This window comes from Zea mays, chromosome 6 (assembly GCF_902167145.1).
Source record: "Zea mays cultivar B73 chromosome 6, Zm-B73-REFERENCE-NAM-5.0, whole genome shotgun sequence".
In the NCBI taxonomy this organism is placed as follows: domain Eukaryota; kingdom Viridiplantae; phylum Streptophyta; class Magnoliopsida; order Poales; family Poaceae; genus Zea; species Zea mays.
This window is the reverse complement of record NC_050101.1, coordinates 152,945,976-153,018,064: the sequence shown is the minus strand read 5'-3', so window position 1 is coordinate 153,018,064 and position 72,089 is coordinate 152,945,976. Positions and strand designations below refer to the sequence as shown.

At 43.6% G+C, this 72,089-nt stretch overlaps 1 protein-coding gene and 1 pseudogene across 4 annotated transcripts; one reads left to right on the top strand and one right to left on the bottom strand.

Annotated features, from left to right (window-relative positions):
* The first annotated feature begins 13,625 nt into the window (after positions 1 to 13,625).
* LOC103631502 (squamosa promoter-binding-like protein 15) lies at positions 13,626 to 16,762 on the top strand (annotated as a pseudogene).
* Positions 16,763 to 24,729: 7,967 nt separating this feature from the next.
* On the bottom strand, positions 24,730 to 54,892 carry LOC100382593 (uncharacterized). Of its 4 annotated transcripts, none has more exons than XM_035959699.1 (9): positions 54,517 to 54,892; positions 53,218 to 53,296; positions 53,039 to 53,137; positions 30,849 to 30,962; positions 28,376 to 28,476; positions 28,206 to 28,287; positions 27,588 to 27,673; positions 25,841 to 26,104; positions 24,730 to 25,744 (listed from the first exon to the last, which is right to left on the bottom strand). In XM_035959699.1, the coding sequence occupies exons 1-9, from the start codon at positions 54,819 to 54,821 to the stop codon at positions 24,979 to 24,981; spliced, it is 1,896 nt and encodes a 631-aa protein (XP_035815592.1). In that variant the 5' UTR covers positions 54,822 to 54,892; the 3' UTR covers positions 24,730 to 24,978.
* Positions 54,893 to 72,089: the final 17,197 nt, after the last annotated feature.

The window sequence follows — 72,089 nt, the reverse complement described above, 5'->3', positions numbered from 1 at the left end:
CCGCCCTTAATCTGTCTTGGTTTTTACGTATGAAATCCAAACGAGAGCTCTCAATCTTGATGTAGGTGTCAACCGCGAACTGTTGGAAAAGCCGCTTCCCATGAAGTACTGGATTGAATATACCTGGTCGAATTTGGAATCTATAGCAGTAATAATCACGTACAGACACACATAGATGGGTGGGTCGTTCTGCAGTCAGAAGGTTTATTAATTAGTGTTGCTAAAAACATATTTAACAAAGCATCATATAAAAATCACAAAGAAGCAACTAACCTGTATTGTCATCGTTTGCATCCCTTGCCCTATGTTGCTCACGGTACGCGTTTACTTCGTCCATGGAAACATTGGACTTAGGAATATTTGCATGCCATCCAAGTTCACCTTTAGGAAAGAACATTGGATATGATAGTGCATCATAACATCCATGATAGGAACGGATACCGTGGCTTGACCTATCCTTCCCATGCAACATAACACTATTACTGAATTGACCTCGTCGTTCACTCCCCTCAATCCAAACTGCAGCGACCTCCGAAGTGATGGGTGCATTATATAAATTCTGGTTCAGCGTTTGGTCAAGGTTCAAGGCGATATGGTAGTCTTCAATGTTATCAACGTGTCCCATACTCCTAAGGTGCTCAGAGTATGGGTTTCCCTTAAGTATTTCAACCAACTGTTTAATAACTGCCTTGTCTTTCTCAAGTTGATCTTGACGACATTTACGATATCTATGCTCGAGGCTAGGATCATCATCGTAGAAGTAAAGTTCAAGGTGTTTATGTTCTGCCCCAGCTTCCCTACCAAACGACCTTACATTGTGGTACATCATGCCATGTGCACGGAACGTGTAAATACCACAATTCATGTTTGTAGTCATACTGTCAAGGCAACAGTACAGAGAAGTGAAAGAGAAATGGCCATTAAAAAATCGAATGTTATCACGGAAGTGTCTCGCATCAGCATCTGAGCACTCCCACAGCCTCCTAAGTTGAGGTGGTGTCTCGATCGGGGCTAGATCAATCTGTCCATTACGACAACAGAATCCAGGTGGTTCATACTGAAACTTCTTTGCTTTGCAGTAAACGCAGTCAGCAACAATGTCCAATGAATGTGTTTCTTCAGGTATGTTACTATACACCTTATCATACGGGTCAGGTACGTCTGGGGTAACAGTAAATGCATCTTGAGTTTCATCAATCTCGATATCCTCAATAGATTCACCATCTAAATTTGTTATCAAGGAACAACGGGTAAGACGAATAACTTTAGAAACTTTCAAATCCTATATATCCTATATATATACTATTACAAACATTATGTTAGTACCTTGCCCAGCGAATAGGTATCCATCTTCTTCGTCATCATCTTCGAAAAGTACATCCTCGTCATGATTCTCTACAAAGAGCACACCTTCATCGGCATCTATTGATTCACATGGTTTTAACCACTAAGAATAATTAGGGAACTAATTGTGGAAGGAGCTTGTAATTACCATTGGTGGTGACATTCGGGGTTATCTGTTGTTGCATCCCAACGTCTGCTCCTTCAGTCATTTTGTCACTATGTGGAGCAGTGACTGGACATGGGCTTGTACATGCTATTGACGGAAAGTTGTGTTAAATCAATTGGCCACTATAAGTTAAGTATAATTTCAATTAAGGATGAATTAGTAATTACTGTTGTTTTCGATCTCTGAAGCCATCGCGTGATCAATTTCATTGTGCTCACCGCCTTCCATGTCGTGATCCCTAGTTGCAGTAGCAAAGTTTCTTCTAATGGCAGATTGAAATTTCTGGTTTTGACGAGATATCAGGCTCTGTCTTTCGCCAGACGACACATGATGCCTATGTCGTTGTCTTCTAGGAGACTGTGTCATTTTGTCCATGTCAACATCCTTAGTCTGCAATGAAGCATAAACAAAAGGTGTTGCACTCAACTCAGAGATAACCATGTCCTTGGAGCTAGATAGAGACCCAATATGAGGTTGAGAATCTGCTGAACTCCACACAAGCTCCGGCGTAAACTTCGGATTCTCAATTGCGATCGAGTCTTGAGCTAGCATTTCTTGTTGTTTTCTACTATAGTTTTCCCTTGCACTCTTTTGACATGATGTAGTATTACGCAATGCCCTTTGTTCCCTTGTTAGAGTTGCAAATCGAATCTGTTCTCGAATTCTCTTACGTTCCCTTGCATCTAAAACTTCGGAACTTGGATTGGAATCATGTTGATGACCCGTCTGAGCTGATGCGCCTTAAAGTTGAAAGTAACAAAGCTCTTAGCTGTATATATATATTATAGGTTGAATGATGAGAGCTCAACTCACTATTGGGGCACATTTGTTATAATTTTCGTCTTTCAATAACATAACACAGAAACATAATAACCTAGAGTGTCGATGCTTTGATGATTATTATTCTCTTTGTGTGCAGGTATGCTGCAATCTACAAACTAACCCAAGAGCACATAAGAAAAGCATTACTTTAAAGATGAGTGACACACGAGCATAGTTAACATACCTTCTGAACGCTCATGGTGCACAACATTTTCATTTTTGCTTGACTGACGACGCCTCTTCAATTCATTTTTCTTTTCATCACTCATCGTGGCGTATCGTGCTCTTTCTCTTTCCCTCTTACGTTGTATCGCATCATCACATCCACCTAACCAGTTATATCCTTTTCCATTATTAATCGTTGTTGTTAATTAACATAACAAAGAAATGTAATTACCTAGAGTGATACCACACGGTATAGTACAATCAATGATGCTTCCGTCGCCTATAGCCACATCTGGACAATCATCTACACAAAGTAACCCGATAACACATAAGTGATAGTCGCCTAGAGGGGGGGTGAATAGGGCGAAACTGAAATTTACAAATATAAACACAACTACAAGCCGGGTTAGCGTTAGAAATATAAACGAGTCCGCGAGAGAGGGCGCAAAACAAATCGCGAGCAAATAATGAAGTGTGACACACGGATTTGTTTTACCGAGGTTCGGTTCTCTTAAACCTACTCCCCGTTGAGGAGGCCACAAAGGCCGGGTCTCTTTCAACCCTTCCCTCTCTCAAACGGTCCCTCGGACCGAGTGAGCTTCTCTTCTCAAATCAAAGCCGGGAACAAAACTTCCCGCAAGGGCCACCACACAATTGGTGCCTCTTGCCTCAATTACAAGTGAGTGTTTGATCACAAGAAAGAATGCGAAAGAAAAGAAGCGATCCAAGCGCAAGAGCTCAAATGAACACTACAAATCACTCTCTCTAGTCACTAGGGTTTTGAATGAGATTGGGAGAGGATTTGATCTCTTGTTGGTGTGCTTTGCAATGAATGCTAGCTCTTGTATAGTGGTTGGAAGCTGGAAAACTTGGATGCAATGAATGGTGGGGTGGTTGGGGTATTTATAGCCCCAACCACCAAAAGTGGTCGTTGGAAGGCTGTCTGCTCGATGGCGCACCGGACAGTCCGGTGCACACCGGACAGTCCGGTGCCCCCTGCCACGTCATCACTGCCGTTGGATTCTGACCGTTGGAACTTCTGACTTGCGGGCCCTCCAGGGTGTCCGGTGCACACCGGACAACTACTGTTCCTTGTTCGGTGTGCCAGTATGGGCACGCCTGCCATCTGTGCGCGCTGCGCGCGCATTTATTGCACCGCAGAGAGCCGTTGGCGCGGAGGGAGCCGTTGCTCCGGAGTCGCACCGGACAGTCCGGTGCACACCGGACAGTCCGGTGAATTATAGTGGACTAGCCGTTGGAGTTTCCCGAAGCTGGCGAGTTCCTGAAGCCGACCTCTCTTGGCGCACCGGACACTGTCCGGTGTACACCGGACAGTCCGGTGAATTATAGCCGAGTCGCCTCTGAGAATTCCCGAAGGTGACGAGTTTGTGTCTGAGTCCCCCTGGTGCACCGGACATGTCCGGTGGCGCACCGGACAGTCCAGTGCGCCAGACCAGGGGTGCCTTCGGTTGCCCCTTTTGCTCCTTTGTTGAATCCAAAACTTGGTCTTTTTATTGGCTGAGTGTGAACCTTTTACACCTGTATAATCTATACACTTGGGCAAACTAGTTAGTCCAATTATTTGTGTTGGGCAATTCAACCACCAAAATTAATTAGGGACTAGGTGTAAGCCTAATTCCCTTTCAATCTCCCCCTTTTTGGTGATTGATGCCAACACAAACCAAAGCAAATATAGAAGCGTATAATTGAACTAGTTTGCATAATGTAAGTGTAAAGGTTGCTTGGAATTTAGCCAATATAAATACTTACAAGATATGCATGAATTGTTTCTTTCTTATATAACATTTTGGACCACGCTTGCACCACATGTTTTGTTTTTGCAAATTCTTTTTGTAAATCCATTTCAAAGATCTTTTGCAATTAGTCAAAGGTAAATGAATAAGAGTTTGCAAAGCATTTTCAAGATTTGAAATTTTCTCCCCCTGTTTCAAATGCTTTTCCTTTGACTTAACAAAACTCCCCCTAAAGGAGATCCACCTCTTAGAGTTCAAGAGGGTTTTGATATTTATTTTTGAAAAACTAATTTTCTCCTCCTTTTGAACACAATTAGGATACAAATTTGATAAATACTTTTGGAAAGCACTAAGTTTTTGAAATTGGTGGTGGTGCGGTCCTTTTGCTTTGGGCTCATTTCTCCCCCTTTTTGGCATGAATCGCCAAAAACGGAATCATTAGAGCCCTCCTAATGCTATCTTCCCCTTTGGTCATAAATGAATGAGTTAAGATTATACCAAAGGCGAAGTCCGGTCCTTTAGCTTTGGGCTCTTACTCTCTCCCAAAGATGAAGTCCTTTTCCTTGATGCTCATTTCTCCCCAAAGAATAGAGAGTTGCTTGGAGTGATGGCGAAGTATGAGTTACGGAGTGGAAGCCTTTGTCTTCGCCGAAGACTCCAATTCCCTTTCATGGGCCACCAATATACCTATGACTTGGTTTGAAATAATCTTGAAAACACATTAGTCATAGCATATAGAAAAGAGATATGATCAAAGGTACATTTATGAGCTATGTGTGCATGCTAGCAAAAGAAATTTCTAGAATCAAGAATATTGAGCTCATGCCTAAGTCTGGTAAAAGATTGTTCATCAAGTGGCTTGGTAAAGATATCGGCTAATTGATCTTTAGTATTAATCTAAGAAATCTCGATATCTCCCTTTTGCTGGTGATCCCTAAGAAAATGATACCGAATGGCTATGTGCTTAGTGCGGCTATGCTCGACAGGATTGTCGGCCATTTTGATTGCACTCTCATTATCACATAGCAAAGGGACTTTGGTTAATTTGTAACCATAGTCTCGCAGGGTTTGCCTCATCCAAAGCAATTGCGCGCAACAATGACCTGCGGCAATGTACTCGGCTTCGGCGGTGGAAAGAGCAACCGAATTTTGCTTCTTTGAAGCCCAAGACACCAAGGATCTTCCCAAGAACTGGCAAGTCCCCGATGTGCTCTTCCTATTAATTTTACACCCTGCCCAATCGGCATCCGAATAACCAATCAAATCAAATGTGGATCCCCGAGGGTACCAAAGCCCAAACTTAGGAGTATAAGCCAAATATCTCAAGATTCGTTTTACGGCCGTAAGATGTGATTCCTTAGGGTCGGATTGGAATCTTGCACACATGCAAACAGAAAGCATAATGTCCGGTCGAGATGCACATAAATAAAGCAATGAACCAATCATTGACCGGTATACCTTTTGATCCACGGACTTACCTCCCGTGTCGAGGTCGAGATGCCCATTGGTTCCCATGGGTGTCTTGATGGGCTTGGCATCCTTCATCCCAAACTTGCTTAGAATATCTTGAGTATACTTTGTTTGGCTAATGAAAGTGCCTTCTTGGAGTTGCTTGACTTGGAATCCTAGAAAATACTTCAACTCCCCCATCATAGACATCTCGAATTTCTTTGTCATGATCCTACTAAATTTTTCACATGTAGATTCGTTAGTAGACCCAAATGTAATATCATCAACATAAATTTGGCATACGAACAAATCATTGTCAAGAGTTTTAGTGAACAAAGTAGGATCGGCCTTACCGACTTTGAAGCCATTTGCAATAAGGAAATCTCTAAGGCATTCATACCATGCCCTTGGGGCTTGCTTGAGCCCATAAAGCGCCTTAGAGAGCCTATAAACATGGTCAGGATACTCACTGTCTTCAAAGCCGGGAGGTTGCTCAACATAGACCTCTTCCTTGATTGGTCCATTGAGGAAGGCACTTTTCACGTCCATTTGATAAAGCTTAAAGCCATGGTAAGTAGCATAGGCTAATAATATGCGAATTGACTCAAGCCTAGCTACGGGTGCATAGGTTTCACCGAAATCCAAACCTTCGACTTGGGAGTATCCCTTGGCCACAAGTCGAGCTTTGTTCCTTGTCACCACACCATGCTCATCTTGCTTGTTGCGGAAGACCCATTTGGTTCCTACAACATTTTGATTAGGACGTGGAACCAAGTGCCATACCTCGTTCCTTGTGAAATTGTTGAGCTCCTCTTGCATCGCCACCACCCAATCCGAATCTTGTAGTGCTTCCTCTACCCTGTGTGGCTCAATAGAGGAAACAAACGAGTAATGTTCACAAAAATGTGCAATGCGAGATCTAGTGGTTACCCCCTTTTGAATGTCGCCGAGGATGGTGTCGACGGGATGATCTCGTTGTATTGCTTGGTGGACTCTTGGGTGTGGCGGCCTTTGCTCTTCATCCTCCTTGTCTTGATCATTTGCATCTCCCCCTTGATTATTGCCATCATCTTGAGGTGGCTCATTTGCTTGATCTTCTACTTCATCAACTTGAGCTTCTTCCTCATTTTGAGTTGGTGGAGATGCTAGCGTGGAGGAGGATGGTTGATCTTGTGCATGTGGAGGCTCTTCGGATTCCTTAGGACATACATCCCCAATGGACATGTTCCTTAGCGCTATGCATGGAGCCTGTTCTTCACCTATCTCATCAAGATCAACTTGCTCTACTTGAGAGCCGTTAGTTTCATCAAACACAACGTCACATGAGACTTCAACTAGTCCAGTGGACCTGTTAAAGACCCTATATGCCCTTGTGTTTGAGTCATAACCAAGTAAAAAGCCTTCTACAGTCTTAGGAGCAAATTTAGATTTTCTACCTCTTTTAACAAGAATAAAGCATTTGCTACCAAAGACTCTAAAATATGAAATGTTGGGCTTTTTACCGGTTAGGAGTTCATATGATGTCTTCTTGAGGATTCGGTGTAGATATAACCGGTTGATGGCGTAGCAAGCGGTGTTGACTGCCTCCGCCCAAAACCGATCCGAAGTCTTGTACTCATCAAGCATGGTTCTTGCCATGTCCAATAGAGTTCGATTCTTCCTCTCCACTACACCATTTTGTTGTGGAGTGTAGGGAGAAGAGAACTCATGCTTGATGCCCTCTTCCTCAAGAAAGCTTTCAATTTGAGAGTTCTTGAACTCCGTCCCGTTGTCGCTTCTTATTTTCTTGATCCTTAAGCCGAACTCATTTTGAGCCCGTCTCAAGAATCCCTTTAAGGTCTCTTGGGTTTGAGATTTTTCCTGTAAAAAGAATACCCAAGTGAAGCGAGAATAATCATCCACTATTACAAGACAATACTTACTCCCGCCGATGCTTATGTAAGCAATCGGGCCGAATAGATCCATGTGGAGTAGCTCAAGTGGCCTGTCGGTCGTCATGATGTTCTTGTGTGGATGTTGGGTTCCAACTTGCTTCCCGGCTTGACATGCGCTACAAATCCTGTCTTTCTCAAAATGAACATTTGTTAATCCTAAAATGTGTTCTCCCTTTAGAAGCTTATGAAGATTCTTCATCCCAACATGGGCTAGTCGGCGGTGCCAGAGCCAACCCATGTTAGTCTTAGCAATTAAGCAAGTGTCGAGTTCAGCTCTATCAAAATCTACCAAGTATAGCTGACCCTCTAACACTCCCTTAAATGCTATTGAATCATCACTTCTTCTAAAGACAGTGACACCTACATCAGTAAATAGACAGTTGTAGCCCATTTGACATAATTGGGATACGGAAAGCAAATTGTAATCTAAAGAATCTACAAGAAAAACATTGGAAATAGAATGGTCAGGAGATATAGCAATTTTACCCAATCCTTTGACCAAACCTTGATTTCCATCCCCGAATGTGATAGCTCGTTGGGGATCTTGGTTTTTCTCATATGAGGAGAACATCCTTTTCTCCCCTGTCATGTGGTTTGTGCACCCGCTGTCGAGTATCCAACTTGAGCCCCCGGATGCATAAACCTACAAAACAGATTTAGTTCTTGACTTTAGGTACCCAAACTGTTTTGGGTCCTTTGGCATTAGATACAAGAACTTTGGGTACCCAAACACAAGTCTTTGATCCCTTGTGTTTGCCCCCAACAAATTTGGCAACTACCTTGCCGGATTTGCTTGTAAGCACATAAGAAGCATCAAAAGTTTTAAATGAAATAGCATGATCATTTGATGCAATAGGAGTTTTCTTTCTAGGCAACTTGGCACGGGTTGGTTGCCTAGAGCTAGATGTCTCACCCTTATACATAAAAGCATGATTAGGGCCAGAGTGAGACTTCCTAGAGTGAATTCTCCTAATTTTGCTCTCGGGATAACCGGCAGGATACAAAATGTAACCCTCGTTATCCTGAGGCATGGGACCCTTGCCCTTAACAAAATTAGACAAGTTCTTAGGAGGGGCATTAAGTTTGACATTGTCTCCCCTTTGGAAGCCAATGCCATCCTTGATGCCAGGGCGTCTCCCATTATAGAGCATACTTCTAGCAAATTTAAATTTCTCATTTTCTAAGTTGTGCTCGGCAATTTTAGCATCTAGTTTAGCTATATGATCATTTTGTTGCTTAATTAAAATCATGTGATCATGAATAGCATCAATATCAATATCTCTACATCTAGTACAAATAGAAACATGCTCAATGGTAGATGTAGGTGGTTTGCAAGAATTGAGTTCAACAATCTTAGCACGAAGTATATCATTCTTATCTCTAAGATCGGCAATTGTAATTTTGCAAACATCAAAATCTTTAGCCTTAGCAATCAAATTTTCATTCTCTAATCTAAGGCTAGCAAGAGAAATGTTTAATTCTTCAATCCTAGCAAGCAAATCATCATTATTATCTCTAAGATTGGGAATTGAAACATTACAAACATGAGAATCAACCTTAGCATTTAAACTAGCATTTTCATTTCTAAGGTTGTCAATCATCTCACGGCAAGTGCTTAGCTCACTAGACAATTTTTCACATTTTTCAACTTGTAGAGCGTAAGCATTTTTAACCTTAACATGTTTTTTATTTTCCTTGATTAGGAAGTCCTCTTGGGAGTCCAAGAGATCATCCTTCTCATGGATGGCACTAATTAGTTCATTTAATTTCTCCTTTTGTTCTATGTTAAGGTTGGCAAAAAGAGTACGCAAGTTTTCTTCCTCACCACTAGCATTATCATCACTGGACGACTCATATTTAGTGGAGGAGTTGGATTTAACCTTCTTCTTTTTGCCGTCCTTTGCCATGAGGCACTTGTGGCCGACGTTGGGGAAGAGGAGTCCCTTGGTGACGGCGATGTTGGCGGCGTCCTCGTCGTCGGAGGAGTCGCTTGAGCTTTCGTCGGAGTCCCACTCCCGACAAACATGGGCATCACCGCCCTTCTTCTTGTAGTACCTCTTCTTCTCCTTTCGCCTCCCCTTCTTGTCGTCACCTCGGTCACTATCACTAGATATAGGACATTTAGCAATAAAATGACCGGGCTTACCACACTTGTAGCAAACTTTCTTGGAGCGGGATTTGTAATCCTTCCCCCTCCTTTGCTTGAGGATTTGGCGGAAGCTCTTGATGACGAGCGCCATTTCCTCATTGTCGAGCTTGGAGGCGTCTATTGGTTGTCGACTTGGTGTAGACTCCTCCTTCTTTTCTTCCGTTGCCTTGAATGCAACGGGTTGAGCTTCGGATGTGGTGGCATCATCAAGCTCGTTGATCTTCCTCGAGCCTTCGATCATGCACTCAAAACTCACAAAATTCCCGATAACTTCCTCGGGGGTCATTTTAGTATATCTAGGATTACCACGGATTAATTGAACTTGAGTAGGGTTAAGGAAAATAAGAGATCTTAGAATAACCTTAACCATCTCGTGGTCATCCCACTTTACGCTCCCGAGGTTGCGCACTTGATTCACCAAGGTCTTGAGCCGGTTGTACATGTGTTGTGGCTCCTCCCCTTTGCGAAGCCGGAACCGACCGAGCTCCCCCTCGATCGTTTCCCTCTTGGTGATCTTGGTGAGCTCGTCTCCCTCGTGCGCGGTTTTGAGCACATCCCAAATCTCCTTGGCGCTCTTCAACCCTTGTACTTTGTTATACTCCTCTCTACTTAGAGAGGCGAGGAGTATTGTTGTTGCTTGAGAGTTGAAGTGCTCGATTTGGGCCACCTCATCCTCATCATAGTCCTCATCCCCTACTGACGGTACCTGTGCACCAAACTCAACAACATCCCATATACTTTTGTGGAGCGAGGTTAGATGAAATCGCATTAAATCGCTCCACCTAGCGTAATCTTCACCATCAAAAGTTGGTGGTTTACCTAATGGGACGGAAAGTAAAGGTGTATGTTTGGAAATGCGAGGGTAGTGTAGGGGAATCTTACTATACTTCTTGAGCTCTTGGCGCTTAGAAGTGACGGAGGGCGCATCGGAGTCGGAGGTCGATGTTGATGAAGTATCGGTCTCGTAGTAGACCACTTTCCTCATCCTCTTGTGCTTGTCACCTTTCCGATGTGGCTTGTGGGAAGAAGATTTTTCCTTCTTCTCTTTGTGATGAGAAGAGGAAGACTTTTTCTCCTTCCGTTTGGAGGAGTCCTTCTTCTTCTCCTTCCTCTTGGTGCGGGACTCTTCCGATGAAGTGCTCCCGTGGCTTGTAGTGGGCTTTTCGCCGGTCTCCATCTCCTTCTTGGCGTGATCTCCCGACATCACTTCGAGCGGTTAGGCTCTAATGAAGCACCGGGCTCTGATACCAATTGATAGTCGCCTAGAGGGGGGGTGAATAGGGCGAAACTGAAATTTACAAATATAAACACAACTACAAGCCGGGTTAGCGTTAGAAATATAAACGAGTCCGCGAGAGAGGGCGCAAAACAAATCGCGAGCAAATAATGAAGTGTGACACACGGATTTGTTTTACCGAGGTTCGGTTCTCTTAAACCTACTCCCCGTTGAGGAGGCCACAAAGGCCGGGTCTCTTTCAACCCTTCCCTCTCTCAAACGGTCCCTCGGACCGAGTGAGCTTCTCTTCTCAAATCAAAGCCGGGAACAAAACTTCCCGCAAGGGCCAACACACAATTGGTGCCTCTTGCCTCAATTACAAGTGAGTGTTTGATCACAAGAAAGAATGCGAAAGAAAAGAAGCGATCCAAGCGCAAGAGCTCAAATGAACACTACAAATCACTCTCTCTAGTCACTAGGGTTTTGAATGAGATTGGGAGAGGATTTGATCTCTTGTTGGTGTGCTTTGCAATGAATGCTAGCTCTTGTATAGTGGTTGGAAGCTGGAAAACTTGGATGCAATGAATGGTGGGGTGGTTGGGGTATTTATAGCCCCAACCACCAAAAGTGGCCGTTGGAAGGCTGTCTGCTCGATGGCGCACCGGACAGTCCGGTGCCCCCTGCCACGTCATCACTGCCGTTGGATTCTGACCGTTGGAACTTCTGACTTGTGGGCCCTCCAGGGTGTCCGGTGCACACCGGACAACTACTGTTCCTTGTCCGGTGTGCCAGTATGGGCACGCCTGCCATCTGTGCGCGCTGCGCGCGCATTTATTGCACCGCAGAGAGCCGTTGGCGCGGAGGGAGCCGTTGCTCCGGAGTCGCACCGGACAGTCCGGTGCACACCGGACAGTCCGGTGAATTATAGTGGACTAGCCGTTGGAGTTTCCCGAAGCTGGCGAGTTCCTGAAGCCGACCTCCCTTGGCGCACCGGACACTGTCTGGTGTACACCGGACAATCCGGTGAATTATAGCCGAGTCGCCTCTGAGAATTCCCGAAGGTGACGAGTTTGTGTCTGAGTCCCCCTGGTGCACCGGACATGTCCGGTGGCGCACCGGACAGTCCGGTGCGCCAGACCAGGGGTGCCTTCGGTTGCCCCTTTTGCTCCTTTGTTGAATCCAAAACTTGGTCTTTTTATTGGCTGAGTGTGAACCTTTTACACCTGTATAATCTATACACTTGGGCAAACTAGTTAGTCCAATTATTTGTGTTGGGCAATTCAACCACCAAAATTAATTAGGGACTAGGTGTAAGCCTAATTCCCTTTCAATAAGAAAAGCATTATTTTAAAGATGAGTGACGCACAAGAAGCCTTAATTTACCTTTTGAATACTCATGGTGAACAACGTTCTCTTTTTTGCGTGACTGACGACGGTTCTTCAATTCGTTTTTTTCAACACTCATCGCCGCATATCGTGCTCTTTCTCTTTCTCTCTTACATTGTCTCGCATCAGTTCGACCTCCTGAACCATCATATATTACCCATCAATAATCTCCATTGTCAATACATGTTAAACAAACATATTCACCTTGAGTGTTATCACACGATTTAGTTAAATCAATTATGCTTCCGTCGCTGACAGGTACCTCTGGACATTCATCTACACAATATGAACATCGTTTTAGTTAACATGTGCATCATTAAAGTAACCCGACAACACATATGTGTTACCCTTATTGATGATTGATTCATGGAAATAGGTAGCATACCTGTTGAGTACTCAATTTTTTCGTTTTTGCGTGACTCACGACGCTTCTTCAGTTCATTCTTTTTTTCATCACTCATCGCTGCATATCGTCCTCTTTCTCTTTCCCGCTTACGTTGCCTTGCATCAACATGTCCTCCTAAACCATTTAATATTTCCCTTTTTAAAACCTTGGTGAGAGATCAAATATTGCATTTTATTAGTAGATATACCTTCAAGGGTGTTGCTAGACAATTCTCTTAATGGAGGTTGAACATCGTTATTGTTGAACGGATCCATCTACGTCTTTTATTCTACCAACAGACCTGTGTAGAAAAAGATTAGTCATATTCATACTTAGATTATTGCAATTGCAATTCTGGACAGGAAACACATCTACTACATCTCTCCCAAGCCCACCTGCTACCCTTGAACAATGTGTAGTAGTAAACCTTTGCTACTGCCTATACAGTGCTAGGAGTCTGGTTTTGTGATCTGATCGGTTCGTATGGAGTGTATGCTTGCTGGGCCAGAGACATGTTCCTGTAGCACGGATTCATGCTGCAGTTTCGGCCGGCGCCGATGTAGATTAAAGTCAACTTTTCAATCCATCTTCAAACTATTGTCTTCATGATAGCAGATCGGTTGGTTAGATCAACAGTGTGAGGGCGAGGTTGGCAATGGTGAACAAGGGCAAGGTCATCTCACTTCCTTGTCATGCAATCATCCATGTTGTCCATCCCCAAAGGCCACTACTCCGAAGTTGACATACAGACAAGGAAGTGAGATGACCTTATGTGATGTATCAACCTGGAACAGTATATGCCCACCCCTCTACACCTCCTGTATGCACGTTTTATGCCTAACAAATGTGACCTACATGCTGGCAGAAGTGAGTTATAAGAACTGAACCTGTTGTCTGATCAAAGTCTCATGTCTCAGCCATGGCACTTCAAATTTGTGCTAACATGTGCTCTGTCAATCGCCAGTGACCAAGTAAGCTACAGTTTCTTTTGGTACACATGTACATGTACTTATTTTGTATTTCATGTGAGGTCAACATTGATATGAAGGATTATGTATTAATGTGTGCTTTACATGTCTAAAAAAGGCTTAATCATTAGTTCTGATTTTATTACCTGCAGGGTGGTGAAGATGATAACTTTGCTATTGTGTTTGCTGCCATGGGAGTGAACATGGAAAAAACTCAATTCTTGCAACGTGGTTTTGAAGAGAACAATTCCATGGAACGGGACACCCTTTTTCTAAATCTGGTACCTACAATGTTGGGTTGTGGTGGGAACGGTTACGGATCAAAATAAACCCAACCAAGCAGGTCTTTAGTGCTTTTGCATATAAATGTATTTTATTATATTGGTTCCGTAGCAATGCACGGGCATATACCTAGTTAAATTATACTTCTGGTAACAATTTCAGGGAAAAGCGAGCCTGGCAGAACGTCTGCTCCATCCGCCAACGGGATTACCTCGCACAGGTTTTTATTTCTTGGTGTGCAAGTTACAGATTTTCTGTAATTCATCCACAACCTAATCACCTCGTACTTTTCTACCTGCAGTGAGAGTGAAGGAAGTGACGACAATTCTCAAAACGTGCGATTGATCTGCAGTGCTCAAATCTATTTAGTGTCGCACCACTTCTTTCAGACTCCTTAACATTGTTTTTTCTGTTGCAGGACTCACACTCGAAGGACAATGATGGGAAGGAAGATGGTGGGTATCTGAGGAACTTTCTCTGTTTGTTTTCTCTCCAAATGATAAATACCAGTAGAATCGCATGCCTGTTTTAATAAGATGATGGCTATATCCTGTCAATGTGCAGGCGATTCTCAGAACAGCATGTCTTATTCAGCATCGCAAGGAGTGGTAAACCAAACCATGGTGATGCTTCCAATGCAACCGGGTGCAATGGTCGGAGGAGTTCCTAGCTCCACGGCAAGAGCCATTCAACGGAGCCAGCAACTGTTGTAAATTCACACGATATATGAACCCAAGATTTTCCTGCTGCTGGTTTCATGAGAAGCAATAGCACACAAAAAAGCCGACCTCATATATACAAGCAGACAGAACACGAGGATTCAAATTCTGCACTTCCTTAATGAACTCGGCTGGCTCTTTCAGAGGGCTTCTGCCTGTACATTGTCCACCAGACCTGATGTGTCTGATTTGGATTTGACTCAGTTTTCAATCACACGGTTCAAATATCGTTTACTGTTCTCTAGCGAGCGTGACTGGTGCTCTCTTACTAAAACACTTTTGGATATTCTTGCCAAGAGAAGCTTGGTCAGCGAGGAATTATCAAAGGAAACTATGGAGATGCTGGCTGAGATTCACCTTCTGAACAGAGCAGTAAAAAGAAAGAGTAGGAGAATGGTGCATTTGCATGTACAGTTTGTTGTACTATGCCTTGATAATTCCAAGGTTTACCCCTTCCTCCCAAACTTTCCTGGCCATACTCATAGATACAAGCAGACAGAACAAGAAACCGGACCATACTTGTCACTGCAGCTGTTTGGCAGCACTGAGGAGGATTTTCCACCTAAGATGGACTCAGTGAATAAGTACTTATCTTATGAGAGTAGCAATCCTTTGGATGAGAGATCTCCTTCATCTCTGCCTATAACCCGCAAGTTTTTCCCCATACACTCGGTTGATGAAGAGGTTCGGCACCCTCATATTACAGATTATGGGGAAGATGCTACGATGGGTGAAGTTAGCACAAATCAGGCATGGTTGGCACCACCACTTGATCTCTTCAAGGATTCAGAGCGTCCCATCAAGAACGGATCGCCACCAAATCCTGGTTACCAATCCTGTTATGCCTCAACATCTTGTTCAGATCATTCAAATTCAACCTCAAACTCAGATGGACAGGTAGTTTCTATGCGAAGCTTGCAATTCCATTTTGCAGAACCTTTCCAAGACCTCTTACCATATCAATCATGTACCTGTATTGTCTTGATTTGCCATTTTACAGGATCGGACTGGTAGGATTATTGTCAAGCTGTTTGGCAAGGAACCTAGCACAATACCTCGGAGATTATGATATTATTATTCAACTATAGTTGCTATATCGAATGTTGAAATTTCTGTGATGTAAATGCAGCTTGAAGAAAATCTCCTCCAGAGAGTAAACTCATTAGTTCAAAGTTCTGATTTGGATTTCTGGAGAAAAGGAAGGTTTTTAGTTCGAACCAACTCCCAGTTGGTATCATATAAAGCAGGTATGTGCAAATTAGTCAATTGCGCACCATATAAACGTTTTGTGCCCCATCTCATTGCAGAGCGTCATATTTGATACATTTTGGTTGATGTCAAGGTTGCTATCTTATTTCAGGAATTACCTGTTTATCAAAATCGTGGAGAACATGGAATACCCCTGAATTGACCCTTGTGTCACCAATTGCTGTTGTTGGTGGGCAGAAGACCTCCCTCATTCTTAAAGGCCACAATCTATCTATTCCTGGCACACAGTAAGTTTTGAGTCGTAACGCTTGTTGGAACGACAATAATTTCACCATCTTAATGATTAGTTTTGAACTTTGGACATTGCAGGATCCACTGTACAAGCATAGGGAAGTACATATCCAAAGAAGTTCTGTGCTCAGCATATCCAGGTACCATATATGATGATTCAGGTGTTGAGACATTTGACTTGACAGGAAAACCAGATCTTATTATTGGGCGCTGCTTTGTTGAGGTTTGTAAAAAATTCAAATGTTGTGCTTTTACGAAAACTTGTTGTTTGCATTGGTAAGATGATCAACACTGTCACTTTTGATATTTACAGGTAGAAAACAGGTTCAGGGGTAACAGCTTCTCTGTTATCGGTGGACTATGCACACTATGTTGTTTTGAAGAGGTGTGTTCTTACTTTCCAAAACCATCTTAATTTGTAAAGGAAGTAGTTACTAATAAGAACACTGACAAACAAACTAATGATGATGAACTTATTTATTAGATAATAGAGAGGTCACATAGTTCTATACAAAGCGGTTAACATTGAGATCGAACACACGACCAATAAAAACAGAACACAAATCATTATTAATAAGTTTCATCTGATACATGACTAACAAAGTATTCTACTATAACAAGCTAGAACACATGTCTCAATCCGATGTTACAGACGCCAAATGTTGTCGTCTGTTCTCTAGAAATTTGTCGATGAAACGACTCCTTGGATTGTCAATCAACGAACGACGAATTGCTGCAATTTAGAACATGATTTGTAAGAACATGATTATTTGAAATTATTGTCATTCGAATTGTATATATATCTATAATCGATAAATATATTATAAGAACCACTCACTCTTCAAGCGGTATATAGTGTGATGATCCGGGTTGAAATGAATAGTGCTGTGGTCCGAGGTTTCCAAGCACCCTATTGTTATATAATAGTATATAATTATTAATATGAGTAAGAATTAAATTATATTGAAAGATGTTAGGCACAGAAGACATTACTGTGATTATGGTTACAACGCAGCAAAGTTCCAATAATGATGTTCTTGTCAACTCTAGCTAACGACCATCGTAGAGCATTTCTTTGCAAGAGGTCAGTCCATACCCCCACGATGATTAGATCCCACCTATTAAAAACCTTAATCGTCTGAATAAGACCTAACAAATGCATAATGCTTTTAAAAAAGAATGTATATATGAAAATTAGTGCCACCTAGAATCCATTAGTACAGCTTCTCTATACGGTCTTCCACCGATATGCTTTAATGGTTCCAAATGAAGAACTATGCCAATAACATCTGAACAATTCACATATCATTAGTTACCTTTGAATCATTTAGACTTCAAGCGTTAGTGATATATATATATATAAACTATATGGAAAGAAGGGTTATTACCTATGAATGTCTTATGCGGTTGTTGGTAAACCTCATGAAATGGCATAAGATACTTTGGAAATGGAGGAAATTGGATTGGCTTCGTGAATGGATCCACAATAGTATGTGTTATCAATCCCAACTCTAGCCCATGACCAATATTGCGAAATTGAAGTTCCTCCCGGTTTAGACAGAATGCCACTCTATACAATGTATATGTGCATCCTTGTGTGAGTAAGGCATCGAACCGTTGGACATTAATGCCGTTAGATATTGCTTCGATTTTGGAGCCCTAGATATTTGGGAATACAGGTTGTATGAGTCAAAGAATTTAATTATAATAACATGAATATATTGGCTCTATTTCAATGCTTGTTGAAGTGACTCACAGTGATGTCCTGTAGGATGTAGTGTTGACTATTACGACGCCTAGGGAACTTAACAACTACCCTCGCAAAGACACTTTTTACTTGTGGTAAGTTATTGACATCTTGAATATCGTCAAATAGCACGAAACTACATAAAACACGAACTTTAGTTTAAGTTCTTCATACATATAGATGTAAAAAGTAAATAAACTTATATAAACTTACGGAGGAAAGGGAGACAGGCCTGCCACCGTCCTATTTTGAGTACGTCTACCTAATGCCATTGTTCTTATAGGATCTATCATGGCATTATTGCAAAGATACAAAAAAAACATTAAAAAGACTAAATGACATATAGTCTCTTGTCTATTAAAATGCTAAAAATAATATGTACAATATATCGTTGTATTAATATGACTGAATTTAGAGGTATCAGAATTTAGCAACAAACAAAATCACTCTGTCAATTTATAGGTCTCAGAATTTAGCAACAAACATGTAACTTGGAGTCTTGTCTAGTCCTCGCTATCAGAATATTGTATTGTACAAAACGAAGCGGGTGAGAAAGAGAAAATTGGGGACAGGTACAAGTGTATTGTACAAAAAGTCCTCCCATGCAACATACAGCACCAGAAATTATATAATGCACCCAGCATGAATTATGTCGGTTTCTCCAACACACTACAGGCTGCATTTTTCAATCTCTTCTTATTTCTTTTGGATTAGGTTCAGAATTTCAGTATTCATGCATTCGTTCATGTTCCAGTCAGTTGTATACCCTGAATCCTGAAAAGCATTAAAGGATTACTTTTTCCTTCCTCCTTTTTGCAGTGTCATTACAGCTTCCAGTGATTATACTGTTAAGGTGCTGATCTTATTGTCTCATATTTACAGTTTAACTGTTCAAGTTGCAATTGTTCAACAATTCACAGACATTTTCATCAATATTCATCAGGACTTTACAAGGACAGGTTATTTGAATTCACATCCTAGTTTTTATTTGGCCTATGTTTTCTGCCTCCAAAATGCCTAGATCGAAATTCTCAGCTGACTAATAAATAAACAGGCCCTCTCATACTCCAGAAATTGTTGTCAAATAGAAGATGGCCAGTGACTGAACAATAAGCTGAACCTCTTTGTGTTGGGCGTACTCGTTGATTCGCACATTCTTCTAAATGCCTAGGAGTCATGTAACACGCAATGATTTGCACATTACAATGTTTGATAGTGACATTGTAAAAGGAAGTTGTTGATGGATACGAAGTTGTTGATGGATAGGAAGTTGTTGATGGAGATTAGTTTCCTGAACATGAGCTGGCACATAGTTTACTCATCTTGTGTGGTTGAACAAGCAGGACGCAAACTAAAAGGAAAGCACTAAAGAAGTTTAGAAAAAAGAGATATAAGCAACAATACTTTCCCTTAAGGGTGTTCGATTGCGCTAAATGGTAGATCCAAAAAAGAAGCATGAAGAGAAGAGGTTGAGAGAAAGAATTGTGGGCGGGTGCAAGTACAACATACAAAAAGCATGCTACCAGCTAAGCCTCCCAACTATCATTTGTTTATCTAAGAATTAGCATCAACCTCTATATACCGGAAGCATGCTATAAACTTTATACAGCCCAAAGAATACCCCAAATACACACAAGTCTGGTATTTTATTTAATGTCCTTAATTATCAACCATTTACTGATTATGTCAAATTACAATTTAGAGAACTCAGAATTTAGCAGCTAACAAATACAAAGGGTTATGTATTGCAGAATTTAATTATCACTGATTGTAGAATATTAGTGCTAGAACAATATATGTTGTTTAAGTGTCCTAACCATAAGATGTATGAATTCTATTAATGGATATTATTAACAATAGTTCTGATTAGCTGGCTTTAGAGAGAGGGAATCACATTTGTGGCAATGACATTTGTACATAAGTAATTTAAAGAGAGGGAATGGGACAAGAAAACAGTTCCGTATTAAAAAAAGTTCAGATTTATGTTAACAAGCTATAACCTGTGTGTATGTTACTCCAAGGCAGACAATTACACAATGGATCATACAACCATTGCAGATTAAACGAGTAGAGGGGAAACATACCTTTTTCAACGGGGCAGAAAATTGTATAGTGTCCTTTGCAGGCAAACAGGATCGTTCAGAAGCAAAGTGCAGGTCGTGCAGCCAGATATAAACAAAATAAAAAAGAACAACATGTTAATTACTAAAGCTACGATCAAGCACCGCACAAGGAATTTAATCAAGATAATCTTAACAGTTACAGTGAATTATTGTGCAACTGAAGTAAAACGGGCTATAAGTAGTTTCAGCTGCAAATTTGTTCTCTAGGTGGTCTTCTTTTCAAGTTTTTTTGTTTTTGAACATTTGAACCTATGGTTGTCCCTATTGAATCAAGCATCTATAACCAATTCTAGGATACCCTAGTAAGTCAAAATGCAATATATGGTGAACATTAGAGTTTTATTAGAGAAAGAAGGCGCTGATGTTTCAGTGGTTACCTAAAAATCCAGTAATGTCCAGCAAGCACCACTCAGCAACACAAATCAAATTCAAACGTCTGTTCAAAGTAATAGAGAAAACATTAATATTTAGCAACCATACAGCAGCTAGCAACGATTAGAAGGCAGGAAATTCAAAAAAAACAGCTATGATGTACTCTAATGTTATGAATAGCGCTTTAATGTTTGGAGTTTAAACTACAAGCATAGGTTTCATGATTTAAGCTTGCTTGGCTTAATGCAGTTCTCCAAAGCTAACTTTTAAAAAAATACCATGTTGTTCACAACAATAAAATCATGATAATAGTAAAGTACTTTGAAATATGAATGCAAAAGTAACCATTATTATAACACTATCTACATAACTTTAGAGTAATAATCAGTCAAATGGCACCAACTTTAAAATGTAACTGTGTTTCTACCATCAAACATCACATTGATAATATTAGAGAAAGAAGGCGCTGATGTTTCAGTGGTTACCTAAAAATCCAGTAATGTCCAGCAAGCACCACTCAGCAACACAAATCAAATTCAAACGTCTGTTCAAAGTAATAGAGAAAACATTAATATTTAGCAACCATGCAGCAGCTAGCAACGATTAGAAGGCAGGAAATTCAAAAAAAAACAGCTATGATGTACTCTAATGTTATGAATAGCGCTTTAATGTTTGGAGTTTAAACTACAAGCATAGGTTTCATGATTTAAGCTTGCTTGGCTTAATGCAGTTCTCCAAAGCTAACTTTAAAAAAAAATACCATGTTGTTCACAACAATAAAATCATGATAATAGTAAAGTACTTTGAAATATGAATGCAAAAGTAACCATTATTATAACACTATCTACATAACTTTAGAGTAATAATCAGTCAAATGGCACCAACTTTAAAATGTAACTGTGTTTCTACCATCAAACATCACATTGATAAACATTGATAGGGATTGTTCTTTTCATTTGCTCGAATGTAAATGGAACACAAGAAAGGTTCAGCACAAATATTACTAATAGCTTTGTTCCTGGTAGTGTTTGTTCTTCTGAACAAATTGGCATCATCAGCCAGGTTTGTGCCTTGTATAGTACAGGTCACTGGTACAAGCATTACAGGTTAGGTGTTTCACTTTCACACTATGAATAGTGAATCTTTCTGTTGTCTCATAAAATTATTACAGAGAACACGCAGAATCAAATCAAGTCATTCTATCAAAAGGTTAAGTTTAATACTTTTAACTTTCTTTGTTTCCCAAAGTTATTGGAAGCAGCTAAGAAGCAAGAATTTTGGTAAACACGTATGCAGTGTAATTTTTGGGGGAAAAGGGGTTAATCTACTCATTGCATTATGCTATTTGATATCATGAGTACTGGATTGTCAATCAAGTTACCAGTTAAAATATGCTCATAGCACTGAGTACAATATGGTAGATGATAGGAAATTAGAACCAGAATTCACATCCTTTAAAAATAGCATAGTACATAAACATCTATGATGATGAAGCAGATACTTATCGACATTATTTCAGAAGGTATTGTTAGCAATTCGTTCATCCTTTTCACTTTTTATTGACAAATGATAGACAGAACTAATGTAAAAGACAATCTGTACGAGAATCCATAAAACACATTCAAGTAAACCATATGCTGTTATAAGGAAAAGTAAGTCATATGTTGTATGAAAACTTGAATTACCATGCATAAGCTATCTAGATAATCATGACCCGGTGAAGATAGTAACAAACAGGCAATAAAACAGCATGGAAATGACTCGAGGAACAAACTGATTGCAGAAGCAGACATCACAGGAAGAGCATTATCAAAACATTATTCAGTTACTACTTTATCTGCAGCAGCACAGCTCGATCGTCAGCTAAGTATATAACAGCCATAAATTAGCAAATAATCTCTGTTTTTAGAAAGGGGCCGTGGACCTTTTACACTCCCTGATTTCGGGCATCAGGGATCAAAACCCACAGGTGGACTGTTCCCCGACTGCTTCCACCAAACGTGCTAAACTTGGATCGCCTAAGATATGGTTCCTTAGACAACAAGTCTATATTTTAGAGGTTGCTTTTACGTCAATGTCTGTGATGAACTGAAGACAGCTACAAACATCAAATAGATAGCATGTGTTTTTCTACAATGAAATAAACATGGCCAATACCTTAAGCAGCTACACACGGTACAGTACAATATCTACTTTAGGCTAACATAGAATTATATTAAGATGGAAACACCGAAATCATCACTATGTCTGAATTATAGCAAACAACTACAGAATAGTTCATAAGTGCATGTATTCAGGGGTCTAAGATCCAAAATATCAATATTACCTCTGTGATTTCAGTCGTCCTCGTTCTCCAATTTCTCCCGCACGCGCGCAGTCTTCTTCTCCCTTCGGGGTCGTTCACGGTTTCAGGGGAACATAGAGGACAGAGCGAGATGGGAACTGAGTAGATTATCCTCGCTCTCCAGGGAACTCCTCGGACTCTAGCGTTCGCGCATGCTCAAGGTTTATATTCATCTGGCATCTGCGCATGACACAGGTAAAGTAGAGGTCGTGCAGAGGGAGCATGCGAGAGTGGAGGTCGTGGGTAGAGGGAGAGTCCGCTGACCGGAGGGTCGTGGGGTTGGGGACGGTTGGAACGCGCATGAGTCCGCTGACCGGTTGGGTGAAGGCAGCCGTTGGGGAGGAATTGGAGGACGCCACTGCGCTGGAGGCCGCCATTGGGAAGGAGGAGTTCGAGGGTGCGCTGGACGCCAGTGTCGCGGCCGTGGAGGAGACACGCGTGCTGGAGCCGCCGCCGGCCGTGGCTGAGGATTCTCGTGGCCGTCGAGGAGGCGCGCGTGCTGGAGCCGCCGGCGGCCGTGGTGGAGGAAGCTAGGTCACGCGTCCCTCTGTGGGCTGGACGCCGGCTGCAAATGAATGGGCCTCAGATCCACAAAATGCATTGGACCGCACGAAAAAATGCCACAGGCGCGTGCCATTTATTTTATTAGTGCCACATCGGGCATTGAGAGTGAAGAAACATGGCTTATAAGGGCAGCTGTGGATTCTATGTTGCTTATTGAGAGAGATGGAACAGAACGTGGTGTATAAACCTGTGCATGTACTGTTTATTTTGTTGCGCGGGACTAACGACGGCAGAACGGCAGAACGCGTCAGAGGCAGACTACTATTGCTTACTTAATAAGTAGTAGAGATTAGTACCTTTAACATTAAAAATGTAGTATTAGGATATGTTTGGGACTCTGATCTCTAACCACATGGTGTGGACGTGTGGTGGCTGAGCTGCAATACATAAAATACGTTAGATTGATCTCATCCAACTCAATCAAGACTTATGTTGTTGTTCATCGCTTAATCCGATGATCACGAATAACACCTTAGGCTTGCTGGCCAACTTAGCGCAACCTGACGACGTCCATGCTCGGGGTTCCTTCTGGACGAGATGCCTAGAGCCCCTTGAGGAGAAGAGCTTGGACAGTCTATTTGCTAGTTTGTTTGCTGGGTTATTAAGTATGATTGGTTATTTTTTAAAAGGTTTGCTCATAAACGTCGTCGTTGTTATCATGAAAACATGTTGGTTATCTGCTACATTGTTTGGTGTATGACGATTAGCCTTATCTAATACTCACTCCGTTCTAAAATAAAATTTGTTTTATCTTTTTAATTGATTCATATAATAATTATTATATTTGTTTTATATATATGTCTAGGATAATTATTATTCATTTAAATATAGATATAAATTTAAAAAACTAAAACGACTAAAATTTTGAGACGGAGGGAGTATGTTATTGTCTTTGCATCAATCCTTTGCCTTTTTCACTCTTTTGTTTCTTAACAAAATTCTCGGTATTGTTCATGAAAGTAGGCGATGAGTAGTTCGTCGCGTGGCGATTACAATTGCTTGTCAACTTGGCCTACGCGTTGAATTATTGTGGAGTTCCTACAACCGGAGACAGCAGACTATTTCTATCTCTAAACCCATTAGAGAATCTCTAGGAGACTAGCGAAATGACTTGTCAAATCAAATTTTAACTAATTAACAGCAAAATAATTTTCCAACAGACTAGCTATTCAACTCGTCAAGTACTCAAGTCATTTGTCTCTTCAAATTAACCCATCTCTAGCTAAACTTGGCTAGCCACTCCGGCTAGCCAAACTAACTTACATGTTGTAGAATCCGTTAGAATAAAATAGTATATATAGAGTGTAATTTTTTTAAAGAGATAAATAAAGAATCAAAAATAAAGAAATGCTCTAAAGAACACTATATTTAGAAGCAAACCCGTTTCATTACACAATTTAGGAAGAATCGCCTTTTGCCATTCAAAATGTCTGGACAGTGGACAGCTCATAGGCTGAAGCTTCCACATAGTTTGGTTTGGCAAAATTATTTATGGAAAGGCAAGCAAGTTCGCCAGAAGCATCAACTAAATCGTTCTAATATGCAGGCAGCTGATAACATCAAACGCAGGCAGGACAAGAGAACGACATTTATTTTCCATAGACATCACTGTGCCTTGTGCTGCCTACTTTCAGGCTACCATCCGAGTTCCTCTCAAACAAGTCGTCGAAGAACTTGTTGGAAGAAACATAAGATGGCCTGCGAGCCCCAGCAGACAGCGGTTGCTTCAGGTTCCCATTTATTGGCGAGTCCAGACTCGCGGTTGGAAGTGGTACTCCAAAAGAATGCGACTGCTGTAGTAGAGGCCTCAAGTTCGGTGGCATGGTAGGGGTTCTCGAAGTGGACTGGTATTGCTGAGATGACGATGCTGCCGCTACAAAAGGGTTCGATTCGGTGCTGTCCTGTGACGCCCATGGCGGCGGTGGGTAAGCATACGAGCTGTAAGATACCTGTGCCTGAGTGCGTGTCGGTTGCTGACTTCCTGCGGTCTGGGACTGCGGCTGAGCCCACGGAGCGACGTAAGGTGCAGACACGTGTCCTTGGTCTCCATGATAAGCCCGCGGAAGCTCACCTGTTGGTGCGCTGCTTTGATTCAGGCGGCCTGGTTCAGGTGTTACCGGGGTGTAGGAGGATGGTGACGGGTTTGATGACACGGTGAGTGCGAGAAGGTCACTCATGACCTGCTCTTCTGGAGAGACCCTCACTGGCGGGGCTGGAGGATCGTGCGGAGGCAATGCGTTGTTCGCAACTGATGGCGATGCTGTATAGGGAACAGAGGCTGTAGAGCTTGCTGTTTCATCATGGACGGTTGGTGAAGAGGTGCTCTGGGTGTTTGTGGGCTGGAATCTTGAGTTCCTGGTCAAAAATTAGCAGTCAGCTCCGGGTGATAAAAGGGAGAAACAGAACTAAGCGTCAAATGCGAAGATTGGCACATCAGGACTGTGTAATAACCTTCGAGCTAGCATAGAGAACTCGTCGTCTTCGTTTTCCTCATCTTCGTCGTCCAAAACATTGGTCGGTACTATGGCTGTACGAAGTGCAGCTTGTGGAGGGAAATTTGTTCCTTGGTTTGGAGCTGTTCCCGATGGCACTTCACACACCACGTCTATCACGTCAGCAGATGAAGGAGAACACGATGCGATTGAATCGTGTTTCTCAAGCAGAATTTGTAATCTATCGTTTAAATCAAGAGCTTGGCCCAAGAGGTCCTCGTCCCTGTCATGCAGAAGGGAAACAACAGATAATTAGTTTGACAGTATAGACTAAACCAGAATGCCTAGCTCAAGTGAATTTGCATGTGGAAGTGGATGATACGAATTTTTAGGGCTTCTTTGGGAGCAAAGAGAATGGAGGGGGCTAGAATCCCTCGCTATTTAAAATTGAATAGTGAGGGATTCTGGCTCCCTAAATCCTCTTCGTTCCCCTTGCTTGCTTCCAAACAGAGGCCTTAGCATCTTGCACCATCTAAGCCTTGGAGTGGCCTTGATCTTAAAATATCGTCCTAGGCCCGAGCTTTATTTCAGGTTGAAGTGTCTACCACCATTGTTCTGAAGAAGATTAAAGAAGTAAGGACTGTGCAGCAGGCCCTTACCTCTTACTCCTGGGTTCATGATATCCAGAGGAATCTCTCATTGACTAAGATTGAGCAATATCTACAATTATGGGAGGTTCTTGAAACTTTTCAGCTTCAAAATTCAAATGATCAACATGTTTGGATATTTAGCAGCAATGGTCTGTACACCTCCAAATCTGCCTACAGAATTTTTTTCATTGGAGCGGAATTCTTTGAACCCTGGAAAAGAATTTAGAAGAGCTGGGCAGCCCCTAAGTGTAAGGTCTTTGTTTGGCTGGCCATAAACAACAAATATTGGACAGCCGACAGACTCAAAAAAGGAGGCTTGATCATCCTGAAAATTGTGTTCTATGTGATCAAGAAGACAAAACTGTGCAGCATATTCTATCTAATTGCGTCTTCACAAGACAGTTTTGGCATAATATTTTAACTCCAATTGGTCTCTCCTCTGTGGGTCCTAAGAGAAGAGATTCAGACTTTACTGAATGGCGGAGAAAGGCTTTAACTAAGATTCCTAAAAGCAAAAGAAAGGGGTTTAATAGTATGGTAATCCTTAGGGTTTGGAGTATTTGGAAGCAGTGAAATAGGTGTGTTTTTGAAGGAGCTCGACCCTGCCTTTCTACCTTAGAGGACGGATTCAAAGACGAGATGAGATTGTGGTTTTCTGCTGGAGCCAGGAACATGCGCTCCCTTTTTGACCCTGGTTAGAGAAAGGAAAGTCTTGTAGCCTATTGGAAGGCTAGGGTGATGGTGTGTCATGTGACTGGTATGTGTCTGTGTTGTGTGTGTGTTTTGTGTGTGGGAGTGTGTGTTTTGTGTTGTGTGTGTTCTGTTTATCCCAGGCCTTAGGCCTTTTTCCCTCTACTTTAATATAATGATACGTAGCCCTCCTGCGTATTCGAGAAAAAAAATCTCTGCTATACTTTCAAGTTGCATATTAACCAATGTATTAATACCTAGCCTCCAAAATTTATAGAACAATCCCATATCCTCAATGTAACTTTTTAGATCTAAACCTCAGAACTTCCATGCCCCAACAGCTTAATAGCAATAGCAGGTGATAACTGATAAGTGATATGCCCCATTACTGAAAGATCATAGAACAAAAGATTCACAGTCACATACCTTACTAAGCTTACTGAACTCATGATCTTTTTCTGGTATGACCGGCATTGGGTCACAAGTTCTGTAATAATTTCATCATTGGCAGCCTAAGTGTTACAAAAAAATATCAGAAATGCTACTTTAAATATGCACATTATCTCATACAAAGTTTAGATGTACACATAAAAATAACTAGACCAACCTAGCAAGAACTAGGTGGCATTATATTAAGAAGAAAATAGACAACCAAATTCGCCTTGATGAAGACTTGACCCTGATTGATCGGGCATATATATCCACACCCTAGATCAACGGAGCTAGCTCATCCTCCTAGATGTATAGAGTGATGGGCCAACTGCCAAGTGAGCAATAGACCATGCAGTGATGCAGCCTAGTTTAAGTAGCTATAGATAGACAAAAGACATATACTAGCAAAGTACCATGAAATATATTGTGTAATAACAAAATCATCATCTGCCAACTCAAATGTAGGGTCCTTAAAGATGGCAAACTAGGGTACTCAAGGATAAAATAACAATCAAATTAAAATTCAGTTACTTTAAACTTAAATATTATGAACTTTTGAACACAATAAATAGGTTACATTACCAGAATATAATCAAACATATATATTCTTACATCTTTTTCATTTGGATTGACAGCTCTCAACATCTCATTTAATAGTTCCACAGCCCCCAGCATTCGTTCCAAGTCTGAGATGCTAAATAGGCAAAAGCATGTCATATAGCATAGAACACAAAAGAAACAAACATTCTATTCAAAATAATGCTTCTTTAAAGTAAGGTCACCTCAGAGGAGCTCCATTTGATGACATTGCCTCATCAAGCCTTGAGGAAGAATCAACTGGCATTCCATACCCTGCTTGAAGATATGTTGGCAAAGATTCTGGCTGTGTGACCGGAGAAATAAACATCGATGCAGCATCAGGTGACCGCTTTGGAAATTCAACACCAGATCGCTGCAAGTAGAACATTCATTCTCATGAAAAGTAAGCTACCATCCCGAAGTATTATCTCATTAAATCAATACTTTAGAGTGGAAAATAAACATATTAGTTCAAGATTTTCAGAAGAGACATTCTTTAAATGTTTCTCCTGTGTTCCCAATTGTTAGTGTAATTATTACGCTTACTGTGTTTACCTCTATTATAATGGGCCTTGGCCCACTTAACTCTGTTATATCAATGTATCCCCAACCCTGATTAGAGTTAGAGTTTCTCTCACTGTAACATGGTACTCCCTCCGTTTCGTTTTATTTGTCGCTGGATAGTGCAAAATTGAACTATCCAGCGACAACTAAAAAGAAACGGAGGGAGTATCTAGCTAGGTCTTCCCTCCCCTCCTCCCACAGCCGTCACCCCCTCTCTCTTCCCCACCTCCGACCGTCTCTTAGCTCGGCCACCACCCAGACACCCTCCCCACCTCCGGTCGCCGGTCTGCTCCTCCCTCCCCCTCCATGACTGACCCCGTGCAGAGCTCTGGCGCCCTCTCGGCATCGCCGCATGCCCTCACCAGATGGCTACCGTAGTTGCGGCTAGGGCTGCACATTTTTTTCACCGACACCAAAAAAATCAAACCGAACTTTTAAAAACCGAACCAAAGTTCTGGTGTTTCGATGTCGGGTTCGGTTTTGATTTGAATAAATTTTGGACTACGGTGTCGATTTCGGTTTCAACCCTGTAGCAAACCGAAACACCGAAAAACCGATGTAGCTCAAGTACAAACCGGTCCACCAAACCGAAACACAGGGGCGCAATGCGTCGCGGGAGATTCCAGCCTAGCCCCAAACTTTTTAGCCTGCCAACACCGTCTAGTACTATCAAGATCAAGGACGAGAAGTGCAAGATATTCAGTTGTCGTGTCGCCGTTCTTTGTTCCCATTAATTTAATTTGGCCTTGTCTGGTCGTGTGTCAATCAGAATGGAATCCTTGCAGGAGGTGTCGTGCAAGTGCAACAGACATGTACGCGAAGCCAACCACGCGAGGCAACAACGACTCGTTGTTGTGGAATTGTTCGGTTTTTTTTTGGTAAAACCGAACTGAATAAACCAAACACCTAAATGCTCCGTTTTCGTAGCCATCATACCGATCGGTTCGCCATTTCTGAAAACCGATAAAACCGAACCGAGCGAAATTCGGTTTCCACCAATTGCCTAGACCTAGCCGCAGTCGCGACATCCATCACCGCGCGACGGCCCCCCTCCACGTCAGCGACCTCCCGGCCGTCCTAGCGCCTACAACACATGGAAATGTCTCCAACAACACAAACATAAGGGCAATCATGTTTTTGCCCCTACTTTAAACTCTATTTACTCTAACTGTGACTTTACGCATACTTTTTCAACTTTCTGATTTTGCCCTTACCTTTTTTTATTCAAATAGTCGTTTACCCCCTCTTTTGGAGTCCCGCTAAGTTTTCAAATATATACAAAATCAATCCAAGTCTTTTGAAATAACTCAAAATGTCGATGTCAAAACATGGTAAAATCATACATCCTAAGAAAAGTAGGGGTCTAATCTATAAGGACATATTTTCACAGTTGAGTTGGCACCATTGGTTGGTCTTAACACAATCGAGGTAAACACAACCTTCATAAAAGGTCATGATTATTGTATCACACTAGCACATGTGATTATGTCTTCATTCAAGCTATTCACATCAACAAGCCACATCATTCACTAGCATGCATTTATGCATTTAGTTATCCACATCAACATGCTACACCATTCACTTGTTAAGGTATAATAGTCAAAGGTATTAGTGTAATCTTTTAGTGTAGGGTTTCTCTCCTGTGTCTGGTATATATATATAGAGAGAGAGAGTGCCTAGGAGACACAAGAGGGAAACCATAAACTAGGATATTGCACTAATACCATTCACTCATGCAAGTAAATATATCCACTCATGCAAGTAACACCACTAACATGTGATATGATATTTATCCACTCATGCAAGTAAATATATGTAGTATAATTTTATTTCAATCCATATATGATTCTTGCAGTAACGCACCAGATATCCTTCTAGTAACATATATGGTAGAAACTAGAAAGCATGCATATCTACCATAACATGGCATGAGAAATAAATATTTATTGACAAATAATGTAAAACCATTGAATTGATGGGTAAACCACTACTTGGAGTAGTGAACCAATAGCTTAACCAGTGTCTCTAGTCTAGCCTTTTGTTCTATCAATCCAAAAGTAAATGTGTTTTGCATAATCTAGCTATTTGAAGTGCAAGAAACATGAAATGCACCTTCAATTCAGCATATGCCCAGTAATAATGAGGGTGCTTTCCACCAGGCCCTCCAAATGCATCTTGCCAAGAGTCTAAGAGCATCAGGATCTTATCCCTCACTTGCATATCAGCCTGTTACAACATTCAAACTTAATGAGAATGTAAAAGACCCCATATTTATGCTACATATGGTTACTGGAATATATTGTCCAAACCTCAAAACGAGTATATATAGCAAATTCTCTGATTGAGCGAAGATCGGAGAAATAGATATGATAGCCAAAATAAGGATAAAGTTTATTATGAAGTCCAAAGTTCTCAAAACTAGAATTTCAAAATTTTATGTGGCTTTTATAAAATGAAATATTAACCCCCAACTATTCACTGGTTCACCCTCTTTTCAATGTTAGACCAACATGTGTACAAATTTTGTCATTTCTGTTAGATGCCTATGCGTATGTTTTTGTTGTATTCGGTCTCATATCTATAGTCCTTGTTAGAGGGTGTTTGGGATGGCTCCAGGTTCTAGCTCTAGTGTGGAGTTGTTGTTTATAATATCAATCTAAATAGTTTTAAAAATATTTTTAATCTAAATAATAAACAAAATGACTTATCTAAATGTCTTCTAGAGACTTACAGCTCCAGCTCCACGATTTTCTGGAGCACCTAATGATCTGCTCCACTAATTCCACTAAATTTTTTAGAACTGGAGCTGTCCCAAACAGGGCCTTAGATGCCTATGCATGTGTTCTTATTGTTAAGGCCCATTAAGGCCCATATTATTGTCTGCCTATATATATGCTACAGTACCCACGTGGGTAATCATCTCGCCTAATCAAGGTTAGTCACATGGTATCAGAGGAGGTTAGGGTTAGGGTTTAGTCTAAATCCGGCCCTGATCCACTTTTTTTGGGCGCCGTCGCGCCGTCGCTGTGCTGCCAATCGCGGCCAGCATCCTGTCCACCATCGCTGTCCCCGTCCTCGATCCGCCGCCAGGAGATCCGGCCACCTTCCCTGTTCGCCGCCAGGGGCGTGCGGCCTTCCGCCGCCTGGATCCGCCACCTGGCTGTCCGCCGCCAGGGGTGTTCGCCGCCAGGATCCGCCGCCGCCAGGGCGGATCTCCCCCATCTCAGCGTCGTCCGCCGCCTGGATCCGCCGCCTGGCTGTCCGCGCCAGGGGTGTCCGTCGTCCGCGCTAATCCAAGGGGCAGGGCGCCTTCCACTGCCAGGGGCAGTGCGCCAGGGGCAGGGCTCCCTCTGCTGCCAGGGGCAGGGCTGCTCCCTCTGCTGCCAGGGGCAGTGCGCCAGGGGCAGGGCTCCCTCTGCTGCCAGGGGCAGTGCGCCAGGGGCGGATTTCTATCTCTGCCTGCGCCGTTCTACTGCCTGTGACAAGTTCCGCGGATCCCCGTCTGCTGTCGTTGCACGCAGGGCTGCAGATCCGCTGCTCCCACCGGAAATCTGCACCGACTGCGGATCTGCGACGTCGCTGCTCCTAGGTCTTTGGTCTCAGGTTTCCTATTCTCCTTGATTTTGATTCAATTCAATATGACGACAAATGCTATTGTGGTCAATATCACTCTTGATGGTCAAAATTATCCGGAGTGGGCTTTCTGTGTTGAGACTGCACTTCGGGGACATGGATTACTCTTTCATTTGACTGATGCGGCACCCGTTCTTGCTGATGATCGTCGCAATGCTGCTGATATCAAAACATGGCAGCTTAATGATGGTAAAGTGATGGCTGCTATGGTGAACAGCGTCAAACCGTCTATGATTATGAGTTTATCTAAATTCAAAACTGCTAAAGCCATCTGGTCTCATTTGAAGGAGCGTTTTGTTCAGGACAGTGGTGCTTTATTACACACCCTCATGCAGCAGACACATGTTATTGAGCAAAATGATATGAGTATTGATGAGTACTACTCAGCCTTTGATCGCCTGATGAGTGCTTTGACATCAATGGTGCCTGCTTGTACTACTGATCCATGTCCGGCTCATAAGTTTATTGAGAAGTTCTTCACTTACAGATTTGTTATGGGTGTTCGGGCTGAGTTTGATTCCCTTCGTGCTCGTTTACTTCAGGGCTCTGACACTCTCACTATGGCTAAGGCGTTGTCTGATTTACTTGCTGAAGAGACTCGTCTTAATTCTCTGTCCTCTACTGGTGGTAATCCTCACAGTGTGTTGGCTGCTGCCCAGAAACCTAAGAATATTTTTAAGCCTTGTGATCATTGTGGCAAGACCAATCATCGATCTGAGCTTTGTTTTGTCAAGTTTCCTGAGAAGTTGACTGATTTCCGTGCACGACGTGCTGCTCGTGGTCGTGGTCCAGGACCATCTACTAGAGGCTCAGTTGCTGTTGCTGCCACTTCGTCCGCTTGTACTTCAGAGTCGGCCTGGGTACTTGATTCAGGAGCCTCCTTTCATGTCACATCTGATCAATCAAAGTTGGCTTCTACTACACCAGTCACAGATGGTGCTTCAGTGCAGACAGCTGATGGTACTGTATGCCACATTACTCATAAGGGCTCTCTTTCTGATTCACACTTTACAGTACCTAATATTTTCTTTGTTCCTGAGCTATCTATGGACCTTCTTTCAGTAGGTCAAATTACGGATCATAATTGCTTTGTCGGGTTTGATGACTCATCTTGTTTTGTACAGGACCTTCGCACAGGGGAAGTGATTGGGACTGGCCGTCGCCGTAAAGCCGCTCCTCGCCTCTACATCTTGGACTCTTTGCGGCTTCCTTCCTTGGCTACATCTCCAGCGCATGTGCTTCCAGCTACCCTTGCTTCTGTTGCGTCTTTTGCCCAGTGGCATCATCGTCTAGGTCATTTGTGTGGATCTAGATTGTCTACTCTAATAAAGTCAGGTTGCTTAGGTCATACTTCGGTTGAGTCTGATTTTCATTGTAAGGGTTGTCATCTTGGAAAACAAATACAACTTCCATATTTTACTAGTGATTCTCATTCTGTTGAACCCTTTGATTTGGTTCACTCTGATATTTGGGGTCCTGCACCTTTTGTGTCAAAAGGTGGATATAAATACTATGTCATTTTCATTGATGATCATTCTCGCTACACTTGGATTTATTTCATGAAACGCCGCTCTGAGCTGATTTCTATTTATAAAACCTTTGCTCGCATGATTCACACTCAATTTTCCACTCATATTAAAACCTTTCGTTCTGATTCTGGTGGTGAATATTTATCTGATAATTTTCGCCAGTTTTTGACTTCAGAGGGTACTCTTGCTCAGCTTTCTTGCCCTGGTGCTCATGCACAGAACGGTGTGGCTGAACGCAAACACCGTCACATTATAGAAACTGCTCGCACTTTGTTGATATCTTCTTTTGTCCCTTCACACTTTTGGGGTGAAGCAGTTTCTACTGCGGTTTACCTAATCAATAGACAACCGTCATCCAAACTCTCTAGCAAAACACCTGGTGAAGTTCTTTTCGGAACTCCTCCACGATATGACCACCTTCGAGTTTTTGGATGTACGTGTTATGTCCTATTATCACCTCGTGAACGTACTAAATTGACTGCTCAATCTGTTGAGTGTGTTTTTCTTGGATACAGCCCTGAACATAAAGGTTATCGGTGTTATGATGCATCTTCTCGTCGCATGCGTATTTCTCGAGATGTGAGCTTTAATGAAAACCGACCCTTCTTTTACAACTCTTCCACTCATTCTTCTTTTTATTCCACAGAGTCTACCTCCTTCATGAGCCTTCCTCCCATTTCTGAAACTTCATCAGTATCACCACCTACTGTTTCTACCCCAGATGTTCTTATTTCCATCACACCACCTTCCACTTCCACACCATCTCAGTCTTACGCTTCCAAACCACCTGTCACTCAGACTTACATTCGTCGTCCTCGCTCTACTCCCACGGCCAGTCCTGATGATGACCCTGTTACTGATACTTGTACTAACAATGATGACTCTCATGTTGTTTTTAATCAGGGGTATCATCTTCGTGACCGTGGCAATATTGCAGCTCCAGAACGTTATGGGTTTCCCCGTGCTGGTGCAGTCATTGCTGAACCATCATCTTATAAAGAGGCTTTTGGTATACCTGAGTGGCAGCTTGCTATGACTGATGAATTAAATGCTCTTCATCGCACATGTACATGGGATGTTGTTCCGTTACCTGCTGGTGTTGTACCTATCACGTGCAAATGGGTCTTCAAGGTTAAAACCAAATCTGATGGGTCTATTGAGCGATATAAAGCTCGTCTTGTGGCTAGAGGTTTTCAACAGACTCAGGGTATTGACTATGATGAGACTTTTGCACCTGTGGCCCATCTGACTACTGTCCGAGCTTTACTTGCTGTTGCAGCCTCATCTTCTTGGACTATCTCTTAGATGGATGTCAAAAATGCTTTTCTTCATGGTGATCTACATGAGGTAGTCTATATGCATCCACCTCCTGGGATAGAGGTTCCATCAGGGCATGTATGTCGTCTCCGTCGAGCCTTGTATGGTCTCAAACAAGCTCCTCGTGCTTGGTTTGAGAGATTTGTTTCTGTCATCAAGGCTTGTGGTTTCTATTCTAGTGATCATGATCCTGCATTGTTCATTCATGTTTCTTCGCGAGGACGCACGTTGCTATTACTATATGTTGATGACATGTTGATTACAGGAGATGATCCAGAACATATTGCTCATGTGAAGGCGTATCTGAGTAAGGAATTTCAAATGTCTGACTTGGGGGCCCTCAGTTATTTCTTGGGTATTGAGGTTTTGCAGACTCAAAATGGTACTTATCTTTCTCAGGCCAAGTACATACAAGACCTTCTTGATCGTTCTGGTCTTACTGATACTCGCACTGTTGCCACGCCTATGGATCTTCACTTATCTCTTCGTCCGACTGATGGGACACCGTTAGAGGATCCATCTCGATATAGACATCTTGTTGGCAGCTTAGTTTATCTTACTGTCACTAGGCCAGATATTGCTCATGCGGTTCACATCTTGAGTCAGTTTGTCTCTGCTCCTACATCAGTTCATTATGGGCACTTACTTCGTGTACTTAGATATTTAAGGGGGACAAAAACACAATGTTTATTTTATGACTCAAACTCCCCACTTCAGCTTCATGCTTACTCTGATGCTACCTGGGCCAGTGATCCTACAGATCGTCGTTCCACCACTGGTTACTGTATTCTTCTTGGATCATCCCCTGTTGCTTGGAAATCCAAGAAGCAAGCCGCAGTATCTAGATCTAGTACTGAAGCAGAACTTCGAGCCCTGGCTACTACTACTGCTGAGATTATCTGGATTCGTTGGCTCTTGGCTGATCTAGGCGTTTCTTGTGACTCGCCTACACTTCTTCACTGTGACAACACTGGAGCTATACAAATTTGTCATGATCCAGTGAAGCGTGAACTCACAAAACACATTGGTGTTGATGTCTCATTTACTAGATCTCATTGTCATCAGAAGACCATTGCTCTTCAATATGTGCCCTCAGAATTACAGCTTGCGGATTTCTTCACAAAAGCACAAACTAGGGCACAACATCAGTTTCATCTAATCAAACTCAATGCTTCAAATCCTCCACTTCCGCCTTGAGTTTGACAGGGGGTGTTAAGGCCCATATTATTGTCTGCCTATATATATGCTACAGTACCCACGTGGGTAATCATCTCGCCTAATCAAGGAAAAAAGATTTCACAACTGGCCCAGGTAGCATATATATAGGCAGACAATAATATGGGCCTTAATGGGCCTTAACACTTATTGCATTTAATCTCATATATAAAGTCCTTGTTCTACACGGTCTCTATCCTATCTCAGTGTATATATTCGGGCCTAGTACCATCATATTGAATATAGTGTAATTCACAACATGGTATACAAAGCCAATTTTTAGGGTTATGGTTCTTTTCTCACATGTCACATTTGCACGTGTTATGGTCTCAAGCAAGGACACCCGACGCTCTACTCCCACAAGAGACTGAGTTCTGCTCGTGCCTGCCGTCCGTGTGTTGTTGTGTTCCACTCACGGCTGCAACCGCCTTCCAAATATAGCTTTGGTCAGATCCGAGTATGCAGATTTAGTTCTAACCTTTTTATTAGGTTTTGGCAAAAAAATGCAGCTTGCACCACTTTTCTTTTGCGCTCTTACCATCGCCCATCGCTGCTCCACTCTTGAAAGGGAATTAGGCTTACACCTAAGTCCTAAATATTTTTGGTAATTGAATTGCCCAACACAAATCTTTGGACTAACTAGTTTGCCCAAGTGTATAGTTTATACAGGTGTAAAAGGTTCACACTCAGCCAATAAAAAGACCAAGTTTTGGATTCAACAAAGGAGCAAAGGGGCAACCGAAGGCACCCCTGGTCTGGCGCACCGGACTGTCCGGTGTGCCACCGGACAGTGAACAGTACCTGTCCGGTGCACCAGGGGACTCAGACTCAAACTTGCCACCTTCGGGAATTTCCGGAGGCACTCGCGCTATAATTCACCGGACTGTCCGGTGTACACCGGACAGTGTCCGGTGCGCCAAGGAGGAGGGCATCAAGCAGACAGCCTCCCAACGGCCACATTTGGTGGTTGGGGCTATAAATACCCCAACCACCCCACCATTCATTGCATCCAAGTTTTCCACTTCTCAACTACTACAAGAGCTCTAGCATTCAATTCTAGACACACTAAAGAGATCAAATCCTCTCCAATTCCACACAAAGCCCTAGTGACGAGTGAGAGTGATTTGCCGTGTTCATTTGAGCTCTTGCGCTTGGATTGCTTCTTTTCTTTCTCACTTATTCTTGAGATCACAACTCCATTGTAATCAAGGCAAGAGGCACCAATTGTGTGGTGGCCCTTGCGGGGAAGTTTTGTTCCCGGCTTTGATTTGAGAAGAGAAGCTCACTCGGTCCGAGGGACCGTTTGAGAGAGGGAAGGGTTGAAAGAGACCCGGCCTTTGTGGCCTCCTCAACGGGGAGTAGGTTTGCAAGAACCGAACCTCGGTAAAACAAATCTCCGTGTCTCACTTGCTTATTCGCTTGGGATTTGTTTTGCGCCCTCTCTCTCGGACTCGTTTATATTTCTAACGCTAACCCGGCTTGTAGTTGTGTTTATATTTGTAAATTTCAGTTTCGCCCTATTCACCCCCCCCCCCTCTAGGCGACTATCAATTGGTATCAAAGCCCGGTGCTTCATTAGAGCCTAACCGCTCGAAGTGATGTCGGGAGATCACGCCAAGAAGGAGATGGAGACCGGCGAAAAGCCCACTACAAGCCACGGGAGCACTTCATCGGAAGAGTCCCGCACCAAGAAGAAGGAGAAGAAGAAGGACTCCTCCAAACGGAAGGAGAAAAAGGCTTCCTCTTCTCACCACCAAGAGAAGAAGGAAAAATCTTCTTCCCACAAGCCGCATCGGAAAGGCGACAAGCATAAGAGGATGAGGAAGGTGGTCTACTACGAGACCGACACTTCATCAACTTCTACCTCCGACTCCGATGCGCCCTCCGTCACTTCTAAGCGCCAAGAGCGCAAGAAGTATAGTAAGATCCCCCTACGCTACCCTCGCATTTCCAAACATACACCTTTACTTTCCGTCCCATTAGGCAAACCACCAACTTTTGATGGTGAAGATTACGCTAGGTGGAGCGATTTAATGCGATTTCATCTAACCTCGCTCCACAAAAGCATATGGGAAGTTGTTGAGTTTGGTGCGCAGGTACCATCCGTAGGGGATGAGAACTATGATGAGGATGAGGTGGCCCAAATCGAGCACTTCAACTCTCAAGCAACAACAATACTCCTAGCCTCTTTGAGTAAAGAGGAGTATAACAAAGTTCAAGGGTTGAAGAACGCAAAGGAGATTTGGGATTTACTCAAGACCGCGCATGAAGGTGATGAGCTCACCAAGATCACCAAGCGGGAAACGATTGAGGGGGAGCTCGGTCGGTTCCGGCTTCGCAAAGGGGAGGAGCCACAACACATGTACAATCGGCTCAAGACCTTGGTGAACCAAGCGCGCAACCTCGGGAGCGTAAAGTGGGATGACCACGAGGTGGTTAAGGTTATTCTAAGATCACTTATTTTCCTTAACCCTACTCAAGTTCAATTAATTCGTGGTAATCCTAGATATACTAAAATGACCCCCGAGGAAGTTATCGGGAATTTTGTAAGTTTTGAGTGCATGATCGAAGGCTCGAGGAAGATCAACGAGCTTGATGATGCCACCACATCCGAAGCTCAACCCGTTGCATTCAAGGCAACGGAGGAGAAGAAGGAGGAGTCTACACCAAGTCGACAACCCATAGACGCCTCCAAGCTTGACAATGAGGAAATGGCGCTCGTCATCAAGAGCTTCCGCCAAATCCTCAAGCAAAGGAGGGGGAAAGACTACAAGTCCCGCTCCAAGAAGGTTTGCTACAAATGTGGTAAGCCCGGTCATTTTATTGCTAAATGTCCTATATCTAGTGACAGTGACCGAGGCGACGACAAGAAGGGGAGAAGAAAGGAGAAGAAGAGGTACTACAAGAAGAAGGGCGGCGATGCCCATGTTTGTCGGGAATGGGATTCCGACGAGAGCTCAAGCGACTCCTCCGACGACGAGGACGCCGCCAACATCGCCGTCACCAAGGGACTCCTCTTCCCCAACGTCGGCCACAAGTGCCTCATGGCAAAGGACGGCAAAAAGAAGGTTAAATCTAAATCCTCCACTAAATATGAATCCTCTAGTGATGACAATGCTAGTGATGAGGAAGAAAATTTGCGTTCCCTTTTTGCCAACCTTAACATAGCTCAAAAGGAAAAATTGAATGAATTGGTTAGTGCTATTCATGAAAAGGATGACCTTTTGGATTCCCAAGAGGATTGTCTAATTAAAGAAAACAAAAAACATGTTAAGGTTAAAAAGGCTTATGCTCTTGAAATTGAGAAATGTGAAAAATTATCTAGTGAGCTAAGCACTTGTCGTGAGATGATTGACAACCTTAGAAATGAAAATGCTATTTTAAGTGCTAAGGTTGATTCTCATGTTTGTAATGTTTCAATTCCCAATCCTAGAGTTAATAATGATGATTTGCTTGCTAGGATTGAAGAATTAAACATTTCTCTTGCTGGCCTTAGATTAGAGAATGAAAATTTGATTGCTAAGGCTAAAGATTTTGATGTTTGCAAAGTTACAATTGCCGATCTTAGAGATAAGAATGATATACTTCGTGCTAAGATTGTTGAACTTAATTCTTGCAAACCATCTACATCTACCATTGAGCATGTCACTATTTGTACTAGATGTAGAAATGTTGATATTGATGCTATTCATGATCATATGGCTTTAATTAAACAACAAAATGATCATATAGCAAAACTAGATGCTAAAATTGCCGAGCATAACTTAGAAAATGAAAAATTTAAATTTGCTAGAAGTATGCTCTATAATGGGAGACGCCCTGGCATCAAGGATGGCATTGGCTTCCAAAGGGGAGACAATGTCAAACTTAATGCCCCTCCCAAGAACTTGTCTAACTTTGTTAAGGGCAAGGCTCCCATGCCTCAGGATAACGAGGGCTACATTTTGTACCCTGTCGGTTATCCCGAGAGCAAAATTAGGAAAATTCATTCTAGGAAGTCTCACTCTGGCCCTAATCATGCTTTTATGTATAAGGGTGAGACATCTAGCTCTAGGCAACCAACCCGTGCCAAGTTGCCTAGAAAGAAAACTCCTAATGCATCAAATGATCATGCCATTTCATTTAAAACTTTTGATGCTTCTTATGTGCTTACTAACAAATCCGGCAAAGTAGTTGCCAAGTTTGTTGGGGGCAAACACAAGGGCTCCAAGACTTGTGTTTGGGTACCCAAAGTTCTTGTTTCTAATGCCAAAGGACCCAAAACCGTTTGGGTACCTAAAGTCAAGAACTAAAATTGTTTTGTAGGTTTATGCATCCGGGGGCTCAAGTTGGATACTCGACAGCGGGTGCACAAACCACATGACAGGGGAGAAAAGGATGTTCTCCTCATATGAGAAAAACCAAGATCCCCAACGAGCTATCACATTCGGGGATGGAAATCAAGGTTTGGTCAAAGGATTGGGTAAAATTGCTATATCTCCTGACCATTCTATTTCCAATGTTTTTCTTGTAGATTCTTTAGATTACAACTTGCTTTCTGTTTCACAATTATGTCAAATGGGCTACAACTGTCTTTTTACTGATGTAGGTGTCACTGTCTTTAGAAGAAGTGATGATTCAATAGCATTTAAGGGAGTGTTAGAGGGTCAGCTATACCTGGTAGATTTTGATAGAGCTGAACTCAACACTTGCTTAATTGCTAAAACTAACATGGGTTGGCTCTGGCACCGCCGACTAGCCCATGTTGGGATGAAGAATCTTCATAAGCTTCTAAAGGGAGAGCACATTTTAGGATTAACGAATGTTCATTTTGAGAAAGACAGGATTTGTAGCGCATGCCAGGCAGGGAAGCAAGTTGGAGTTCATCATCCACACAAGAACATCATGACGACCGACAGGCCGCTTGAGCTACTCCACATGGATCTATTCGGCCCGATTGCTTACATAAGCATCGGCGGGAGTAAGTATTGTCTTGTAATAGTGGATGATTATTCTCGCTTCACTTGGGTATTCTTTTTACAGGAAAAATCTCAAACCCAAGAGACCTTAAAGGGATTCTTGAGACGAGCTCAAAATGAGTTCGGCTTAAGGATCAAGAAAATAAGAAGCGACAACGGGACGGAGTTCAAGAACTCTCAAATTGAAGGCTTCCTTGAGGAGGAGGGCATCAAGCATGAGTTCTCCTCTCCCTACACGCCACAACAAAATGGTGTAGTGGAGAGGAAGAATCGAACTCTATTGGACATGGCAAGAACCATGCTTGATGAGTACAAGACACCGGACCGGTTTTGGGCCGAAGCGGTCAACACCGCCTGCTACGCCATCAACCGGTTATATCTTCACCGAATCCTCAAGAAGACATCATATGAACTCCTAACCGGTAAAAAGCCCAACATTTCATATTTTAGAGTTTTTGGTAGCAAATGCTTTATTCTTGTTAAAAGAGGTAGAAAATCTAAATTTGCTCCTAAAACTGTAGAAGGCTTTTTACTTGGTTATGACTCAAACACAAGGGCATATAGGGTCTTTAACAAGTCCACTGGACTAGTTGAAGTCTCATGTGACGTTGTGTTTGATGAAACTAACGGCTCTCAAATAGAGCAAGTTGATCTTGATGAGATAGGTAATGAAGAGGCTCCATGCATATCGCTAAGGAACATGTCCATTGGGGATGTGTGTCCTAAGGAATCCGAAGAGCCTCCAAATGCACAAGATCAACCATCCTCCTCCATGCAAGCATCTCCACCAACTCAAAATGAGGATGAGGCTCAAGTTGATGAAGGGCAAAATCAAGAAGATGAGCCACCTCAAGATAATGGCAATGATCAAGGGGGAGATGAAAATAATCAAGAAAAGGAGGATGAGGAAGAACCAAGACCGCCACACCCAAGAGTCCACCAAGCAATACAACGAGATCACCCCGTCGACACCATCCTCGGCGACATTCATAAGGGGGTAACCACTCGATCTCGTGTTGCTCATTTTTGTGAACATTACTCTTTTGTTTCCTCTATTGAGCCACACAGGGTAGAGGAAGCACTTCAAGATTCGGATTGGGTGATGGCGATGCAAGAGGAGCTCAACAACTTCACTAGAAATGAGGTATGGCATTTGGTTCCACGTCCTAACCAAAATGTTGTAGGAACCAAATGGGTCTTCCGCAACAAGCAAGATGAGCATGGTGTGGTGACAAGGAACAAAGCACGACTTGTGGCCAAGGGATACTCCCAAGTCGAAGGTTTGGATTTCGGTGAAACCTATGCACCCGTAGCTAGGCTTGAGTCAATTCGCATATTATTGGCCTATGCTACTTACCATGGCTTTAAGCTTTATCAAATGGACGTGAAAAGTGTCTTCCTCAATGGACCAATCAAGGAAGAGGTCTATGTTGAGCAACCTCCCGGCTTTGAAGACAGTGAGTATCCTAACCATGTTTATAGGCTCTCTAAGGCGCTTTATGGGCTCAAGCAAGCCCCAAGAGCATGGTATGAATGCCTAAGAGATTTCCTTATTGCTAATGGCTTCAAAGTCGGCAAGGCCGATCCTACACTCTTTACTAAAACTCTTGAAAATGACCTGTTTGTATGCCAAATTTATGTTGATGATATTATATTTAGGTCTACTAACGAGTCTACATGTGAAGAGTTTAGTAGGATCATGACACAGAAATTCGAGATGTCGATGATGGGGGAGTTGAAGTATTTTCTAGGATTCCAAGTCAAGCAACTCCAAGAGGGCACCTTCATTAGCCAAACAAAGTACACTCAAGACATTCTAACCAAGTTTGGGATGAAGGATGCCAAACCCATCAAGACACCCATGGGAACTAATGGGCATCTCGACCTCGACACGGGAGGTAAGTCCGTGGATCAAAAGGTATACCGGTCGATGATTGGTTCATTGCTTTATTTATGTGCATCTCGACCGGACATTATGCTTTCCGTTTGCATGTGTGCAAGATTCCAATCCGACCCTAAGGAATCCCACCTTACGGCCGTAAAACGAATCTTGAGATATTTGGCTTACACACCTAAGTTTGGGCTTTGGTACCCTCGGGGATCCACGTTTGATTTGATTGGTTATTCGGATGCCGATTGGGCGGGGTGCAAAATTAATAGGAAGAGCACATCGGGGACTTGTCAGTTCTTGGGAAGATCCTTGGTGTCTTGGGCTTCAAAGAAGCAAAATTCGGTCGCTCTTTCCACCGCCGAAGCCGAGTACATTGCCGCAGGTCATTGTTGCGCGCAATTGCTTTGGATGAGGCAAACCCTGCGGGACTACGGTTACAAATTAACCAAAGTCCCTTTGCTATGTGATAATGAAAGTGCAATCAAAATGGCCGACAATCCCGTCGAGCACAGCCGCACTAAGCACATAGCCATTCGGTATCATTTTCTTATGGATCACCAACAAAAGGGGGATATCGAGATTTCTTACATTAATACTAAAGATCAATTAGCCGATATCTTTACCAAGCCACTTGATGAACAATCTTTTACCAGACTTAGGCATGAGCTCAATATTCTTGATTCTAGAAACTTCTTTTGCTAGCTTGCACACATAGCTCATTTGAATACCTTTGATCATATCTCTTTTATATGCTATGACTAATGTGTTTTCAAGTCTATTTCAAACCAAGTCACAGGTATATTGAAAGAGAATTGGAGTCTTCGGCGAAGACAAAGGCTTCCACTCCGTAACTCATCCTTCGCCATCGCTCCAAGAAAAGGACCTTGTCTTTGGGGGAGAAAGTAAAAGCCCAAAGCAAAAGGACCGGATTTCGTCTTTGGTATGATCTTAACTCATTTACTTATGACCAAAGGGGAAGAAATTACTTCGAGGGCTCTAATGATTCCGTTTTTGGCGATTCATGCCAAAAAGGGGGAGAAATGAGCCCAAAGCAAAAGGACCGCACCACCACCACCAAATTCAAAAACTTAGTGCTTTCCAAAAGTATTTATCATTTGGTATCCTATTGTGTTCAAAAAGGGGGAGAAAGTAGTATTTCAAAAATGGTATATCAAAACCCTCTTGAACACTAAGAGGTGGATCTCTTTTAGGGGGAATTTTGTTTAGTCAAAGTAAAAGCATTTGAAACAGGGGGAGAAAATTTCAAATCTTGAAAATGCTTTGCAAACTCTTATTCATTTACCTTTGACTATTTGCAAAAGATCTTTGAAATAGATTTACAAAAAGAATTTGCAAAAACAAAACATGTGGTGCAAACGTGGTCCAAAATGTTAAATTAGAAAGAAACATTCCATGCATATCTTGTAAGTAGTTATATTGGCTCAATTCTAAGCAACCTTTACACTTACATTATGCAAACTAGTTCAATTATGCACTTCTATATTTGCTTTGGTTTGTGTTGGCATCAATCACCAAAAAGGGGGAGATTGAAAGGGAATTAGGCTTACACCTAAGTCCTAAATGTTTTTGGTAATTGAATTGCCCAACACAAATCTTTGGACTAACTAGTTTGCCCAAGTGTATAGTTTATACAGGTGTAAAAGGTTCACACTCAGCCAATAAAAAGACCAAGTTTTGGATTCAACAAAGGAGCAAAGGGGCAACCGAAGGCACCCCTGGTCTGGCGCACCGGACTGTCCGGTGTGCCACCGGACAGTGAACAGTACCTGTCCGGTGCACCAGGGGACTCAGACTCAAACTTGCCACCTTCGGGAATTTCCGGAGGCACTCGCGCTATAATTCACCGGACTGTCCGGTGTACACCGGACAGTGTCCGGTGCGCCAAGGAGGAGCGGCCTCAGGAACTCGCCAGCTTCGGGAAACGCCAACGGCTAGTCCGCTAAAATTCACCGGACTGTCCGGTGTGCACCGGACTGTCCGGTGCGTCTCCGAAGCAACGGTCATCTCCGCGCCAACGGCTCTCTGCCGCGCATTTAATGCGCCCTCTGCGCGCGCAGAAGTCAGAATCGCCCATGCTGGCACACCGGACAGCCAACAGTACCTGTCCGGTGTGCACCGGACACCCAGGCGGGCCCACAAGTCAGAAGCTCCAACGGTCAGAATCCAACGGCAGTGATGACGTGGCAGGGGGCACCGGACTGTCCGGTGTGCACCGGACTGTCCGGTGCGCCATCAAGCAGACAGCCTCCCAACGGCCACATTTGGTGGTTGGGGCTATAAATACCCCAACCACCCCACCATTCATTGCATCCAAGTTTTCCACTTCTCAACTACTACAAGAGCTCTAGCATTCAATTCTAGACACACTAAAGAGATCAAATCCTCTCCAATTCCACACAAAGCCCTAGTGACGAGTGAGAGTGATTTGCCGTGTTCATTTGAGCTCTTGCGCTTGGATTGCTTCTTTTCTTTCTCACTTATTCTTGAGATCACAACTCCATTGTAATCAAGGCAAGAGGCACCAATTGTGTGGTGGCCCTTGCGGGGAAGTTTTGTTCCCGGCTTTGATTTGAGAAGAGAAGCTCACTCGGTCCGAGGGACCGTTTGAGAGAGGGAAGGGTTGAAAGAGACCCGGCCTTTGTGGCCTCCTCAACGGGGAGTAGGTTTGCAAGAACCGAACCTCGGTAAAACAAATCTCCATGTCTCACTTGCTTATTCGCTTGGGATTTGTTTTGCGCCCTCTCTCTCGGACTCGTTTATATTTCTAACGCTAACCCGGCTTGTAGTTGTGTTTATATTTGTAAATTTCAGTTTCGCCCTATTCACCCCCCCCCCTCTAGGCGACTATCAACTCTACATTATCAATGTCGACTGCTGCTGCCTGCTATGGCCCCATCTTTGACCTCTTCGTCAGCGGTGTTCCAGTTCTATGGTGTCCAGTGCTTTTTAATGGCACCAATTACCGTGACAGGGTTCCACGCACTGACATGCATGGTTTGCACCTTTGAGAGTTTCTCGCTGATGATTTGTTGTGCCCTGCTTGTCCTACTACAACTCCATCGCTTGTGATTCCAAGAAGGTTGCTGACGAGAAGAAGGTGTTGCTTGCAGACTATGTTGATTAGATGTCCTCTTATGACTCTTAGTTTAGTGCTTACGGGACTTGATTGGATGAGGATGCTTGCTACTGATATTGTTGAGTTTGAGTTTGCATATTAGATGTGGGCTTTTCTGCATGATTGTTAAGAGGCTACTGGTTAGTCTACCTACCTTGTTGTTATTTGTTAGGAGCAGCTCTTACGATAGGGAGATTCTACAGTTGATGAGTTCTTCGTTTAGATGTCTGCTATTTGGTATCAGTTTGATACTCTTAGTCCTCAATTGACACAACATACATGTCAGTCTTGTCAGGGTCAGACGACTGCACTTGAGCTTCGATGTACTTATGACTTCTTGACCCGACTTCATGATGAGTTTCAGCCCCTTCGTGCTTAGCGGCTCACTTGCCATCCATGTGTCACTTTGACGGATGTTCTCGCAAGTGTCTGTAATGAAGAGTGTAGGAAACGGGTGACGCCTAAGAGGGGGTGAATTAGGACTTCTAAAACTTTTACTAAAGTAGGCCACAAATAAATCCCTAGAGCAAAACCTATGCAAATAATCAAATTAGAATGTGCAAACTAGGTTTTGTCTAAGTGTTGCTATCTCTACCGCAATGGCTAAGTTTCAATCTACACTATAAGCATAAAGACAAGATTGAAACTTAAATGCTTAATATAAATGCGGAAGTTAAAGAGCGAGGTAGAGATGCAAACTCTCGTGGATGACGCTGGTATTTTTACCGAGGTATCCAGAACCGCGCAAGGTTCCGACTAATCCTCGTTGGTGCCCCTACGCAAAGGGAAGCCCACGCGAGGGCCAAGCACCTCGGTCGAGTAACTCCGTAGAGAGCCGCGGGCCTTCTCCACGCGCAAGTGGTGCTCCACTTCCGGCTCCTCTCGGACGCTCCCCGCCGTCTCCACTATCAAGCTTCCGGCCGAAACGCCACGGGCCTCGTTCCCTCCGGTACATGGTGACGGTCGTGACACAAACACGGTTGTCATGGTCTCGCGAGACTCTCGCCCCACTCGATACAATTACAACGGCTCGCGCAAGAGCCGAGGGGTTGTGTGGTTTTACAAAACTCACTCAACTAACTAGGGTTCACCTAAAGCAAGCGCTAAAGCGGTCTAACTAACCTAAGCACTTCGCAAAGCACCTACGCTAATCACCGAGTGATTCTATTAAGCACTTTGGTGTTTGAGCACTTGGAAATGTCTACAATATGCCTTGGTATGTTGTTTGGGCTCCCCACTTGAGAATGGCTGGTTGGGGTGTATTTATAGCCCCCCAACACAATTCTAGCCGTTGGAGAAAAGCTGCTGCTCTCTGTGGCACACCGGACAGTCTGGTGGTGCACCGGACAGCGCAGTGTTGAGTGTCCGGTGCGCCTAGCTGTTGTCCTACCACGGCAGGTGACCATTGGCGCTGCAGGCTTTTCACACCGGACAGTGGTGTTCTTCTCTCCATAGTGCCACCTAGAACTAGTCGTTAGGGCTACTGTTCCTGGTGCACTGGACAGTCCGGTGTGCCACCGGACAGTCCGGTGCTCCTCGCACAGACAGTCCGCAGTCAACACTCTTTTCTTCTCTTGGACTTCACTTGATCTTCATAATGTCTTCTTTTGAGGTGTTGCTTTCCTCTGCCTTGGTCCAAGTTACTTTAGCATCCTGTGAACTACAAACACAAACACTAGCAAACACATTAGTTCACAGGTTGTGTTAATCATCAAACACCAAAACTCATTAAGCCAAATGGCCCGGGGTCCATTTTCCTTACAGAAGAGACTTGTCTGTGTTTCACTGGTTTGTTGCAGTCTTCGCCAGTCTTGGTTGCTCGTTCTTCGTGTTCCCTATCGACTGTTACTCCAACAACAATGTCATCTTCAATCATGTCTCCTTCTGCGCACGGGAGCATAGTGATCCTCATTGTGCTTACTATGATCGTGACAGGCATGTGGAAGCCTACTATTTCAGGAAGAAGGCATAGGCTCGCCATTCATGATAGGGTACTGGTGGTGAGGAACTCAAAGGAGTTTGGCTACGACTACGGAGGCCCAATTGCTCATGCTACTTCATCTCCATGTGGCCTCTACACCTGCAAGAGCTATTGGTTCTGTGACTCACTGCATCTACATGTTCTGTTGCTGATTCTCTACCTTCCACTGGGACCATCTCCTACTTCCACTTCAGGTACTTGTTCATGGATTCTAGGTTCCTTCATATGACTTCTTATTGCACCTACCTTTCGTCTATGAGTCCTTTGTCTCCTTTTCTCACTGTCCATATCATTGATGGATCTCCCCTTTCTGTTGTTGGTCAAGGTACCCATCTATCTAACTCTTTTCATATTCCTAATGTTTCTTGTCCCTAATCTGACCATACAGCTCATGTCTACTGGCCAAATTACTGGTCGCGACTGTCATGTTATTCTTGATCCTGACTTTTATTATGTCTAGGAACAACACATGGATCGCCTGGTTGGTACTGGCCCTCATCGTCGTTGCTCTCAGGGCCTCTGGGAGCTTGACTGGCTTCATCTTTCTTCTGCTACATCTGTCGGTCTTGATGGGTCCATTTTGGCTGCATTGACTTCGTCTTTTGCTTAGTGTATCTGAGCCATATTTGTGGTTATCCATTTTGATTAGTCGTGGTCTTTTAGGTTCGATTTCAGGTCGTGAGTCTTTACATCAATGTGAGGGTTGTCGGTTAGGAAAGAAGATACAATTACGATTCTAGTATTCTGTTTCTCAGCATCCTTTTGATCTTGTTCACTCTAATATATGGGGTCCTACACCTTTATCTCTAAAAGGGGTCGTCGATATTATTATCATTTTATAGATGATTTTTCTTGCCACATATGGATTTCTTTCATAAAACATCATAGTGAGACTTTATCCATTTATAAGATTTTCTCTATTATGGTTCACACTCTTTTTGACACCTCTATTCGTGTCTTCTGTGCTGACTTTGCACGTGAATATTTCTCTAATGCTCTTCTTCAGCTACTTTCTGAGCAAAGGACTCTTGCCCAGTTTTCATGTCTTAGCACTAATGCTCAAAATGGTGTGGCAGAGCGCAAGCATCGTCCTCTTCTTGGTACTGCCCATGCCCTTATGCTTGCCTATTATGTTCCTTCTCACTTTTGGGATGAGACTATTTCTACTGCCTCTTACTTTACTAACATTCAACCTTTATCAGCTCTTCAAGGAGGGATTCCTTTTGAGCGTCTTTGTGGCAACACACCTGACTATTCAAGTGTTCGTCTGTTTTACTATATCTGCTATGTGTTGCTCCCACCTCATGAATCACTAAGTTAACTGCTTAGTCGGTTGAGTGTGTATTTTGGGGTATAGTGTTGAGCATAAGGGATATCGTCGTTGGGATCCAGTTGCTCATCGGATGAGGACCTTTTGAGATGATGTCTTTGATGAGATTTGTCCATTTTATCCTCGTCCTTGGTTGATCCCCATTTTTTGTTCTTCCTAGATGCTCCTACTCCTATGTACCTGCCTCACGTTTAGAGCAGTTATCGATGGAGTCCTTACCTACTTTAGTTGTGCCATCTTCAGTGGTACCTCCCTTGGTGTCTTCTTTAGAGTCTCCTTATTTCCTAACTACATTAGGAAGCCTCTAGTGACACATGTTTATACTCGTCAGACCATAGATTCTTCTAGTACGCCATCTTCCTATCATGAGTTGCCCTCTTCTATTATGCCACCTTATGTTGTTGAGTCATCTTCCTATAATGATTTACGTTCATCAGATGAGACATCTCCTATCGAGTCATCTTCTTTTGCTAATTCTTCACCGCAACAAATTCTTAGATGGAGTCATCGTTTTCGTCAGCCATCTAATCGATACTCTCCTTCGGGTTTTGCTGATATTGATCTTTCAAAGTCGACCTCTTATCATGATGCTATCCTTCATCAGGAATGGCAGCATGCAATGGCTAAGAAGATTGTGGTTCTTGAGCGTACCGAAACATGGAAACTTATTCCTTATCCACCACATGTTCGTCCTATCACATGTATGTGGGTCTATAAGGTTAAGACCTACTCTGATAGCTCCCTTGAGCATTATAAGGCTCATCAAGTTGTCCATGGATTTCAGTAGAAACATGGTCATGACTACGATGAGACTTTTGCATCTGTTGCTCACATGACCACTGTCTACACTCTTTTTGTTGTGGCTTCTAATCGTGAATGGTCCAGCTCTCAACTTGATGTTAATGATGTCTTTCTTAATGGTGAGCTACAGGAAGAGGTCTACATATAGCCATCGTCTGAGTATTCTATCCCCGCGTGCATGGTTTATCGCCAACAGCGCTCCCTTTATGACCTCAAGCAAGCTCCATGAGCTTGGTTTCAACACTTTGCGTCAGTGATCACTACAACTAGTTTCTTTGCCAGTGCTTATGATCCTATGTTTTTTTGCATACTTCTCTCGTGGTCGGACTTTTCTCCTTCTCTATGTTGATGATATGATCATCACAAGAGATGATCATGAGTGCATAGCCTTTGTCGAGGCACGACTCAATGAGCAGCTCCTCATGTCTAATCTTGCTCCTATGTTATTTTCTTGGGATAGAAAATTTTCTATTCATGTGAGGTTTTTTATCTGTTTCAAGCGAAATACATTCAGGATTTCTCTTACTGATCAATGAAAAGTTGAGACCTATGGAACTACAATATTCACCTTCATGCCATAGATGGCGAACCTCTTGAGGATCCTACATGTTGTCAACACACTGTAGAGTCTTGTGTTACCTTGGCGTCACTCATCCTAACATTTTGTGTAATGTACATATTCTGAGTCAGTTTGTTTCCGCTCCCACCCAGCTCCAGTATAATCACTTGCTTCGTGTCCTACGATATCTTCGTGGGACTGTATCTAGACATATGTTATTTCCATGTTCTAGCTCTTTACAGATTCAGGCTTATAGTGATTCCTCTAATCATCGATCTCTTTCTGTGTATTGTGTTTTCTTGGTGGTTTCCTTATTGCTTGGAAGACTATGAAGCAGGTAGCAGTTTCTCAGTCGAGTGTAGAGGTTGAGTTGCGTGGTATGGCTCTTGTGACTACATAGGTTACTTGGTTACAGTGGTTGCTTGAGGATTTTGGTGGTTTTGTTTCTATGTTGACTCCTTGCCTGTGATCCGATCAAGCATGAGCTTACTAAAAAACTCGACCTGCGGGGGTAAGGTAGCCCCTGGTATTGTATTAAGAAGATGACCTTCTCACACAGGTCGCAAAAACTCCCGAACCCCTTCCCCTCCCATACACGGTGTCATCGTATTCCACATGAGAATGACCATGACGAAGGCCAGACCTTACACCTGTGTTTTGGTGTCGGACAAACGAGAGGATTTTTTAACCCCAACCTAAAATTCACTACCATGGGGAGTCAAACTCAGTATCTGAGGAGTTCTACTCAGACCATCTAACCAACTCAGCTAGAGGCCCTTTCGCGAGCTTACTAAGCATATAGGTGTTGATGCCTATTACACGTGTGCACATGTTTATGATGATATGATTGATCTTCGTTATGTGCCTCCAGAGCTCAGCATATGTTTTATCTCCTCAAACTCAATGTGTTTGATCCATATTGAGTTTGAGAGAGGTGTTAGATGCCTATGCATGTGTCCTTTTTGTATTCGTTCTCATATGTATAGCCCTGATTAGATGTTTATGCATGTGTCTTTGTTGTATTTAGTATCATATATAGTGTCCATATTCTACACGGTCTCTATCCTGTATTGGTGTATATATTCGGGTCTAGTGACCTCATATTGAATATAGTGCAATTCGTAACAATTTCCACTATTATGAAATAAGGTATTACTTGTTTATGGCAGAGTCCTACAGATCTGTTGAGCTTAAAATCAAATTAAACCTGGATGGTATGGAGCCACTCAGCCACATATTTTTCGAAACAGAAGGATTTGTTCAGCTTGATGCCAGAGGGATGAAAGTGGTAATCTTAACTGTTAGGACAAATTTAATATTTTAAAATAGATATGTATAGAATTTGATGGTGATCTTGTGTTATGTTCTCAAGCACATTATTATAAATAAGAATAAAATATTACATAAATTGTTTTATGTATTATTTGCTCCCTACAACAAAAAAAGCTGAAAAAATTACCGAATTTGTTTTCGAATCCATACTGAATTTTATATCTATCATTTAAGAAAATATATGATGAATTGGAGGATTAACTTTTATGAACCTTTACAAGCTCAATGTTATAAACAAGAATACAAATTTGTATAGTGCATTATATATCCTATTTATTCGCAATCAAAGAAAAACGACAAAAAAACTGATTACCGAACAAATATCGTTTCCGACCGTTTTCATCCCCCACATGAGTCAAATTTCTTAATTTACAACTTCATGCCACATGTCGAAACAGTAGAATATATTCAAAAGTTGCCACTAACTGATTAAATTGGTGCATTTTTTCAAAAGGGAAAACACAACTGTAAACAAGGCCCTTATGTACGCAATAAAAAGAGGAGAGCTAATACCATGGAGAGAGTTCTGCTTCAGAGTCACAAGCCAACAGAACACAAGGTATATAATATATGTAACTAAAAGCCTAAAATGGTTATATAAGCAAATTCAGAAAAGTGACCTTTTTCTTCACAATCTTCATCATTTCCTCCAGTATATTGCGCTCTACAACTTGATAATGTACATGATCCCCACAGTTCTTTATTAGAGTCTCTAATAGCTGTAAAGAAATCTCAGAGGATTCACTTAGATAAAAACAAGCACAAAAGATTAAATAGCTCTTTAAGCTTAGAAGCATACCGTCAAAGCAAGAAACTGAACATTTGCATTCTTGTGTTGAATACGTTTTTTCAAAGCTTTAATCACCTCCTTTCCTTGCCTGAAATTAGTATATTATTTACTTAGTCATTTTCTTTGGTAGGAAACATATAAGGAGAAACTAAACTCACAGCTTTGTCATGCCCTATCCATTACAGATCCTCACATTTCAAAGAAATTTAGATTTTTGAAAATGAGGCTAGCTCAAATGTTGGGTTTGTGGGTGCACACCCCCCCCCCCCAACCTCCTTCCGTGCTGTTTGGATTTTAAGTAATTCTTAAAGAAAAAAATATTCAGATGACATACTCTTCGTTTGATGCATTCAATATCCTGTTCCTACTAAAAGGCGTTAGCTATTTGACCTATACAGCAAACTATTTGGTTAAATTGCTTAATTTTGTTAATTTGCACAAACTTAAAAGTCAGTGTATGATATTCATTATAGAATCACAGCCTGTCGTATAAAAACATATACAGTGCCTTTCTGCGAAAAGCAGTGATGATAATTTAGGATGGGATAAATGAAGAGGATCATGGTGCAGTTCAGACTTTTACAGCAATATTATGCAAAGTATGGAAAAGAATGCTGTGTGGCACCAATCCAGGGTACATTCTATTGGAGCATACTACTCTGAACAAGATTTGATTAGGCTGCAGTACAGGAAAAATACTAACCGGATGCCTCATATGTGGAATATTATACAAACAGAACAGGCTGCGTAGTCATAAAAGCATATTCTCCTAAATTTTTGGCGGCATCGTGGATAATTGATTGGAAAAAATCAGCCGTCGCTTACTCGATTGGATACTTTGTTGCCGTGTTGCGTCCAAACATTCGTTTCAAAGGGAAAAAAGATACGAGTAATCATGAAAGCAAATACTAAATTTCAGGGCACGATGAAGACTAGAAAATGTCATGCTCCCACCACTTGATTGTATAGTCTGTTCACATAAAAAGGTTCGGTCTTATCATCCAGTGCCCAGGCCATTCAGAGAAAAATGGCATATATTACTTTAGGTTATGCGGATACGAAGAATTGTCGAAACTCGAAAAAAATCTATGTTTGCCATTTGCACCAATAACGCATTTCAATTTTCATTCGATGATAGAACAGAGCAGAGCAAGAATAGTTCTCCTATCACTGAATACTACTGATCAAAGGAATCCATTCTTTTCCTTCATTCGTGTTCTTGACACCACACCGTTCGCCATTATTGCGGTGGCACAGGAGCCAAGAATTCAAAACAGACCAAAAGGCGACTGAGACAAAAAGACGTACCCGTGATCGGAGTTGACGGCGTCGCAGATATCGATGTTGAGGGTCCAGTCGGGGCCCAGCAGCAGCTCGTTGGTGGCCTTGTCCACCTTGACCGCCGCCATGGCTGTGCTTTTCGACCGACCTCTCGCACCTCCTGCAAGGCGCACCGACGGCGATGGTGGCGATGAAAGGAGGAGGAGACGAGGAAAGGGCCGGGGGCGGCGGTATTCGTGGTCGTGAGACGGTGGGAGTGGAGAGTCCGATGGAGGGGATGGGTCACTCACTTGGGTGGTGGCGCGAGGTAAACAACAAAAACGGGCGGCCATTATTAAGGGGCGCGACGCAACGCATATATGCTGCACTTTCGGTCCACGCGAGGGCGAGGCTCGGCCACCCGTGCGATGCGTGCACGCACACCTGGACCTGACTGAAACTGAATCAAAAGGAAACGACCAGCGGCCGAGAACTGAATACTTTGAGCTTGTGTGCAGAATTTCAAAAAAAATATCACTGAGCTTAAAACGCAAAACTTTGAGTTCAAGATCTTAGAACTCGAAATGAACATATGCCCCTAAGCAATCTCAACTAAAAAACCCATCAACAACATAGTTGTAGCTCGCAATAAGGGCTACAGCTTATTATTTACATCATATTAGCATCTCAAGTCATTTGAACAATTTTTTAAATTGAATTTCAAACTATAGTAACTGAACACAAATATTTGAAATCTAAACTATCTAGGATAAAAATCTACAAAGTTTACTTTTACAAAAGTATAATTTTCAGTTAACATATGGTCTCACTGCTATGCTAGCAAAATCATATAAGAAAAGCATTTTGAAATGGTTAGGGTATTTTGTCCAATTTTAAGGTGTATATGCATATTGACGTTTAGGTTGTATTTTTAAGATTCAAGAGCTTAAAACGAGCTTACTCTTTCATTAACCGCTGAAAAATTAACTTTTTTAGCACTTCTCTTATATTTCAAGTATTTGAATTGTAAGATAATTTTATGCAATATTTTTAGGGAGACACATCATGTGCTATCACTTATTTGGTGCAAGTGTGCAATCAAACCATTTAGAGCATCCAATCTAAACCTAATGGTTTCATATGAAAGGGGCTACAAGTAAAATAGGTACTAGGTTCCAGATGGAAGTAGTTAAATGTAAAATAACAATCATCATTAGATCTAGATTATATGCACCAGATCTTAATTACACGCTTGCACTTATAAGTGATTGTATAAGATATTTTCTCTATTTTTATACCTTCAACTACACCAGTATTGTTGTTGTTGCTGCTACTGCTGCTGCTGTTGTGATTTGTTATTTGTCTTTGTATCCTAATATATTATGTTGTGTTCTTGTATGATTATAGAAATAGTTATAAATTATTAATTACCTTCATGTCAACATAAATCAGATTTTATCGGATTTATAGCTTTGCATAACGGTTATTTTACTCTCGAAACTAAAGAATTCCGACCGTACCTACAGAAACTATAGTAAATAAAAATATGATTTAAATATAAAATATGTGCAATGACAATCATAGGAAAGAAACTAAATTTTAAACACCAAATCCTAAATTTTAGTAATATCATATATGTAATTTCAAACCAACAAAGTTGTGTGTTAGGTAAATATATTCATTCAAACACCTCGGTCAGTAGAGTGAGCTCGATTGAGTATGTGATTAATGTCCATATGAGAAGTACATGTCAGAGGGTATTTATAAAAATCATTGCCTTTCGTGATTGTGATTTCTCATACAAGATCTGAAATACTCCTAATTATTTGGATGACGATCGTTCATCCATGCAAGGATTAGGACATTTACAATGTTAAATAAGGTATTTGGTAAAATTACAGTGACACATAGGGGTTCATCATTTTTTTTTTGAGAGAAAGGGTTATGAAGATCAGGTTAAGGCTCTTTCGGTGCGTCAGCTTAAGTACAACCTCAGGATTTCTAGTATACTAAGTCATAAATCAAGTTTATAATAATATGTAATAACTTAAAAGTTCTCATTGTATACATCATCGTATAAAGAGTTGAACCGTATATAAAAATACAGAGACGTTGTCCCATAAAAAATGCAACTCGCTTATATGTACCTGTGATTTGTTAATTGTTATTGTTATATGGAAGGTGACCGAAATATAGGTGTTGTTTGATTCATGAATTTAACGGTAATGATTCACGCTCGACTGACAGCGATAATAAATTTGAATAGGCTGGTATCAGTTTCTAGTATGATATCTAATTACGGTTGAACTTAAATAAACATGATTTAACTTTATTTATTACTCGTCACGTTACAGTTATACGAACCAAACAACACCGTAATTGCTAGCTCAATTGACAAAGCGAACAAATCACACTTAGTTGTGTTATGAGCTAATGGCATCTGAATGTAAACTCGATCGATTCATAAAAGCACTCATTTAAAAAAAAATTAGAGAATAATCACTCTGCCGCCCTGACGTAAGACATGGTATAGTAGAGATTGGGTCTGTTTGATTCAGTTTTTTATTTTCTGAGAAGCTTTTCTAAGAATCTGGACGTGAGAAGAATCTGACTATAGAGAGAATCCTGGGTATCATAGAGATTACGTGCAGAGGAAGATAAAGACTCTATAGGGTTTAGAGTGTAGAAATCGTGGAGATTACGTGTAAAAGAAGATAAAATACTTCATAGGGTTTAGAGTGTAGAAAGTGACCGGTTCCTACTCGTCGGATTATGTGTTTACGTTGATTTTTTATACGGTTTTGACTAGTGTGATTTTCATAGAAACGACCTAAAAAACTTAATGTTTGATATTTACAACAGCTTCTGGTGGCTAGAAACCGAAAAAAACTGCTATTGTGCCACCAGTGGTAGGTGGATCATGCACAAAAACGGTGTTGGCCTGTGTCAGCTTGGCACTAGTGACAGCAAAATGGTGCGTGCATGGGATATCTCAACCTCTCTTTTCCTGGAAATGGATGTCGACGCTGTCAAGGTCAAGGGTGGTGCTTAGCTAGATTGGCACTACCTATCGCCGCCCAGTGGTGTTGCGGCCCATACCCAAGTCGCCGTTGCCACATCATGAATCAAATGCAAAGGAAGAAAAAAAAAATAACAAAGCTAGCATGGCGAGTAGGAAAGGAACGGTCCGATGATTCAGCCGTTTGACTTGAGCCAATTAATTGCATGTTGGTTCACTCTCCGTACTAAGATTATCTATCAAACACATACGCATATCGTCGTTATCCATATGTTTGGTTGCCTGTATTTGCTGGTGCTTGCATCGCGGGATGCAATAAGATGGTGTTTAGTTGTTGTCAACCAGGCTTTACGCGTGTGAGGTGTGTGTTTGGTTACCTACGTGCAGATGTGGAGTCAGGCTCGCACAATAATTAAAGCACCCTGGGTCAAGTTCTACAAACGCGAGCAAATTGGTCGTATCTCTCGAGCCAGGCTCCCACCAACCTGGCTCATGCAGCCAGGCTACCGGGAGAAGCCAACCAAACAAGCGGTATGTGATGGCGAAGTGGCATGAATGCTTTTCTGATTTGGTTGTGACGGAGAAATGTGAGATTTGATTGAGCATTCAGCTAGATCCGGTGCCTTTCGATTTCTGCTGTAAAGAAGAGGTCCTAGAGCGAGCACACTCTGAAAGTAGGCAAAGCCAGCCAACTTAGCTTAAATCTATTTTTATGGGTATTTTTATGGAGATGGTCCACCACATACTATGTTCTTGCCCGTTGCACTGCTGGTAGTAGGCATCAAATATAATTGTGTGATATCACAACGTATGAGCATTGTAAAAGCATCTTCAACAGCGTGATCTATAAAAATACACTATAATTTAAAAATGAGTAAATTTTATGAATTTAGTGCACCAACAAAATATTATGCTCTAACAGTAAAGCCACAAATATATTTTATAGGACAACCCACTACGATGTAGTATATTTGAGGCACTTGAGAGAGTGCCCTATAATTTTTTGATCGATTTTTATAAATGAGACATTGTTAGAGTAGTTGTTGCTATGTAGAACCCTATATTTCATCAATTTGAGACACTAGTTTGAGACATTATTAAAGATGCTCTAAGATTACTCTCATTCTATCTCGTTACCTGACCGTCGTGAGCATGGGCCACCTGCCTGACCAATCTGATCCAACCCGATCAATGCAACAGGCAGGTACGAGTCATTTTTTTGACCCACAGTAATCCACAGGCCAGGTATGGACTATGAATTTTCACCAGAAACCCGATCCAACTAAAAAAACCCGACCCAAAAGCCAAAACAATTGACCCAACCCGAAAGAATCTAACCTGACATGTCCAACACGAAGGCACGGATAGACCCAACCCAATTTGAGAATAAGCACTGGTTGAGTATAGTCGTATAAATCGTATCAAATAATCTATGTCTTAACTTTGACCCGAACCTAATCTGTTAAAACGAAACCAACGCACTTTTGCCGCAGGGGAAAGCACCCGCGTCACATGACGTCTTGGTACCATCGATCTATCTTCTGTTACAATGTCATCCGTCGGATCTCTCACATACAACAAGGGCCCCTCTAGAGAACATGTGAAATCTCTAGAAACTGAAAACGTGGCACATCCTAAAAGGGTCTAAAGCTATATAAAAATGAAGGTACATGTGCATGTGACCAAAGTACAACCCACATAAGTAAGATAAAGTGAGAAAGGAAAAAAGTAAAAAAAAAGAAAAAGAAGAAGAAGAGTCACAACCAGCCCTGCGCTCTACAAAAAAGGAAAATGTCTGCTCAAACCTAAAGCCAATCCAGACCGACCTTGAGAAAACAAAAGTAAAAAAAAGGAAGAGAAATAGTCATAACCAGCTCTGCGCACCTATAGCCTCGATCATCAAAAAAAGGTACGAATGGAAGATTTAACAAAACATTTGCATGTAGATTTTGCATTGCCTTCTGTTTTTTATTATGAACAAAAATCAGTACAATAACAAAGTTGGTTTCCATTTGAAATAGCTAATTATATTCATGTGACATTCATCACCCGCTCATTTCTAGTTTTTTATCAATGAAAGACAAAACACCTCTATTTCATATAGGGTTTTAGGGTTTAGGGTTTTAGGTTTCTTTTCAATCTAACACACCCTTCTTCCTATAATAGTATTTTCTTCAATGTTTTTGTCCATTTTCCATCTGCCATTGTCGGCGTTTCGACCCCGGGGGGTCCCTGGACCGACGAGTAAATTGTCGTCGTGTGCCCCAGCCCAGATGGGTCGGCGCGAGACGGAGCGCGAAGGGGGGAAACCAGAGGGAGACAGGCGTAAAGGGGAAACCTGCGGCCTTCGTGTTGTCCCACGCCCAGGTCGGGTGCGCTTGCAGTAGGGGGTTACAAGCGTCCGCGTGGGAGAGAGCGAGAGGCCTGCACGCGTCGTCCCGTCCTCCCCGCGCGGCCAACCCTTCGTACGAGTACCCTGGACCTTCCTTTTATAGGCGTAAGGAGAGGGCCCAGGTGTACAATGGGAGGTGTAGCAGTGTGCTAACGTGTCTAGCAGAGAGGAGCTAGTGCCCTAAGTACATGCCGTCGTGGCAGCCGGAGAGGTTTTGGCACCCTGTTCATGTGATGTCGTGGCCATCGGAGGAGCGCTGGAGCCTTGCGGAAGGACAACTGTCGGGGTTGTCGAGTCCTTGCTGACGTCTCCTTGCTTCCGTATGGGGCTGAGAGCCGCCGTCGTCATGGAGCACGCGGGGCGCCATCATTATTTGTTTACCGGGGCAAGCTAGATGGGACGCCGGTCTTGTTCCCCGTAGCCTGAGCTAGCTAGGGGTAGGATAATGATGGCCCCCCCCTGTGACGTGGTCGGTCTGAGCCCTGGGTCGGGCGAGGCGGAGGCTCCTCCGAGGTCGAGGTCGAGTCTGTCTTCCGAGGTCGAGGTCGAGTTCGAGCCCCGGGTCGGGCGGGGTGGAGACCATCGTCTGAGGCCAAGGCTGAGTCCGAGCCCTGGGGTCGGGCGAGGTGGAGTTCGTCGTCTTCCGGAGCCGAGGCCGAGTCCGAGCCCTGGGGTCGGGCAAGGCGGAGTTCGTCGTCTTCTGGAGCCGAGGCCGAGTCCGAGCCCTGGGTCGGGCGAGGCGGAGTTCGTCGTCCGAGGCCGAGACAGGGGCCGAGCCCTGGGGTCGGGCGAGGCGGAGCTTCCTATGGCGCCCGAAGCCGGACTTGGCTGCTGTCAGCCTCACTCTGTCGAGCGGCACAGCAGTCGGAGCGACGCAGGCGGCGCTGTCCTCTTGTCAGGCCGGTCAGTGGAGCGGCGAAGTGACTGAAAGGGAAATGTGCCCTTGGGCCATTTCTAAGTATTTTGGTGATTGAGTGCCAACACAGGTGCTTAAATGTGAATCTATACCCTTGGATGGACAAAGTGCAAATCAAGAGTAAAGGTATGTTTCTAAGCCTTAGTACATTGTTTTGAAGACTAATGTATTGTGTCTAAGTGCTTGAAACAGGAGAAATCGAGTCAAAGAAAAAGTTGGCTGTGTACAGCCAAGAGGTTGTTCGGTCTGGAGCACCGGACTGTCCGGTGGTGCACCGGACAGTGTCCGGTGCGCCAGGCTGTCTCGAGCGAAGTGGTCGCTCTCGGGAATTCGCCGACGGCGTACGGCTAAAATTCACCGGACTGTCCGGTGTGCACCGGACTGTCCGGTGAGCCAACGGTCGGCCGGGCCAACGGTCGGCCGAGGAATCTGCGCGCGACACGTGGCCGAGCCAACGGTCGGAAGGGGGCACCGGACTGTCCGGTGTGCACCGGACTGTCCGGTGCGCCAACGGCTCCCAGATCTGCAACGGTCGGCTGCGCCGTTTAAGGAAAGAAATCGGGCACCGGACTGTCTGGTGCGCCCGATGACAGAAGGCAAGATCAGCCTTCCAGAATTGCTCTCAACGGCTCCTAGCTGCCTTGGGGCTATAAAAGGGACCCCTAGGCGCATGGAGGAGCACAACAAGCATTCCTACAACATTCCTAAGCACCAAGACATCGATTCCACGCATTTGGTTCATTGTGATAGCATCTAGAGCTCTTGTTGAGTTGTGGACACATTGAGTTGTGTTGCGAGCTCTTGTTGCGACTTGTGTGCGTGCTGTTGCTCTGATTTTGAGTCTTGTGTGCGTTGCTAGTTTCTCCCTTACTCCGTATTTCTTTGTGAATCTTAAGTGTAAGGGCGAGAGGCTCCAAGTTGTGGAGATTCCTTGCAAACGGGATATTGAAAGGCAAAGCAAAACACCGTGGTATTCAAGTTGGTCTTTGGACCGCTTGAGAGGGGTTGATTGCAACCCTCGTCCGTTGGGACGCCACAACGTGGAGTAGGCAAGCGTTGGTCTTGGCCGAACCACGGGATAAACCACTGTGTCATCTCTGTGTTTGATCTCCTATGGTATTGTGTTTTGTTGAGACTCCTTTCTAGCCACTTGGCAATCATTGTGCTAACACTTAACAAGTTTTTGTGGCTATAAGTTTAAGTTTTTACAGGATCACCTATTCACCCCCCCCCCTCTAGGTGCTCTCAATTGGTATCAGAGCCGTTCTCTTCAAGAAAGGGACTAACCGCCCGAAGAGATGGATCCTAAGGGGAAGGGAATCGTGATCAACGACAAGGAAAAGGAGTCCTTCGTCAACGAGCCAAAAGATGACAAATCCAACGACTCTGGCTCGGGCCACAGACGTAAAGATGGGAAGAAGAAGAAGACAAGACGTATCAAGGAGATCGTCTACTACGACAGCGACGAGTCTACTTCTTCCCACAAGGACGACGACTACGACAAACAAAAGACGGTTAACTCAAACTTTTCTTTTGATTATTCGCGCATTCCGCACAGCTCAAATGCTCATTTGCTCCCCATTCCACTTGGCAAGCCTCCTCACTTTGATGGAGAGGACTACGGATTTTGGAGTCACAAAATGCGTACACACCTATTTTCTCTCCATCCAAGCATTTGGGAGATTGTGGAAAGTGGAATGAAATTTGATAGCTCGGATAGTTCTTTGTTTATTAATGAACAGATCCATAAAAATGCACAAGCTACTACTGTGTTGCTAGCCTCTTTGTGCAGGGACGAGTATCACAAGGTGAGCGGCTTGGACAATGCCAAGAAAATTTGGGACACCCTCAAGATCTCTCATGAGGGGAATGATGTCACCTTACTCACCAAGATGGAGTTGGTGGAGGGCGAGCTCGGACGATTCGCGATGATAAGGGGCGAGGAGCCGACGCAAACATACAACCGGCTCAAGATCCTTATCAACAAAATAAGGAGCTACGGAAGCACGCGATGGACGGATCACGACGTCGTCCGCCTAATGCTAAGGTCATTTACCGTTCTTGATCCTCATCTCGTGAACAATATTCGTGAGAATCCCAGGTACACGAAGATGACGCCCGAGGAGGTACTCGGAAAATTCGTAAGCGGGCGGATGATGATCAAGGAGGCAAGATACGTGGACGACGCCTTGAATGGACCGATCAACGAGCCTCAACCCCTTGCTCTCAAGGCAACAAGAAGCAAGGAGGTGCTACCTAGCAGGGTGGCACAAATTGAGGCGGCCGGACTTAATGATGAAGAGATGGCCCTCATCATCAAAAGATTCAAGACGGCGCTTAAAGGTCGCAAGGGACAGCCAAGCAAGACCAAAGCCAAGGGGAAGCGTTCGTGCTTCAAATGCGGTAAGCTTGGTCATTTTATTGCTAACTGTCCCGACAATGATAGTGATCAGGACCAAGGGAACAAGAGGGAGAAGAAGAAGAATTATAAGAAGGCAAAGGGCGAGGCTCATCTTGGCAAGGAGTGGGATTCGGACTGCTCCTCGTCTGACTCCGACAATGAGGGACTCGCCGCCACTGCATTCAACAAGTCATCCCTCTTCCCCAACGAGCGTCACACTTGCCTCATGGCAAGAGAGAAAAAGGCAATCACTCGTAATGATAACACTTATGATTCTTCTAGTGACGATGAGTCTAGTGATGATGAAATAGATTACTCTAGTTTGTTCAAGGGATTGGATAGAAATAAAATTGATAAAATCAATGAATTGATTGATGCCTTGAATGAAAAGGATAGGCTTTTAGAAAAGCAAGAGGATTTGTTGTATGATGAACATGATAAGTTTATAGAGGCACAAAAATCCTATGCTTTAGAAGTTAAAAGAAATGAAGTGCTTTCTAGTGAATTATCTTCTTGTCATGAAAACATTGCTACTTTAAAGAGTGTTAATGATGACTTAAGTGCTAAACTAGAAGTAGCTAGTAAATCAACATCTTGTGTAGAAATTGTTGAAACGTGCACTAGGTGTAAAGATCTTAATGTTGATGCTTGTAGTAAACATCTAGTTTCAATTTCTAAATTGAATGATGAAGTGGCTAGTCTTAATGCTCAACTTAAGGCTAGCAAAAGCGAATTTGATAAGCTAAAATTTGCAAGGGATGCCTACACGATTGGTAGACACCCCTCAATTAAGGATGGACTTGGCTTCAAAAGGGAAGCCAAGAACTTAACAAGCCATAAGGCTCCCATTCCCGCTAAGGAGAAAGGGAAGACCCCTATGGCTACTAGTGCTAAAAAGAACCATGCCTTTTTGTATCATGATAGGAAAAATTCTAGAAATGCTTCTAGAAGTTATGATGCTTTTGATTCACATGCTTATGATTCTTATGCTATGACTGCTTCTAGTTCTCATGTTGTGCATGATAGAAAAGTTGGTAGAAGAAATGTTATTCACAATATGCCTAGAAGAAATGTTGTTAATGCTCATAGGAAAGTTCATGGACCTTCTACAATTTATCATGCCCTAAATGCTTCCTTTGCTATTTGTAGAAAGGATAGGAAGATAGTTGCTAGGAAGTTAGGGGCAAAATGCAAGGGAGACAAAACCTACATTTGGGTCCCTAAGGATATTTGCACTGACCTTGTAGGACCCAACAAGAGTTGGGTACCTAAGTCCCAAGCCTAAATTTGTCTTGCAGGTTTATGCATCCGGGGGTTCAAGCTGGATTATTGATAGCGGATGCACAAACCATATGACGGGGGAGAAGAAGATGTTCACCTCCTACGTCAAGAATAAAGATTCCCAAGATTCAATTGTATTCGGTGATGGGAATCAAGGCAAGGTAAAAGGGTTAGGTAAAATTGCAATTTCTAATGAGCACTCTATCTCTAATGTGTTTTTAGTAGAGTCTCTTGGATATAATTTGCTATCGGTTAGTCAATTATGCAACATGGGGTATAACTGTCTGTTTACAAATGTAGATGTGTCTGTCTTTAGAAGAAGTGATGGTTCACTAGCTTTTAAGGGTGTATTAGACGGCAAACTCTATTTAGTTGATTTTGCAAAAGAAGAGGCCGGTCTAGATGCATGCTTAATAGCTAAGACTAGCATGGGCTGGCTGTGGCATCGCCGCTTAGCACATGTGGGGATGAAGAACCTTCACAAGCTTCTAAAGGGAGAACACGTGATAGGTTTGACTAACGTGCAATTCGAAAAAGATAGACCTTGTGCAGCTTGTCAAGCAGGTAAACAAGTGGGAGGAGCGCATCACAGCAAGAATGTGATGACCACTTCAAGACCACTAGAGCTGCTGCATATGGACCTCTTCGGACCCGTCGCCTATCTGAGCATAGGAGGAAGTAAGTATGGTTTAGTTATTGTTGATGACTTTTCCCGCTTCACTTGGGTATTCTTTTTGCAGGATAAGTCTGAAACCCAAGGGACCCTCAAATGCTTCCTCAGGAGAGCTCAAAATGAGTTTGAGCTCAAGGTGAAGAAGATAAGAAGCGACAACGGGTCCGAGTTCAAGAACCTTCAAGTGGAGGAGTTCCTTGAGGAGGAAGGGATCAAGCACGAGTTCTCCGCTCCCTACACACCACAGCAAAATGGTGTGGTAGAGAGGAAGAACAGGACGCTAATCGATATGGCGAGGACGATGCTTGGAGAATTCAAGACCCCCGAGTGTTTCTGGTCGGAAGCCGTGAACACAGCTTGCCACGCCATCAACAGGGTCTACCTTCATCGCCTCCTCAAGAAGACTTCGTATGAGCTACTAACCGGTAACAAACCCAATGTATCTTACTTTCGTGTATTTGGGAGCAAGTGCTACATTCTAGTAAAGAAGGGTAGAAATTCTAAGTTTGCTCCCAAAGCTGTAGAAGGGTTTTTGTTAGGTTATGACTCAAATACAAAGGCGTATAGAGTCTTCAACAAATCATCGGGTTTGGTTGAAGTCTCTAGCGACGTTGTATTTGATGAGACTAATGGCTCTCCAAGAGAGCAAGTTGATTGTGATGATGTAGATGAAGAAGATGTTCCAACGGCCGCTATACGAACCATGGCGATTGGAGAAGTGCGGCCACAAGAACAAGATGAACGAGATCAACCTTCTTCCTCAACAACGGTGCATCCCCCAACTCAAGACGATGAACAGGTTCATCAACAGGAGGCGTGTGATCAAGGGGGAGCACAAGATGATCACGTGATGGAGGAAGAAGCGCAACCGACACCTCCAACCCAAGTTCGAGCGATGATTCAAAGGGATCATCCCGTCGACCAAATTCTGGGTGATATCAGCAAGGGAGTAACTACTCGATCTCGATTAGTTAATTTTTGTGAGCATTACTCTTTTGTCTCTTCTATTGAGCCTTTCAGGGTAGAAGAGGCCTTGCTAGATCCGGACTGGGTGTTGGCCATGCAGGAGGAACTCAACAATTTCAAGCGCAATGAAGTTTGGACATTGGTGCCTCGTCCAAAGCAAAATGTTGTGGGAACCAAGTGGGTGTTCCGCAACAAACAGGACGAGCACGGGGTGGTGACGAGGAACAAGGCTCGACTTGTGGCAAAAGGTTATGCCCAAGTCGCAGGTTTGGACTTTGAGGAGACTTTTGCTCCTGTGGCTAGGCTAGAATCAATTCGTATCTTGCTAGCATATGCCGCTCACCATTCTTTCAGGTTGTACCAAATGGATGTGAAGAGCGCGTTCCTCAACGGGCCGATCAAGGAGGAGGTGTACGTAGAGCAACCCCCTGGCTTCGAGGATGAACGGTACCCCGACCACGTGTGTAAGCTCTCTAAGGCGCTCTATGGACTTAAGCAAGCCCCAAGAGCATGGTATGAATGCCTTAGATACTTTCTAATTGTTAATTCTTTCAAGGTTGGGAAAGCCGATCCAACTCTTTTTACTAAGACATGTGATGGTGATTTGTTTGTGTGCCAAATTTATGTCGATGACATAATATTTGGTTCTACTAACCAAAAGTCTTGTGAAGAGTTTAGCAGGGTGATGACGCAGAAATTCGAGATGTCGATGATGGGCGAGATGAACTACTTCCTTGGGTTCCAAGTGAAGCAACTCAAGGACGGCACCTTCATCTCCCAAACGAAGTACACGCAAGATCTGCTAAAGCGGTTTGGGATGAAGGACGCCAAGCCCGCAAAGACTCCGATGGGGACCGACGGACACACCGACCTCAACAAAGGAGGTAAGTCCGTTGATCAAAAAGCATACCGGTCAATGATAGGGTCGTTACTTTATTTATGTGCTAGTAGACCGGATATTATGCTTAGCGTATGCATGTGTGCTAGATTTCAATCCGATCCTAAGGAGTGTCACTTAGTGGCGGTGAAGCGAATTCTAAGATATTTGGTTGCTACGCCTTGCTTCGGGCTCTGGTATCCAAAAGGGTCTACCTTTGACTTGGTTGGATACTCAGATTCCGACTATGCTGGATGTAAGGTCGATAGGAAGAGTACATCAGGGACGTGCCAATTCTTAGGAAGGTCTCTGGTGTCGTGGAACTCTAAGAAACAAACCTCCGTTGCCCTATCCACCGCTGAGGCCGAGTATGTTGCCGCAGGACAGTGTTGCGCGCAACTACTTTGGATGAGGCAAACCCTCCGGGACTTTGGCTACAATCTGAGCAAAGTCCCACTCCTATGTGACAATGAGAGTGCTATCCGCATGGCGGAAAATCCTGTTGAGCACAGCCGCACAAAGCACATAGACATCCGGCATCACTTTTTGAGAGACCACCAGCAAAAGGGAGATATCGAAGTGTTTTATGTTAGCACCGAGAACCAGCTAGCCGATATCTTTACCAAGCCTCTAGATGAGAAGACCTTTTGCAGGTTGCGTAGTGAGCTAAATGTCTTAGATTCGCGGAACTTGGATTGATTTGTAGCATACATGTGTTTATGCCTTTGATCATATTCCTTATGCATTTTGTTGCTTAATAATGGTGCTCAAGTTGTACAAACACTCCCTGGACCTCACAAGTCCGTTGCAAAGTGATGCACATGTTTAGGGGGAGATGTGTTACAACTTGACCCTTTGAGACTAACCATGTACTTGAGTTTGGTTGTTTTAGTCTCCAAGGAGAATTGAAAGGGAAAAGGTGGACTTGGACCATGCAAGACTTCCACTGCACTCCGATGAAAAGAGTAACTTTTCCAAGTTCATCTTTATACTCTTATTGCCTTTGTGTTCTTATTTGAAGATTTTGGTGAGGCAATGGGGTTAAAAGGGCCAAGATTGATCCCGTTTTGGTGCTTGATGCCAAAGGGGGAGAAAATAAAGGCCAAAGCGATAAATGGATCAGCTACCACTTGAGAAATTTTGAAAATAGAGTTTTTGAAAATAGTAGAATAGAGCTTTTTCAAAACTCTTTTGTTGTCTCTCTTGTCAAAAGTTGACTTCTTGTGGGGAGAAGTATTGATGATGGGAAATAGGGGGAGTTTTTGGAATCTTGAATCAATTTTCTTTGGAAAACTTCTCTGGATGTCTCTACAAGTGGATTTGACTTAGAGATAGGATTTTGAGGTTGATTTGCAAAAACAAACCAAGTGGTGGCAAAGGGATGATCCATATATGCCAAATTGAATCAAAATAAATTTGAGTTTTTATTTGAAGTGATATTGCACTTGTTCTAGTTGCTTTATGTTGTGTTGGCATAAATCACCAAAAAGGGGGAGATTGAAAGGGAAATGTGCCCTTGGGCCATTTCTAAGTATTTTGGTGATTGAGTGCCAACACAGGTGCTTAAATGTGAATCTATACCCTTGGATGGACAAAGTGCAAATCAAGAGTAAAGGTATGTTTCTAAGCCTTAGTACATTGTTTTGAAGACTAATGTATTGTGTCTAAGTGCTTGAAACAGGAGAAATCGAGTCAAAGAAAAAGTTGGCTGTGTACAGCCAAGAGGCTGTTCGGTCTGGAGCACCGGACTGTCTGGTGGTGCACCGGACAGTGTCCGGTGCGCCAGGCTGTCTCGAGCGAAGTGGTCGCTCTCGGGAATTCGCCGACGGCGTACGGCTAAAATTCACCGGACTGTCCGGTGTGCACCGGACTGTCCGGTGAGCCAACAGTCGGCCGGGCCAACGGTCGGCCGCGGAATCTGCGCGCGACACGTGGCCGAGCCAACGGTCGGAAGGGGGCACCGGACTGTCCGGTGTGCACCGGACTGTCCGATGCGCCAACGGCTCCCAGATCTGCAACGGTCGGCTGCGCCGTTTAAGGAAAGAAATCGGGCACCGGACAGTGTCCGGTGTGCACCGGACTGTCCGGTGCGCCCGATGACAGAAGGCAAGATCAGCCTTCTAGAATTGCTCTCAACGGCTCCTAGCTGCCTTGGGGCTATAAAAGGGACCCCTAGGCGCATGGAGGAGCACAACAAGCATTCCTACAACATTCCTAAGCACCAAGACATCGATTCCACGCATTTGGTTCATTGTGATAGCATCTAGAGCTTTTGTTGAGTTGTGGACACATTGAGTTGTGTTGCGAGCTCTTGTTGCGACTTGTGTGCGTGCTGTTGCTCTGATTTTGAGTCTTGTGTGCGTTGCTAGTTTCTCCCTTACTCCGTATTTCTTTGTGAATCTTAAGTGTAAGGGCGAGAGGCTCCAAGTTGTGGAGATTCCTTGCAAACGGGATATTGAAAGGCAAAGCAAAACACCGTGGTATTCAAGTTGGTCTTTGGACCGCTTGAGAGGGGTTGATTGCAACCCTCGTCCGTTGGGACGCCACAACGTGGAGTAGGCAAGCGTTGGTCTTGGCCGAACCACGGGATAAACCACTGTGTCATCTCTGTGTTTGATCTCCTGTGGTATTGTGTTTTGTTGAGACTCCTTTCTAGCCACTTGGCAATCATTGTGCTAACACTTAACAAGTTTTTGTGGCTATAAGTTTAAGTTTTTACAGGATCACCTATTCACCCCCCCCCCTCTAGGTGCTCTCAGTGACTGCGGTCACTTCGGCTCTATCGACTGAGGGGTGCGCGTCAGGATAAGGTGTCAGGCCATCCTTGCATTAAATGCTTCTGCAATACGGTCGGTCGGTGTGGCGATCCGGCCAAGGTTGCTTCTTGGCGAAGACTGGGCCTCGGGCGAGCCGAAGGTGTGTCCGTTGCTTGAGGGGGCCCTCGGGCGAGACGTGAATCCTCCGGGGTCGGCTGCTCTTGCCCGAGGCTGGGCTCGGGCGAGGCGAGATCGTGTCCCTTGAGTGGACCGAGCCTTGACTTAATCGCACCCATCATGCCTTTGCAGCTTTGTGCTGATGGGGGTTACCAGCTGAGATTAGGAGTCTTGGGGTACCCCTAATTATGGTCCCCGACAGTAGCCCCCGAGCCTCAAAGGGAGTGTTAATACTCGCTTGGAGGCTTTTGTCGCACTTTTTTGCAAGGGGACCGGCCTTTCTCGGTTGCGTTTCGTTCCGGTGGGTGCGCGCGAGCGCACCCGCCGGGTGTAGCCCCCGAGGCCTCGGAGGAGTGGTTTGACTCCTTCGAGGTCTTAGTGCATTTCGTGATGCTTCGGCCGGTCTGGTTGTTCCCTCATGCGAACTGGCCGTAGCCCGGGTGCACAGTCGAGTAGAAGAGGACGGTCAAGGACAGACTCGACTTTTTTACATACGCCCCTACGTCGCCTCTCCGCAAGGAGGAGGGGGGAAAGCGCCATGTTGCCCTTGGAGGGCTCCGAACATGGTGTCTCCAGTGAGTTGCTAACGGGTAATCCGAGTGGACGCCCGTGCCCCATTCGTTAGGGGTCGGCTAGTGGCCCGGAGGCGCACTCCAAAAGTACCTACGGGTGATTTTCTGGACCCGGTCCCCTTCTGACGGGGTCCGAGGGCTCGATGCCTCCCTCTGGTGGGATTCCGTTACAAAATCGTTCTCGTTGGTCTCGGAAATGTCCTAGGGTACCTCGGGAGCGTAGCCCGAGCCTTGGTTATGTATCGAACGTACCCAGGGTCATCCCTCGCTCTGCGTCTGAGGCGGTTGTCGAACCCTTCGGGGGCCAGCCTACGAACCCCTGATCAGTAGTGGGCGCGGGGCCCGAGTGGCCTGAGGCGACCGTTGAACCCTTCCGAGGGGCCGGCCTTCAAACCTCTGACTAGTAGTGGGCGCGGAGCCCGAGTGCTCTAAGGCGGCTGTTGAACCCTTCCGAGGGGCCAGCCTTCGAACCTCTGATCAGTAGGGGGGCTCGAGGCCCGTTTCCTTTGCGGAGAAGGATCCCTTTCGGGGTATCCCCTTTCCCGGTCCCTGTTGTAAGAGAGAGAAAGAGGAAAAAGGAAAAGGATACGAAATTGAATGACGTGGCGCACCTTTTTTGACGCGGTCATTATGGCGGAGGTGAAGCGTCGCCTGCTTCGCCTGCCAAAGGTGCCGCCTGCCCTGCCGCAAAGTTAATGCGACGGGACGAGTGGTTCGCGGGGCAGCCGTTACGCGTGCGTGAGCCGTTCGAGGAACGGAACATGGGCGCGTCGTCTTCACGCCGTGGGAGAGGGTTCTCTCGCTGTCCCAGGAGGGGACGTGAGCTTGGCTGACGACTTGACGGCTGCTTCCGCCCGCCTGCCACTGCCATTACTGCCGGCCCATTTCTGGCCTTATCGACCGTCGCGCATTCTCCCGCGGCTGACTGACCTGTGACCGATGCGCCTGGTTGGCACTATTGGGTCATGCGCAGGGTTGCCTCGAGTCGCGGTACTGGTTCCGCAGTCGAGGAGGCACGGTAGTGGCGCGAGTGGCGGTGCAGTTTCTTGCACGTAGCAACTGGCGCGTCGGTTACATGACGTGTGGGCCTGGGCCTCCATGCTGGACGCGTCGAAGTCGAAAGGGTGCGCCCCCTTGGTGCGGTTGCATGCCGCCTGCATGGCGGCCCGCCCTTTAGCTCGCTGGCCTGGGCGGAAGTGGAGGAATGCTCGTAACCGCCGGGCATTTGTGCGCACCGCGCGTGGCGGTTTGGCTTTTTTCCGCCCTGGGCCAGATTGCATGACGCGTGGGACCCAGCCCCCGTGTTGTAGGGGGAGGACCTTGGAGTGTGTTGGAGAAGACTCAGCCCGCGACGGCTGAGGACGCAAGTGGGGAGAGTTGCCTTTTAAAAGGAGGGTGACCCCCTTGAAAGGCAACCATGTCTTCGCGCTCCCCTTATGCATCGCGTCTTTCCACCTTCCGAGCCCCTGGATGGGGAACACTCGCAGTTCTTCCGCCTTGTCATCGTTGGAGGAACACAACTTCGCTGAAGTTGGTACCTTTCAGCCATCGTTCGGCTTCAAGGATTTTCATCAGACAGCCCGACCGCATC

What these genes read in the sequence shown, in the direction of transcription:
- LOC100382593 (XM_008649863.4), bottom strand. Translation starts at nt 54,821, where the DNA reads ATGGCCGCCCGTTTTTGTTGTTTACCTCGCGCCACCACCCAAGTGAGT. An exon ending in TCAAATGGAGCTCCTCTGAG is followed by an intron (nt 28,288 to 28,375) that starts GTGACCTTACTT and finishes TTGCCTATTTAG; the next exon opens with CATCTCAGACTTGGAACGAA. An exon ending in TCAATCCAAATGAAAAAGAT is followed by an intron (nt 27,674 to 28,205) that starts GTAAGAATATAT and finishes TGTAACACTTAG; the next exon opens with GCTGCCAATGATGAAATTAT.